This window comes from Ornithodoros turicata, chromosome 1 (assembly GCF_037126465.1).
Source record: "Ornithodoros turicata isolate Travis chromosome 1, ASM3712646v1, whole genome shotgun sequence".
Taxonomy (NCBI): Eukaryota; Metazoa; Arthropoda; class Arachnida; order Ixodida; family Argasidae; genus Ornithodoros; species Ornithodoros turicata.
The window spans coordinates 226783800-226855888 of NC_088201.1; the positions used below are offsets into that span (position 1 = coordinate 226783800).

The 72089-nt window shown below is 46.5% G+C and overlaps 2 protein-coding genes across 2 annotated transcripts; one reads left to right on the forward strand and one right to left on the reverse strand.

Moving 5' to 3' along the window:
- Positions 1–5153: 5153 nt before the first annotated feature.
- On the forward strand, positions 5154–20809 carry LOC135395588 (uncharacterized). Its single transcript, XM_064626704.1, has 9 exons — positions 5154–5288; positions 5371–5600; positions 5801–7294; positions 7362–7790; positions 7898–8102; positions 8274–8583; positions 18931–19096; positions 20581–20683; positions 20744–20809. The coding sequence occupies exons 1-9, from the start codon at positions 5154–5156 to the stop codon at positions 20807–20809; spliced, it is 3138 nt and encodes a 1045-aa protein (XP_064482774.1).
- Positions 20810–30571: 9762 nt separating this feature from the next.
- On the reverse strand, positions 30572–36754 carry LOC135395602 (uncharacterized). Its single transcript, XM_064626708.1, has 3 exons — positions 36633–36754; positions 35151–35341; positions 30572–32673 (listed from the first exon to the last, which is right to left on the reverse strand). The coding sequence occupies exons 1-3, from the start codon at positions 36752–36754 to the stop codon at positions 30572–30574; spliced, it is 2415 nt and encodes an 804-aa protein (XP_064482778.1).
- Between the last annotated feature and the right edge of the window lie 35335 nt (positions 36755–72089).

Below are 72089 nucleotides of genomic sequence, written 5' to 3' on the forward strand. Positions count from 1 at the left end.
CGTTCCAGGATCTTCTGAAATCAGAGCTGGAGGTAATCGTCTTTCCTCCAAAGGCGTCGTCCGTGGTGAAATGATTATCTGGGAGTCCGGGGTTTAGGTCATCGTGTTTGGGAGCCTTAGGTGGCCTCCTCGGGAAGTCGTCGTTTGCGGCGTTCTGTTTCTCGTGGCCCTGTTGCTTCATCAATAGTCCGTGTAGGGCGAAGTCATCTATCGGGTTTTTCCGTAGCATTGTCCGTAGTGCAGGGATGTCCTCCAGCCTTATCTGAAAGAGAAGAAGAGGGCGAGACGGAGGATAGCTAATTGTTTAAGTTCCTAACTGTTGACAGTACACCAGCATCTTCATTGATTACGGATTTAAGCTTATAAATCAAATATGACTCGCGTTGCTCCTTCCATCGCATCTCTCAGAATTGAAATTTTATTCAAGAATAAAAAGGGAGAGATCATTTATTGAGTATCCGGGCTGTTTGCAATGAAGGGAAACAGGAAGCTTCGGCTTCTTGCTAACGTCTGATCTGTGGTTATTAAACCTGATTCTGAAGGATGTTTTACTGTCCCACATACTGACATTCACATGCTTTACACTGAATGACGTAGATGATGATAGAGGAATTACAGTCTCAAATCAAATCTCCGTTGATTTTGATGGAAAAATTTGAATTTGTACTTTTGACAATCTGGGTGCTTTGCATTAGCTTGCACATTTGACATCTGCTGCCGCTACAAGGGCAACAGCCGGTCAGAGAAGCATCCGGTTTGTTAACTTTTGAGATAGCTAGGCAATTATGTTGGTTCCGAGCGTGCCTGTACGTAACGCGTGGCGGTTAGTGAAATATCTGCCCCATCCGTTTCGTGGTTCCCGCCATTTCAAACAGCCCGGACATTCAATGAATGACGTCTGCCCTTTTATTCTTGATTCAAATTTCAATTCTGACAGATGCGGGGGCCAACGCAGGTCATATTTGATTTATAAGTTTAAATCCGCAATCAATGAAGATCCCGGTGTACTGTGAACAGTTAGAAACTTAAACAATTAGCTATCCTCCGTCTCGCACTGTTCTTCTTCTCTTTCAGATAAGGCTGGAGGACATCCCCGCACTACGGACAATGCTACGAAAAAACTCAATAGATGACCTCGAAATACACGGACTATTGATGAAGCAACAGGGCCACGAGAACAACAATGCCCCAAACGACGACTTCCCGAGGAGGCCATCCAAGGCTCCCAAACACGATGACATAAACCACGGACTCCCAGATAATGATTCCAGCACGGACGACGCCTTTGGAAGAAGACGATGACCTCCAGCTCTGACTTGAGAAGATCCCGGAACGTCAAGGCGGTGTCACCCCACCGGACAGCGACAAACGAACCTTCCAGAACGTGACTCATCGACGAACGCCAGGTGGTGCGAATACACAAGATTACGTCAGCAAGCTGAATCCATAAAGGCCATGGACAGTATTGTTCCCTCTTCTGTCCCGAAGAAGGAGGCGCTTCCCTTGGAAATGTTGACTCTTCCCCATTTCCTAAATAAAGTTTTAATTAACTAAAATAAACTTTTCTTCTATTTACACCTCAAATCCGTCGCTGTGTCTCATTCCCTTTCGCTGATATTCAACGAAAAACGGGGGAAAAAACGACAGTGGCACTGTCTTCATCAGGACAACAGATGCGCAGGGGGTTACAGATTGCTTAAATAGGTTTGGTATGTTACGTCATCATTGGTACAAGGCACGCCGCAGGCGGTTGTCGGTGAGTCAGGTACGGGAATATTCCAGAAGGTCATGTCCGGGTGGTGAGGTCATTCTCCTTTGGTCCCTCTCCGCTTTGGGGGAAAAATTCCTGTGCAGGGTGAGTGCTGCTTCGGACTTTGCTGAAAAAAAGAAAAACAAAAAAAAGGAAGCAAGTGTAGCTCAACTAGGCGGCCAGATTTCTCCCCGTTGACAGTGCTCCGAGATCTTCGCTAATGGTTGATTGGAATTTGTGATTGAGATAGGATTCGCGTTGTTCTTTGCACCAATCTGAGCTAAAATTTGACTGGAGAATGAAAAGTGACACATTATTTAGGGAATGGCCTGGTTGTTTGAAATGGCGAGAGGCCGGGAGGTTTGGCTTTTTTGTAACGTCAGACCGGTGGTTGTTGAACCTGATCCGAAATGATCTTTTGGTCTGACCTACGTATTGTGCTTGGCACATGTCGCACTGAATGACATAAATGACGTTAGATGAATTACAGTCAAAGTCACCATTAATTTTGACGTCATTTATGTCATTCAGTGCGACATGTGCCAAGCACAATACGTAAGCCAGACTAAAACAACATTTCGGATCAGGTTCAACAACCACAGGTCTGATGTTTCAAAAAAGCCAAACCTCACGGTCTCTCACCATTTCAAACAACCAGGTCATTCACTAAATAATGCTTCACTTTTCATTCTCCAGTCAAATTTTAGCTCAGATCGGTGCAGGGAACAACACGAATCTCATCTCATTTAAAAATTCCAATCAACCATTAACGAAGATGTCGGAGCACTTTCAACGGTAAGAAATCTGGCCGCCGAGATGAGCTACACTTTCTTCCTTTTCGTTTCTTTTCTGCTTTCTTTTTTGTTTTCTGCAAAGTTCGAAGCAGCGTTCACTCTGCCCAGGGATTTTCCCCAAAGCGGATAGTGACCAAAGGCAAATGACATCACCACCCGGACTTGACCTTCTGGAATATTCCCGAATCTGACTCACTGACAAACGCCTGTGGCTTGCCCGTACCGATTATGACGTCGCGTACCAAACCTATTTAAGTAATGTGGAACCACCTGCGCATCTGTTGTCCTGACAAAGACAGTGCCACTGTCGAAACGCCGACCCCTTGCCCATTTTACTTTTTAACGTCTCCCTACGTAATAAACTAGTGTTTGTAACTTCCCTAAAATTGTTTCCGCGTCTTTTTTTTTGCAATTTCTGTAAAACTTCGTGGCCGTTTGTTAATCCTCTTACCCCAACCTATATATACAGGGTGTCCACGCTAAGTGTGAACAGATTTTTTTAAAATATATCAATCACTTTTTCCGAGATAAAATCAATTGCAATATAGCATACGCTGAAGGGCACTCCCTAGGGGGCATTAACAGACTCCTAAGGCAATGTCTTAATTAACTTTCGATAATTAACGTTTTAATTATAAAAGCTACGAAGTTGCTCCAATGAGAACATCTGATCTCTTCGGTCACCAGATACCAAAACCGTTTTCAGAACAAAAATCCATTCGGTAGATCGTCCGCAAAAAAAATCGTGAAGGAACGCCATTTCTTTCTTTATTTGGTTTATTGCGCATCTTCAAAGAAACGGCTTTCCTTTACCCCCAGTGTGAGAGAGTGAAAGAGCACAGTGCGGCCTCATGCGTCGAAGATTAGCTTTAACTTGCGGAAACAAAACAAAAACACAAATCTATCGGGTGACTCTATCCCCAAGCAGCACAATGTACTGAAAGTCGAGTGCAATAGGGGTGGACGGTATGTTCCTTATCAATGTTCTTTAGTTTCACAAGTCTGTTCAAGGCCTACCACCTACCCGTCCACCCCTATTGCACTCGACTTTCAGTACATTGTGCTGCTTGGGTCGCGACTGCCCTTATCTTGGGCTGCATTTTCTGTTTTCTTTTAATCTTTTTCCAGGACACAAGAGGCGATAGTGTGCTCTTTCATCCTCTCGTATTGGGGGCGAAGGAAAGACACGTCTGTAGAGATGCGCAATGAATAAAATAAAGAAAAAAATGGCGTTCCTTCACGAATTTTTTGCGGACGATCTATCGAACGGATTTTTGTTCTGAAAACGGCTTTGGTATCTGGTGACCGAAGAGATCAGATGTTCTCATTGGAGCAACTTCGTAGCTTTTATAATTAAAAAGTTAATTATTGAAAGTTAATTAAGACATTGCCTTAGGAGTGTGTTAATGCCCCCCTAGGGAGTGCCCTTCAGCATATGCTATATTGCAATTGATTTCATCTCGGAAAAAGTGATTGATATATTTTTAAAAAATCTGTTCTCACTTAGCGTGGACACCCTGTATATATATATATATATATATATATATATATATATATATATATATCGCATTCCATGGAGGCCGTCTCCACGGACTGCGCTGACAGAAGCGGTGTCCGTGACGTAACGCCACAGTAGTTTCAGGTGTGAGAGATCGACCCTTACATCATAGGATAGATTAGTGCCTCTGTCCGTGCATACTAAATGACAAGTTCTACTTTTGTTTTAGTGCTGTCGCTAAGGGCTTCTGGAAGAAGACGGGATTTTCTGGATAGCTGATGTTGCTGTTTTTTTTGTTTTTTTCGATTAGTCTGACTTTGAAGACGTAATTTTCGTGTTTTCGCTTAGCACAGGATCTGGAGTAAGATCGGTGGTCATATGAGCGATTTATACAGAGGTGTGATGCATTGCACTCTTTAGTCTCGTGGCTCGGCCCGCCACACTGTGCCAACAAGCAGACCCAGGCAGCACAAACCCTCGGGAAAAGAATGGGGCTTCGGCTCCTGAACGGGCGATAGTGCCCGACTGGTTCCCAGCGGTGTGGGAACTGTGGAGGTAGAACGTAAGAGAAGATAAGGTAGTCCCCCGACGGTGCCCTGATCATTTCCCGCTCTGCTCTCCTTTTGGTCATGTAAATAATAATATAGGATCGCTCCCCGATGCTGCTCTGATGATTTCCCGTTCTAGACTGATCATGGTCATGTGACCAAAATATAGGATCGCTCCCCGATGCTGATCTGATAACTTCACGATAATCAGTCACATGACCAGGATGCGGCAACGGATTTCTCTACCCAGACTGTCAGGCGCCGAGTGTTGCAATCAGATAACCGACAGTTTCGAATCTGGCCAATGATGTTCCTCGATCATCCAGCCGTGTTTGCACTGTCGGAGTCCCCGTCGCTCTCGCTGCGAGAAACAAATGTGTGGCCGCATTGCCAGCGCCATCACATCAAGGCGCGAATAATAAATATCCTTGCCTCGGTCAGCCCGAGCTCTCGCTCTGACCTGGCAATTTCACCGCCATGTTGTTGCCTGGTCTCGTTAGTGTTCAGTGGCACTACAGTGGTGACCCGAACAATACCTTGGACAATGCCTGACGGACCTGGACATGGTAGTCGTCAATTCCTCCGGCTTCTCGGAACTGCCCGCTCCGCCTTTTCCCCAGGGCAGCTTCGAAAGCTCCGCCGCCTCTGCCGGTAGCACCGTTCCTCACCCGCCCGATTCCCACGCCTTGTCTCAGCAGGTTCGTCACCTTACCCAGCTGGTCGCAAACCTTTTATGCCGACCAAGATCATCAACTTCCTGCCGCGTTGACCATCGCGCAGATTCCCCATCGGTACGCAGAATGCGTTCCTGCACCCGAACCTCCAGCAGACTTTGTCGCTACCACGACCGTTTCGGCGCCGATGCACAACGCTGCCTCCTACCTTGCTCGTGGTCGCGACGGCCGAAAACCCTTTCCACGACAAGCGCGCCCGAGCCCACCAGCAGCCGCCTTTTCCACATCATTGACCGTACCACCGGGATGCGCTTCCTCGTTGATACGGGCGCGGAAGTAAGCGTCATACCCGCCGACAAATTTTCACGCCGACCCCGACAGCAATGCTTCAGCCGAAGAGCCGCCAACGCCTCTATCATACCCGTTTACGGCCAACGGTCTCTAACCGTCAACATCAGGCTCTGAAGAGATTTTAGATGGCTTTTTCTTGTCGCCGACGTCACCCAAGCAATCCTCGGAGCAGACTTTCTCAACAGTTTCAAGCTGGTCGTCGACGTCAACGGCAGGCGCCTCATTGATCGCTCAACGTCCCTGTCAGTCTGCGGCCATAACCTCCCTGCACCACCATCCCGCGTACTATTTTGCACTGCGCCGGACGTCGCCTTCGCCTCTATCCTGAAGGATTTCCCTTCGTTGACTCAACCACCCGACTGGACGAAACCCGTACAACACGACGTTGTTCACCACGTCTCCACCCGTGGCCCACCAGTTCACTTCCGCCCGCGGCGCCTCGCACCCGAGAAGTTCCGCGTGGCAAAGGCAGAATTTGACCACATGCTTGAACTTGGTATCATCAGGCCATCATCCAGAACGTGGGCTTCGCCGCTGCACATGGTGCCAAAGAAGACAGGGGACTGGCGCCCGTGCGGCGACTATCGCGCATTGAACAAAGCAACCATCCCCGACCGCTATCCCATCCCGCACATCTTGGACTTCTCAGCTCCTCTCGAAGGCGCCAACACGTCCTCAGAAATAGATCTCGTCCGCGCTTATCACCAGATTCCTATGGCAGAGGAGGACATACCAAAAACCGCCATCACGACCCCATTTGGCCTGTTTGAGTTCCTTCGAATGCCCTTTGGCTTGCGGAACGCTGCCCAGACTTTTCGGAGGTTCATCGACAATATCATTCGCGGATTACCATTTGTCTACGCGTACATGGATGACGTCCTCGTCGCAAGCCGCTCCCCAACAGAGCACGAACAACATCTTCGGGCGCTCTTTACCCGCTTGCAACAGAGCGGCATCATTATCAACGCCGCTAAGAGCGAATTCGGAGTCGGAGAACTCGACTTCCTTGGCCACCATGTCAACAGCCAGGGCATCATGCCTTTACCATCCCGAGTCGCTGCCATTCAAGACTTCCCGCAGCCCGCTTCCGTGACCAAACTACGACAATTCTTGGGGCTGGTGAATTTTTATAGACGCTTTGTGCCATCATGCGCAGCCAAACTGAGTCCCCTCGAAGCTCTGCACGCCACCAACCGCTCGAAACACTCTGTGCTAGTTTGGACCCCTGAAGTGGCAGCTGCCTTCCAGGCAATCAAACAGGAAATCGCTTCGTCGTCCCTTCTATTACATCCTCAACACGACGCCCCAACGTCCATCATGGTCGATGCATCCAGCACAGCTGTCGGCGCCGTCCTCCAACAACGTATCTCTGGTGCTTGGCGCCCTCTAGCATTGTTTTCACGCAAGATGAAGCCACAGGAGACTCGCTACAGTGCCTTCGGTCGCGAGCTCCTGGCCATATATCTCACCGTCAAGCACTTTCGCCATTTCTTGGAGGGCCGACAATTCACTGTATTCACCGATCATAAGCCCCTCGTCTACGCTTTTTCTTCATGCAGCACAAGCTACACCCCTCGTGAGACCTGCCACCTCGCATTCATCTTGGAGTTCACCACAGACGTTCAGCATATCAGTGGTGGCGGACGCTCTCAGTCGCGTCAACTTCATTGGGACAACCTGTCAGTCTTCACTCCTCGACGCACTGGCCCAGGCCCAATCATCCGATCAAGAACTCGCATCTTTCAGAAGTGACCCGTCGTCTTCCTTAACCATAGAGGATGTCGACCTGCCAGGCGCTACACATCCGGTCGCGTGCGACACGTCACAAGGTCGACCCCGCCCATTTGTTCCGGCGGCACTTCGACGAGAAGTCTTTTCGAGCTATCATTCATTATCCCATCCTGGCATACGCGCAACTCAAGAACTCATTTCTCGGCGCTACGTCTGGCCCTTCATGAACAAGGACATCAAGCGCTGGGCCATCAAGCCTGCATTCCGTGTCAGCGGACCAAGTTTCACAGGCACACCCGCCTTCATCCTTCTCAGTTCCCCGCGCCAGACAGCCGCTTCGCTCATATCCACATCGACTTGGTGGGACCACTCCCAATATCATCCGGCTATCGTTACATCTTCACCACCATTGACCGCTTCACCCGTTGACCTGAGGCTGTACCGGTACCCGTTGCTGCCGCCCTCTTGAACACCTGGGAGTCGCGCTTCGGTGTACCCTCTATCATCACGTCAGACCGAGGTCCCCAGTTCGAGTCCGCCCTCTTCTCTAGACTCGTCAACACACTGGGCTGCAAGCGGATTCGAACGACTGCCTACCACCCGGCGTCAAACGGCCTCGTTGAGCGCTTCCACCGACAGCTGAAGGTTGCCCTCCGGGCTGCTCCTGAAACACCCTGGCTGGAAGTCATACCGCTCGCGCTCCTGGGGATCCGTTCCACCTTCAAAGCTGACATGGGCTGCGCCGTCGCCAAGATGGTATACGGCACGTCCCTACGCCTCCCCGGAGCTCGCATTTGCCCGTAGCCAGGTAGCACTGCCCTCTCACCAGCTGACTACGTTTCGCGGCTCCGCCGTACTATGGCCGCCCTTCGTCCAGCAACATCTCGGCCCTCGCGTGTGCCCTCGCGTGTGCCCTCGGCCTTGCAGCATCCCGACCTTGCCTCCTGCACACACGTCTTTGTGCGCTGTGACGCTGTACGGAAGCCCCTGCAACCGCCCTACACAGGCCCTCACCTCGTGCTGCGCCGTTCACCCAACTTTTACACCATTCAGCTGAACGGCCGCGAGGACACTGTTGCCTTAGAACGGCTTAAGCCGGCATATGTCAACGCTCTACCACCGTTGCCGCTCTCCTTCTCCGTGGAGCTACTCCACGACTCACCCCTCACGGCAAGCTGTCCGCTCACTACTCCGGCTGCTCGAGGAATTCCGACATTTTTATGCGATTCATCGAGTGGTAAGTGCCATTTCTTTTTGTGGTATTCCTCGCATTGATCAACGTTACTCATAGATGCTTTTCAACATGAGTGACACCGTTCTAGAAGGCTTCTCTCGAAACTTAGCATCGCAGCATCGCATAGTTTCGATTTCAGTGATCCATTGTGGTTTATGCGTTGCTTTTAGGATAATGGACTCCGTTTTGGTGAAAATATGGTTCAGTAAAGTGTGGAATCGTATATATTGTGTATTTGACATCAAACGAAATATAACCATTTCTCAGGACGACTGCGTGCTGCAGCTGTGCTTTCCATCTCCCGCGTGCGTACAAAACTGGAATGCTGGAGGACTTCAGCTCAAGGTTCGTTTTTGTAGTCATTCTAATTAAAAGAAAAGAAAAAGAGGAATCTCCGAAGTGAATAAATTATTCCGCTTTAATCCGTTTACGTAGTGTGATCGACGCATGATATGTCAGTTTGTTTGAAATTGTGAGTGAATGAAAGCTATCCTGATCTTTCATTCAGAATGTCATGCTGGACTACTACCAGAGCGTGCTAAAAGAAATCAATGCCTTGATGAAGGTATCACCGAAGTGCCCACCACCAGATCTCTGCCTCAGAGCCAGTGATGATGGTCAAGATCTAGCGGATCTTCTCATGTCATGCTGAAAAGCGTAAGTTTAGCTATTTGGTCTCTATTCAATAACGTGTGCATCTTGTGGTGTGGTGTACTTTTCTCAGTGTAACCCTGACCTCGAGCTATCTTCCACTTTCAAAATCCACCCCGCACTTCGGTTACAACACTATGAACCTATCGCGCTGTGACGCTTGCTTGAAAGGAATACAATCTGGTATGCTGTGTTGTTTTTCTTTTAAAAGAACTTCAGGTATCCATAATAAGAGGCATTCGTAGCAGGAAAGCCAGTGTATAAGAAAAGGCATCTTCTTGATACACTAATATTTCTCACAGTATCCTAAAGACAAGGGTGGGAGTCACACTACATGTGCCATAGTGCACTCTCAGAAAAAAAGGTGGAACAATTAGGCCTTTTAGGAGGTAATAGCTGTAGCATATGTTGTGCCTAAAAGGTTGCAAGCTTCTACCCCCTACCTCACTCTCTGCCACGAATAATAGGGTTACCGCTTCTGATTCGGTGAGCGAGGGGGGCGTACACCTTTTTGTTGTAATTTGGATAGATGATAATTTCTTTCACCACCTTTTTACACCCCTTAACAGACGCTATGTTGACTTAGGAGGTAACTAAGGAAGTTACCACCTTTTCACACCTGTTTTCTTAGATTGTGGTTCCCAAATTGTGTGTATGTTGCCCTCGTATTAACAAAGGTGCGCAAACATTTCTTCTATTTTCTTAAAGAAGGTATAGAACGATCATGACACATGTAGTACGGATTCTCAAGTTGTTCACCTGTTCCATGTTGTTGGGTGTAACTCGTTACCAGTAACTCGATACTGTAACTAGGCTACTCGGCTTAGCTATTCTCAGTAACTTTTTGCATAGATCTTTGCTTTTGAGCTCCAGTAACTTCTTGAGGAGCTCGTTCCTTTCCCTTTTTCGTGTCTTTCGGGGTTTGGGGGTTAGGTTTGTCAAAGTAACTTGACGAAAGTTCAAAGTTCCTTTTGTTCGATTCTGGTCTACAAACAGCGCAGGCTGAGTCCTCCCCCATGACTTGAGATGAAAGATGGCACGTGCACGGCGCGACTAACTCCCGTTGTTACACGGTGAATGTTACAAATTATGTTTTGCCGAGCATTACGAAGCTCAGGTATCGCACATCTTAACGATAAGCAGTGTATTGATAATGATAGAGGGCATTGAATAGCAGGATTTAAACTTGGCACGGTTCTACGATATGTATGTAGGGGACAACTCGTAGAGCATAAACTTGCCTTGTGCTCTTTTTTCATGTGCCTTACTACGAGATCAAAATCATCAAATCCCTCCCTAAAGAAGCCTACAAATGTAGGCTTCTTTTGTCGTAGCAGATATTCATATCATTTTTGTATATCAAGACTATTTTGAAACGTCTTGAATCGCCCATTGTGACAGCAAGGTCTGAATTAACTATATACACAGGCCAAGAGCTGAAAAGTATATATATTTAGTAGAAAATAACTTGAAGGTAACCTGTTATATTTCTAAAGTAGCTTAGGAACTTCGCATCAATTTTCATTACGTTTTATTTCGTGTAACTGCGTTTGAAATTTGGTTACGGGCCGGTTTCACGTCAGTTCAGGCAGGGAGGTCCCATTTATAAGCTCATCGTATATTGTGAAATCAATCATTTTTGCCGAATAGCTTTCGTGCAATAAAATCGAGAAAATCCGCCCCTGAATTCGGATGTTTCAGTTTTGCCGTATTTGCACGCGTATACCTCCCGAGTGTTAAGAGATATTGTTGTGAAATTTTTTGATGCTGCTTCATTATCCCTACAGGCCAGCTGTCAGAGAGCAAATTTTAGCGCGCAGGTGCAACGCTGTCTGCTATAAAAAATGGCGATCATGCCCTCTCGCGCACTTTTGTCCTAATTTCGACGCCTGATATCTCAGGCTATAGATGTCCCTGATCGCAATACTTGGTATCAGCCCGCTCAGGTTTTAATGCTCTTCCATCTGATATATCTATCCTGCATATACTTCCTACCGGCATGTGCTGAAATAGGCAAATGTTTAGGCATATTTCGAAATAAACATGGATTTTGCGCGTGTATTTGTCAAAAAGGTCCCACTTGATTTCGTATATATTTTGATAGGATATGGCCCGATGTTAGGCCTTTCATCTAACGCAAAAACTTCTTCTCCAAAGGCGTATACTGCTGATTAGCACGTTAAAACGCGGCCCCACTGCGCACGAACGTGTCGGAGATATCTACAGCCAGAGCAAGAAGCGTCGAAGCTTGAACAAAACTGCGCGACAGAGCATATTCGTCGCTTTTTATACGATACAGTGCTGCACCTGTGCGCCTAAATTTGCGCTCGGAGTGCTGGCACGTAGGCACACTAAAGCACACAAAAAAATATTGCACTACGATATATTTTAAAACTCAGGATGTATACACGTGCAAACACGACAAAATTGCAACAATCGGATTCAGGGCTGGACTTCTCGATTTTTTGCACGGAAAGTATTCGAATGATTAATTTTACCAACGTTGATCATCGTCTGCGATGAGCGTCTAAATATATATAAAAATCATGAAAATTCAGACAGTCCATGGGACCTCCCTGTCTGAGCTAACGTGGAACCGGCCTACAATTATGCTCTGGCTAACCTTTTCAGTGACTTCCATCTTTCAACAGTCTAAATTAACTGGCAACGAGTTCCAACTTCTATCTCTGCTCCATATAACCTGTGTTAAGTGACTATTTGTGAAGTAAATAGTACGTATGCGGGACTGATGGTTATATACTTTCAATGTAACACTCTTTTTTTTTTTTATTGCTGCTGAAGTGATGCATTAAAGAACCCACGTATATTGTGACTATGATGCAATAAAGAGTTTCCTACAATGACATATTAATTTTGTTTTTAAAAATCGCGCAAATTGACTCTTGTTTAGGGGTAGGAGGTACCCGTAAGCAGTGATGGCCAGTAGTTAACTACATGTAGTTAAACTACCTGATTGTAGTTAAAAAGTAGTTATCAACTACTTGCAGAAGTGTAGTGGCAACTACTAGTTAAACTACTATTTTAAGTAGTTAACTACAGTAGTTAGGTTACTGCAGGCACCAACTACTCCCGATTTTGCCGCAAGCTTTACGGCACGATTGTGCTTCCGACCTTTACCTTGAGCTACTTGTTTGATGAGAACGGAGGTGCAGAGCAATTGTGTCGTGTATGTGTACTAAATCTTCACTTTTAATGCTTGTCTAGTGAAGCCTCATTTGCTGTGAAATAATTCTGCAACTTAGTTTATCGCGTAGGCACAGAAAGAATCCCGCCGCAAGCTTTGTATTTGACGATCGTAGCAATGGCTTCCGCCAAAGTTTATTATTGCTCGTGATTCATATTTAGGTGTCCAAGAACATGACAAGGAATTGGTGTTGGTGGACAACGTTAAGTAGTTATAGATGTAGTTAAACTACATTGCAGTAGTTAAAAAAGTAGTTTTAACTACTCCCCTGAAAAGTAGTTGAACTACTAGTTAAACTACTCAATCACAAAGTAGTTAGTAGTTATAGTTAAGCTACTGTAGAAGTAGTTAGTGGCCATCCCTGCCCGTAAGTGTGCATTGACTGCACCTCGGGAAATCGTTGGGGTGCGATATAGGCTGCCGATAACGGACCATTAACATCCCCGTGTTGCAAACCGTATGCCGGACCATGGTCCAGAGCCGACCCGGTCGGGTCGGTCTCCGCCGGCGCACCGACGCGCGAGAGGTACAAGGGTTGCATATTGCTTAAATAGGTTCCCTGGGTGACGCCACAATCGGTGCAAGTATGCCACGTGGCAGTTGTCTGAGTCATATTCTGGAACATTACGCAGATATTCATTCCAGAATAGAATAGACATTCAGACAGAATTAGACAGAATATGACTCAGACAACTGCCACGTGGCATACTTGCACCGATTGTGACGTCACCCAGGGAACCTATTTAAGCAATATGCAACCCTTGTACAGTGCTGGACAAAAGTTTACGGAACGCGCGAGCGGCGTATTTTCTCTGGGCAGAGACACCCTAGTGGCGAGCGGAAGCGGGCGAGTCCACCCATTCAGAGGGATGGAAGAATGCGCTTGTGGCGACTCACCGTGGTAGTAGTGGTAACTTTGCTTTTGAGTGTAACGAACGCCAAAATGGTTTCGTTTTGGGTCTACTGCAGCGAGCGCGAGTGGCTATCGCGGGAAGGAAGACTGCCCGCTATCGGAGAGATAACAGGGCGCTAAGATGAATTGAGGTGACAACGGGCTCGCAGTGCCTAGCTTTTTTCTTTTTTTATTAGACAAAAACAGAAGAAAAGAGCGTATACCCTTGAACACACACACACAAAAAAGAGGCACGGGGAGACGATACTTTGTCGGCCCCCTTTCGCAGCAATAACTGGGGCCATACGCACAGGAAGGGAAGCGTATAGCCGACGGACAAGGTCCACGTCTTCACGTAGCAAGGAACACTCTGCTTCTATAAATTCCCAGAGTGCGTCCTTGCTCCTTGTAGGCGTCCGTCTCTTGCTCATCCTATACTTCAGGCTGTCCCAGACGTTTTCGATGATGTTTAACTCCGGGCTCTGCGCAGGCCATGTCAGCTGCATTACGCTGAGACGTAAAAAAAGAAAAAAGCTAGGCACTGCAGCCCGTTGTCACCTCAATTCATCTTAGCGCCCTGTTATATCTCCGATAGCGGAGGGACTTCCACTCGCGCTCGGTGCAGCAGACCGAAAACGAAGCCATTTTGGCGTTCGTTACACTCAAAAGCAAAGTTACCACTACTACCACGGTGGGTCGCCACAAGCGCACTCTTTCATCCCTCTGAACGCGTGGACTCGCCCGCTTCCGCTCGCCGCTAGGGTGTCTCTGCCCAGAGAAAATACGCCGCTCGCGTGTTCCGTAAACTTTTGTCCAGCACTGTACCTCTTTTGTTCTGACGAAGACAGTGCCACTGTCGAAACGTCGACCATTCTTTTTTTAATCTAAGTGTTAAATTGCCCATTAAATAAATTAGTTTTTTTTAACGTTCCTGTAGTCTGTAGTCCACGTCTTATTATTTCACATTTATTCAGCTTCGTTGCCGTCTGATATATTAAGCTATTTGTCCTATATATATATATATATATATATAACGCAGAAAAAAAGAGCCATTGAAGAAACAAGTAAATGACACAAGACATGTCTGAAATTCAAAATTACAGATTAAGATTAAGATTAAGGCCGTTCTCCTCCTTCGTCTCTCTCTGTGCATACCGCCATATCTCGGTTGCAACGAAATCGGTTCGAAGCAATATTCCAGCACAATCCTACCTTGAATCTACCATGTGATGTACGTCTTCCTCCAAAACACCACGTCATCATTGTATTGACACTGACGGGCCACCTGTTTTCGCTCGGCCCCGGCGCCTTCCACCTGACCGCCGGGCAGCTGCTCAGAAAGAGTTCGAGCGCCTGCTCGAACTGGGGATCGTACGTCCATCTGCAAGCACGTGGGCATCCCCTCTTCACATGATCCCCAAGAAAACGGGGGGTTGGCGACCATGCGAGGATTATCGTGCTCTGAACCGTATTACACGTCCCGACAGATACCCATTCCCTCATATTCAGGATTTCGCGGCTCGTCTGCACGGAGCCGCGTTGTTTTCAAAACTAGACCTTATAAAGGCATACCATCAGATCCCCATGGCCCCTTCAAGCGTTCAGAAAACTGCCATCACACACTCCGTTCGTGTTGTTTGAGTACCTGCGTATGCCCTTCGGTCTACGAAACGCTGCTCAAACCTTTCAGCGGTTGATGAATTAAGTGCTGCGCGGCTTGCCCTTCGCTTATGCCTACATAGACGACGTTCTCGTTGCTTTGGCGAGCCCAGAAGAACACGAACGTCACCTCCACCAGTTATTCGCCCGGCTTTCCGAATATGGCGTCGTCCTAAATGCCGCCAAATCTCAATTTGGTGTCCATCAGCTGCGGCAACCTGAGCAGGGACGTCATGATCGTCCCCATGCGCGCAATGACCGCAATCTTTTCCTTCGCAAGAAAGTCGAGACAGGGGATCAGCGTTGGCGTGATCCGGGCCTTAGCGATGTTGTGGCGTGAAGCCATATTTTTGAAGGGTCTGGATCCCGCGTGTGACCTGTTCTTCAGGATTACGGAATGTCAGCAGCCACTGCAATGCAGTGTGGTCCGTTCTTAAGGTAAAGTGGCGCCCGTAGAGGTAATGATGAACCGACTTTACGACAGCTAAGAGCTTTTTACGCGTGACGCAGTAGTTTCTTTCTGGCTTGCGGAGTGTTCGGCTAAAGCATGCGATGAGTTTTTCGTCGCTTCCTTGTATTTGCGACAGCACGGCGCCGATTCCTCTCTGGCTGGCATCGGTGTCTAGGATAAAGGGAGCGTCCGGTAGAGGAAAGGCAAGTATTGGCGGCGATGTCAGGCGGGACTTCAACGCAACGAACGCTTCACTGCGCGCTGCCGACCATCCGAAATCATGTCCCTTGGTCAGAAGCTGGTATAGGGGGTCTGCAATTTCAGCGAAGTGGGGGACGAAGCGACGATAATAGGAACAAAATCCTATAGACCTAAGAAATGATCCGGTCTGAAGCAGTGACCTTGGCAATTGCAGAAGCTTTCAGCGGAATTTTATCAATACCTATATTGAAAAGACGGAAGAGACATTCGGCGATCCAGTGCTCCCCACAAGGAAGTCGTCATCCGAAATCGCTTCATCGAAATCAGGGTCTGCATCTGCCGGAAGTCGAGACAGGCCGTCCGCATTTCCGAACTGGGCCGTTGGATTGTACTGAATGTCAAACCTATGACCGGGCAGGTAGTGCTGACTTGTTTCTGAAGATCTTTCTCCATTGCGTCCTTGAACGACATCAATGCTATCGTTTGAAGTTTGACGTTTGAAGTCCTGTTCAACATCGTCGCACGCTCTAAATTTAGACAGTGTGAGTTTTCAGCGAATATGACGCCTCGTCATCAACTGCAGCGTTGCATGTTGCCTCTTCAACCTCTTCAGGCTTTGCAGCGAAACGTGAGCCTTCATGCTGTTGCCGTCAGAGTCACCACGCGTCATAACTATGTTGGAGCCTACGATCTCTGCAGTGTACTTTTCTCAATTCTCTGCCTCTATCTAGCTGTTCATTCGGAATAGTGGTTACTGCAGAAACGCTATTAGGCACCGAAGGAATATTCTTGTCTCCAACATGAAGCTTGCTTCCAGTATCGAAGTCCTTTAGAGCAGTCTAGCTGTAGTCTCGAGAACTATTTCGGAAGAGGAGTCATCTGCAAGACATTCTTTAACCAAACACGATACATCATGTCCCAATCTTCATGATTCACTGAAGGAGAAACGCCGCTGCAGATCGTATCATGATGGCGATGTGGTATTCAAAATATCGATCGCAAGAGTCACATTCGCTCTCCAACAAGTCTTGATTCACAAGAGCGTTGGATAGCTTTATTAAATTCAGTTAATCTTGCAACTTTCAATTCCAAAAACGCGTGTTTCGGTCTTATTGGGTGGTATCTAATGGGGTTGCGGTCATTAAAGTTATTGTATTATTGATGTTGCTTGCTACCCTCGAACGACAAGTAGCACTTACCCTCTTTACTTCTTCTAAATCGTCCACTATCTCGTGCACTCGTCCACGTCTAGTTCAATCGAAACCTCCCAGTCCAGTTCAGTACAATCATCGTCCGTTAATCTTGCGCAACTCCAGTTTCCTGGGTTTCGGCATCAAATGTGCAATAATATATAGAACGTGTCGTATAATGGAAGCTGGACAACGCAATGAACTAACAATGAACGAGACCCGCTCACGAACGGTGATACCGATGATGTTCGCAAGTGGTGTTCGGGAGACATAACGTTCAACACATCCAATAAAGTGGCGGTGGCGTTATAGGTCTTATTTTGAAGCCATTTCAACATTTGTCGTTCCCCCCCTTATTGCTACTTACGCTATTTCAAGAGCGAGGTCACTGGCCCAAAACCAACATTCCAGTTTCACATCTACCCAGTCAACACCGACTGTTGGTGAAACGTAGAATCTACGTTGTATAATGTTGACTAATGTTGAACAATGTTGAATGTAGAATCATAACGCTGAACCAACGCTGTTTCAACTGTACCTGGTCAATGGTGGATTGTGAACGTAAAGAAAAACGTTGATTTTTCACGAAAGAATCAGCTGTAGTTATACGCAGCAAATAGTTGCGTTGGTTCTACATTGTACCTTCAACATATTGTCAACCTTTATCACGAATGGAAATCCGTTGCTTCTTCAGTGCGCATCCAATTGTTTCGCACTGTATTTTATTTTTGCGTTCCATTGTGCCGTTCGCGTGTAGAGTAAGGCCTGACCCTGCAAGTCTGCAAGGGTAAGCCTGACCCTGTAGAGTAAGGCCTGACCCTGAGTAAGGCCTGTATGACGTGGTATTTATATCACTCATGCTGCCATTACTAATATTTATTTATTTTATACCCTCATAGCATTACGCTTTTTACCCATATTTGTAAACGACTCATCACGAATCGCACTTATTCAGTAAACAAAGACAAAAAGAAACGTATTTTACCTTTCCCACACCATTATAATGATCGGCCACGGTGGTTGAGGGATATAACAAGAAATCAATTTCCCAACAAGCGCGAGCCGAGCGCAATTACGTCTGCCTCATCGACATCGACATTCTCCAACTGGCGTTTCAAATAGTCGAAGCAGGCCTCCACAGCTCCCCGCATTTGCGGCAGTAGAAAAATAAAATCACGTCACAGTCACGTGGTATTTCATCGTCAGGCATCATGACGGATGCCCATTGGCCGAAGGAGGATGCGCGCTCCGGGATTGGTTGATAAAGTTTCGAAATATCTGGCAGCTCACTTTTCGCGGGCAGTCTGGGCAGTCGGCCAAGCGGGCAGCTCCAAGTAAGGTCGCTGCGTCTTCGCGGCTCGCCGATGTCGGTTGACCACAACGACCAAAGAGGAAGTGTATGCGCGGGTTTGTTCGTGAGTTATATTGACTCTGGCCATGTACTGATCTCCGATAAAGTGTTAACCTACGGACATTCTTGCCGGGTCGGAACTGGAATGCTTGGTGAGCTGACGCCTGAGGAACACTTTCGAGCGCTGTCGCATTTTCAAATACAGTGACTAAGAAGAGAGTGTTCGTAACGACAAAAGTATTTCCCGTGACTGTGTGACCTACGGTGCATCGCCAGAATGAGATGCTCATCTGTGAAACGCACGCACTCGTGGACTTCGCTCGCCTCCAGAAGTAGACCGTGTGTGTGCTTTGCAAGTTCGAACTTGGTTTGGTTGCTGTCTATTCAAGGAACGAAACGTCCTGTACGCACGGTGACTATATGAGTCAAACATTTGAGTTTACACGTTGCATCAATAAATATGTATTTAGCCTATCAAAAATGTCTTGGTTATTTTGGAATAACGGGCGCCAGGTATGAAAACCAGTAGAAGTCAATGGCAGCCAGGGCCGGCCGAAAGCCGAGCCAAACGGAGAGGTTGCTGATTGGTTGGCTGCTAGGCATCACGACGCATTTTCATTGGTTGTATGTCCAGTGTTGCCTGAATTATCTCAAACTATGGGCTCTATGGGGAGCTGTGGGCGCTTTGTCGAGGCTGGCGAGGCGCGTCGTCGTGGCAGCTCGGTAGGATGGACATTCATTTTGTCACAGGGAAAGGTCTTGGGAACGTCAGCATCATGCGTATTTTGTACTGCAATCTCTGGAGCATCGAGGTAGCACTGGCCAATGCGGTGAACAACTATGCTGAGCGTAGCAGCGAATGCCGTAGTGTGCGAGAGGCAGCGTTTCTGTGTTCTCCGCCCTTCAAGTTTCACAGGTGAGTTTTCTTTCTTCATTTTGCCTCACTTAAGATATGTGCGTTCTTGTTTTCACAACGATCACATGTGGTTGAAGTGTGGTGCATAACAGTTTAGTATCCGAAGTAAATAGCTTTGTCGTTTTCTGTACCTGTAATCTGGTTGCGTATCACTGACAAATTTATGCGAGCTGTGGGACCGTGTGTGATATGTAGTTTGGTGTATCTGAATGTTTATTAAATATGATTTGATGATATCCTACTGGGGTCAGGTTTAATGCTGTCTGGTTTACGGCTGCTGTAAATGCCTTCCCAGTGTCGACATCAGTTTGCAACGGAGCTTTACTCCATTGTTGAAGTCGCACGTTCAAACAGTACGTAGCGCAGGTATTTCAGATGTTACAAGTTGCAAAATGCAGATATCTTTGTTCACATCTCTTCGATTCATGCACTATTTTGTAGGTGCTCGTGATATCTTGAACTGGCAGTGGTGAAAGCAGCGGTTGCCTATTCTATGAGCAGTCTGATAGTACAGATAAGCTTGGCTGCAAAGGAAATGAGTTAACTGTCCACATCTGACTGCGCTGTTCTCCAAGGTTCCTTGTTTTTTGTATAACCGCTAATCTGGTTGTTTAGTGAGCTAGTGTCGCTTTTTGTAGTTTTATATGAACTAATAGCTTCTGTTACAGTTGTCAGAGAGCTTGAACTGCATGTGATTTCTTCACATCGATAGACAGCGTCAAGCATGTGTAAAGGACATGATGTCTCTCTACAACAATGAAGAGCAGGGCATAAACCCGAAGACGAAGACATCGCTTGGCTGCTTCCGCATCACACCATCTATACTCCGAAAGATGCTGCGATAGGTGTCATGCACGTGTTCCCAGTGGTTGTAGAGTGTCTGTTTGTGAAGTCTATTTATGGAAGTGTTTGAGCTGCTATCCCACTAGATGGAATGCCCTATGTTATTGGTTATCTTTCAGAGATGACCGTTGCGAAGAGGCGTAGCGACCATCCATGTGATTATTATTATTGTGACCATTATCACTGATTATCTTTTTTGTACATGTTTCATTACTTGATTTAATATTTTAATAAACACGCACATAAACGTTCATGTCCCTCATTATCTTTTTAATTATTCATTATTATACATTTGTACTATTGTATTTGGATACAGTTAGGTTCGGGGATACCTGCGCTTTTGACCCAGCAGAAGTGGAGTAGCATAGTAGGAAGAGATAGCAATAGACAACGTAGAATAAGCAGTAATTCACAACATTTGGTGAACGTTCTATCAACGTAGAAAAACCACAGTCAACGTAGAAATAGCGTTATAAAATTATAGTAGATTTTATGTGTTTTTGACTGGACATTTTCTACGTAGAATCTACGCTGCACGCTATCGCAATTCTATGATGGTGTTGTAGATTTGCAATGTTATTTCAACGTTGATTCTACATTTCGTGGTTGACTGGGTAAGGTCCTGCGTTGCTTCTACCCAGGCAGCACAAACCCTCGGGAAAAGAATGGGAACGCAATGGGGGCTTCGGCTCCTCAACGGGCGATAGTGCTAGACTGGATCCCAGCGGCGAGGGAATGGAGGAGGTATATGTCAATTTGTTTCAAATTGTGAGTGAATGAAAGCTATCCTGATCTTTTATTCAGAATGTCGTGCTGGACCACTACCAGAGCGTGCCTACAGAAATCAATGTTTTGATGGGGGTATATTGAAGTGTCTACACCAGATCTCTGCCTCAGAGCCAGTAATGATGGTTCAGCATAGTTTCGAAATAGCATGGCCGGCATGTCGTCCTCCTGTGTTCGGTGGTGTCAATCGACAGAACAGTTTGCAGAAATATGTTCGCGGGTTTATTCGTGCGTCGTTGTGAGTCTACGCGTGTTGTGCTGTTTCTGGACATAACTATTACCCCGGTGCGGGCCAAGTTCAATGTCAATGATTTTTGGCGGTAGAATGAGATAGTTGAATCGTTGGCGGCCTTCAGCTTGAATCAGGGTTGATGGGAGTGGCGGTAGAGCGCACTGGTGTGTATGACCCTAATGTCTGCACCGGTGTGAACTAAAAATCGCTGCCCGGTGACGCGTTCCACCACGTGAAAGAGGTAGCTGCTTGTAGGGCCGCGTCCACTCGCCGCCACTAGTGACTGGCCGGTGGGCTTCCCGTCCAAGTGCAAGGCAGTAAACAGTGGTGTGCGTCTGCGACGCACGGCGATGGTACCAGCGAAACGGCGATGGTACCAGCACAGGCCGTCTGACTGCTCACTTCTACAGCTTTTTCCGCCGTTATTAATCCTCTTGTCGTACATTTTAATCCTTATGCCATGACATTGCCATCGGAATTAATCCTCCTTTCATTATTTTAAATCCTCATTTCACATAATTTAATTCGTTTCTCATGCAATTTAATCGAAGTGACTATGTGTGGGCTACATTACTTTTTGTGTGTATTTTGGGACAGTTCCCATGTGTAAGCATATTGCACATACTATTCACTAATATTGTGGGTTTCTGCGTAACGGGATACTGTGGGGCTGTCAATCTGGATTACGGTGTTGTGGGACTGTTCCCATGTCTACGAGTATTACCCATCATTTTCATTAAAAACGTGGGTTTCTGCATTGTAATGGGATACTGTGGAACTGTGTATGGATTACGATATTGCCAGACTATTCCCATGTTTACGGATATTACCCATGCTTCTCATTAGATATGCGGGTTTCTGCACTGCAATGGGATAATGTGAGACTGTCGATCTTCATTACGATATCCTGGGACTATACGGATGTCTACGGTTATTCCCAGTGCTTTCCATTAACAACGCGTTTTTTGCACTGTAATGGGATACTGCGGGACCGTCAATCTTAATTACGATATTGTGGGACCATTTCCATGTCTATGGGTATTACCCATGCTTTTCATTCAAATGCAGGTTCCTAAAGTATAACGGGAGAGTGTGGGATTGTCTCTGGTATAGGATATTGTGGAACTATTCCCATGTGTGCGGGTATTACCCACGCTTTTCGTTAAATATGTGGGTTTCTGCACTGTAATGTGATACTGTGGAACTATTCCCATGTGTGTGGGTATTACCCACGCTTTTTGTTAAATATGTGGGATTCTGCACTGTAATGGGACACTGTGGGACTGGCAATCTTGATTACGATATTCTGGGACTATGAGCGTGTCTATGGGTATTCCCCTGGTTTTCATTAAAAACGCGGGTTTTTGCACTAATGGGATACTGCGAGACTGTCAATCTTGATTACGGTATTTTGAGACAATTCCCATCTCTACGAGTATTGCACATGCTTTTCATTAATAATGCGGGTTTCTGCACCATAATGGGATACTGTGGGACGGTCAATCTAGATTGCGGTATCGTGGGACTATTCCCATGTGTGCGGGTATTACTCATGATTTTCATTAGATATGCGGGTTTCTGCACCTTAATGGGATACTGTAGTACTGTCGATCTTGATTACGATATCGTGGTACTATATGCATGTCTATGGGTATTCCCCTTGCTTTCAATTAAAAACGCGGTTATTTGCACTGTAATGGGATACTGCGGGTCTGTCAATCTGGATTACGATATCGTTGGACTATTTCAGTGTCTATGGGTATTACCGATGCTTTTCATTCAAAATGCGGGTTTCTGCAGTATAAAGGGATACTGTGGGACTGTCTATGTGGTTTAGGATATTGTGAGGCTCCTCCCATGTGCGCAGGCATTACCCATGCTTTTCATTAACTATGCGAATTTCGGCACTGTAATGGGATACTGTGATCCAGATAGATAGTCCCATAGTATCCCATTACAGTGCAGAAACCCTCATTTTGAGTTAAAAGCATGGGTAATACCCGTAGACATGGAAATATGCCTACACTATTGTGATCCAAACTGACAGACCCACAGAGTCCTATCACAGCGCAAAAACCCGCGTCTTTAATTAAAAGCACGGGGAATACCCGTAGACGTGGGAATAACCCCACAATATCGTAATCAGGATTGACAGTCCCATAGTATCCCATTACAGTGCAGAAACCCACATTTTTAATCCGTAGACATGGGAATAGTCCCACAATATCGCTATCCAGATTGACAGACCCACAGTATCCCATTACTGCAAAAACCTCTGTTATTAATGAAAAGCACGGGTAATACCCATAGACATGCTTATAGTCCCAGGATATCGTAATCAAGATTGCCAGTCCCACAGTATACCATGACAGTGCAGAAGCCCACATATTTATCGAAAAGCGTGGGTAATACCCGCACACATGGGAATAGTCCCACAGTATCCCATCACAGTGCAGAATCCCACATATTTAACGAAAAGCATGGGTAATACCCGCACACATGGGAATAGTCCCACAGTATCCCATCAGAGTGCAGAATCCCACATATTTAACAAAAAGCATGGGTAATACCCGCACACATGGGAATAGTCCCACAGTATCCCATGACAGTGCAGAAGCCCACATATTTACGAAAAGCGTGGGTAATACCCGCACACATGGGAATAGTCCCACAGTATCCCATGACAGTGCAGAAGCCCACATATTTAACGAAAAGCGTGGGTTACGATACCAATATGGAGGCAGCTTTACCGCAACGGCACTAAGAACAGGAGCGACGGGTTGAGCTTCGGCAGATGAGCTGTCACCGTGGGGCGTGAGCCCCGTGGAATGAACGTCCGGGTCGCCACTGTCACGAAGAGACAGACAGGGTACGCAACTGCTCAACAGGAGAACCAGAGCTCAATATGGATATTTTATGCCTCACGCGCCTCGGCGCTATAGTGGCGCTGACGATATTGCCGCCACAGGTTCTATTACAGAATTTTCCGTATTGAACTGCTCGACGGGCAACGCTTCTGAATCTCTGCAGATATCTTGAAAAAGTTCTTCGACATTAGTAAAAGCTTTGTAAGTTTTTTTCTAGGAATCGACGACGAACACGGGAATGATAGTGTTGGGCTATGCACAACCGAATGTGAAGGGAACGTGATATATGAAGACCAAGAAGACGAAGAAGCCGTAGCACAGACACTCTGCCAGGTGACGTATCGGGCAAGTGCAAGGAAGAAGTAGAAATAGCAGTGGGTCGGTCACACGTAAAGAGTGCACGTCATGAACTCCTAAGAAAGAGGAACAGGAGCACGGCCGGTGCCGAATGGGCAAAACGAGAAAGTTACACTATACCAGCAGCATCGAATCAGCCTGAAACAGTTGCCCCCACTTTCTCGCTTTTACACTTAGCCTTTTACGCTTTCTTTTTTTACACTTTTACACTGTGACCCCCACTTTACACTGTTCAAAACAGTCTTTGAATGATGAGTTTAGCTGTCTTCTGGTGGAAGAGACGGAGAAATGGGCTGGTCAAAAATGAGCTTAGAGCTTCCATGCGGTGCATCCGCTTACCTTTGCTTGCGCTTGCACAGCAGAGAGTTCAACACGGCTCGGATACAACCAAGAATAGTTTGTGTTGGCCCGTGGATGGCAGCGACCCGACACCACTACTGCACGCCATTGCGCAAGTCAATCAGTTCAAGTGGCACTATCGTCTGGCATCGTCCTAGCGTGACGCTACGCCCATCTGCCCCTGAGACAGCCCATTAGTCAGTCAGGACTCATCACCATCTCTTAAGCAAGTTGAGAGCTCAGGTTCATGACCATAGTGGACTTTTCGACAGGTTTGTCAATAACTACAGTCCTGTCGTTGTAGGAAAAGTAAAGTAAGAAATGGTAAAGGCAACCACACAGAAACATTCTACAAATGCTACGCAACGCAGCCTGGATACCTCACCTAGATCTAGGATGTCGGCCTAAATACGACCAGCTAAGCGGCATGACACTTGTTGTGGAGGGACTATTCGCAGCTTGTGATGGTCCTTTCAGAAGAACATGTCCACTTGGGGAACTCTGTTCTTTGCCAAGAGCAGGACAGGGGCATTATAAGTCTCCGAAGGAAAATATCGCGGCTGCAAACAGTGCTAGAAGAATGGAGGACCGATACACAAAGTCTGTAAAGTGCATCTGTACGGTCACTGCAAAAAGGGTTTCCAGAAATGTGACTTGCTGTTAGAATGCTTTGACGTTGGGGGAGCCCATTGTTCCCATTTGGGATCATTCCGTATCCGGGCAATGACGGTATATTTTGCCTCGAAAATTTACATCTGCGTATATCTCCACATAACAAACGTTTCTTCAAAGGCCCGTTGTTGTAGACTTATCGAAAAGCAGGGCGGGTACTAAAGGGTTAAATTAGTTCGGAAAGTAGCCGCAAGGGGGAAAGATGTGTGACTTTATTCAGGAGGAAGAAACATCATTATTCAGTTCTCTGCCCAACTCTCGAATGGAACGGAGGCATCGCTGTGCGCTCCTCGTTACCGATGCTCCTTGTTGATGGACAGGCTTTTGTTTGCGATAACAACAGTACATGTGGTCGAGGGCGGTCCTGAAACCCGTGCCGTAATGCCTCGGTAGTGGAGTACACTGTTGTTTTTATATGCTGTAGGATATCATGATGCGTGCTCATGCAAAATGACATCCGACTGTCATTTTATAGGGTTAATGAAACTGATCAATGTTGGACGACTAACAAGGCAGCAATAACAAACGCAATCCGATATGCAAGAACAGCAGTGGATTTCCGGGACATTTCATCGAACGTCGTTTGGCCGAAAGCAGTTTGATCGAACGCGGGACATTTGGTCGAAAGCCATTTGATCGAACGCCGTTTGATCGAAACGGCAGCGGTCGTTTGATCGATTTTTTTATTGGTTCGGTTGTAGCGTTGATGTAACAAAAAACAAGAAGAAAAACAAAAGAAATCGTCAGTTCTAGATGCTGTTCTCCTAAGGAATATTTAACTCTGTGTAATACGCTTACCCATAAACACATTCCTCATCCTAACCCACTTCTTCGCATCCAGAAAGCGGTCCAAGGGCCTGGGTTGTTCACCCTCTCCCGTTCGACAACTTAATAGATTTTTCCTCTCTGACAGATAGCGACTAAACATGGCATACATGCCTTTCACCCCTTGTCCCCCAACACTTTGTCAAATAATAATTGATGTAAATTCAATTGTCAAATAATAAACAACTTTGACACATAAATAAATAAATGACATTCTTGAATGGTTTACTCGCGTCGAACGTGGACAAATTCTAACAATGTATTATTAATGTTTGTAGTCAATAACTGACATTGTATAGGAGAAAGAACAGTTTTAGTTTATTTACTTTGCGCCTATGTGCAAGTGAATCTAAATTTCGTTCTTTGTATCTGATCTTTGTACCTTGTTCTGTACCTTGTACCTTGTTGTATCTGTTCTGATCTTTGTACTTTGTCTGCTTTTTCCTTCTTCTACTTTTACTTTCTTTATTTTTTTATTGCGTGCATGTGTAGGGATCAGAGACTGCAGATGCATACTCTAACCAAGGTTGAACTAATGTTTTATATGGCTGTTAATTTAATATCATTATTTTGTACCATGACGAAACTTCTTTCTTAGCGTCCAGAGACTTCGGATGGCTTTCGCGCACATATGGCTATCCCATTTCAGATGGTTCCCTTTAAATTTGTCGCCAGCAATGAAAAGGGTGCCCAGAAGAGGCACAGACTATCGGCTGCTCGCAACCTGATGACATTTGCTTCAATATGTGTCCTACGGTCCTACGGAACGGCCCGATATGGATCACGCGTCGCATGCCGATATCCCGTAAGCCGAACCCCCCAACCGTCTTATATCCACCGGCTTAGCGCCGATATCACAATGTTGGAAATCAGTGCTTTGTCGGCAGATAAGTGAGTGACAGAGGACGAGCATCATAGATAAAACGTGAAATTTCATTCAGTTAACTTTCCCGCTTTCCCCTGAGCCTCTTTAGCATGTAGAGTTTTTTGCTACTTGACGCACTACTCCTTGACAAGGACGTCGCGCCTTCCCAGTCTTTACCCTGTTACCAAGTCGTTGCGGGTTACGATTACCTCGTACTTCCTACGGTGCTTTCGACGTCTTGGGTGTCCGCCTCAGCGGCCTTCGGCTTGCGGACAGCACCTGCGAGCGCCACTGGTAACTGCCACCAGTGAGCGCCAGTGGAGCGCCAGTTGTTGGCGGCAACCTGAAGGCTGGAGCGTGAATGCTCGTCGTCGGTTCGCCTTCAGCGCTGCGACTGCGCCCCTCTTCGCGCTGCACCCGGTGCGGCCCGCACCCCCGCACCCCTGTTGTGACGCCACTGATCCCACTATCAAATATCTGAAAACGTAATCACACGCAGTGCAAAACCTGCTGGTACGGTGTGTTGGTGGTACGAAACGCGTGTTGTTTTCCACCTGTATTGTGGGAATGAAACTGAAATAGACTCTTTCGTGAGGGTAATTCATAATTCTGCATTTTGCCCGTCTGCTCACAAGTTCCTTAACTGAACGGTCGCAAGCCGGAAATACCACAAAATATTGTCTTCAAGATGTACAACTTTCTTCAAAAGTCAGTTCGGCCTCCAGCATGATAGCATTCCACTTTCTGGAGAACTCCGAAGAGTCCCTCGACATACAAACAGCTTCTCCATAGAGGGAATACCTTTGTAATGTCACTTCATAATGCTAATTATGCTAAGTTACGAAGAAGTTATGCTAATCCCTGAAGACGCCCTTGGTCCTCAGTCGTCTGAAGCATTTATCAATATTTCTTGCAACATCTTGCCTACTGAATGCTAACGTGCCACATCAGCTTATAGCTAACACAACTTACAGCACAACTTAATCTGGTACGAATAAGACGAATAATAGCTCAGCAATATCTGGCATCCCAGACAGAGCACCGTCTCCCACCGGCGTCGGAAACAGATCCCAATGTCTATATCAGGAAATGGACGTCCGCAGGAGTTTTTTGTGATATGGATGGAGTGATATACGTAGTCCGACATCTGCTAAATTACCTTGTAGAGGAGGTGGTGTTCCTCTACATGAGTCCTGACCGGCGATCATGGAATGTCCCAGCGGGCACGTGGTCGTGGCCTCACGCTAGGACGGTGCCGGTAGAACTGAGAAGCGGGTGCTCCATGCGCGTGGCGATCCTTGTCGTTGTCCAGCATCCGCTACAGGGGTCCCCCTGCCGTCAGATGCGTTGCGGACGCATCGCAAGAGCTGGAGTCCAGGTAACGCGCCTGCGAAAAGCTGCAGTTGAGGGCGACCGTGGTATACGTGCATAGTCGAACAGGTGCACGGCACGGCACGGCACACGTTGGCGGCGGTGCGTGAAAAGTGCCGAGATGCGGCAGGAGTGAAGGCGGCTCAATCTGTGAAGCGCGTGTGTGCCGGAGGTAGTGCTGCTCGATGGTGTCGTCACAAATTTGCGGCCGCGCCGGTGGAACTGAGAAGCGGGTGCTCCATGCGCGTGGCCATCCTTGTCGTTGTCAAGCGTCCGCTACAACCTCTCGCGGCTCTTTCACGGATTGTCCCTGGTTGTGACCCCCCGCAATGTGACTTAATACGCCAAGCAATTCCTCCAGTTTGTGTATGTAATCGAATAAAAGTTAGGCATCCCACCCTTCTTTTTGACTGCGTGCACTCGTGCGTTTGAAACGTGCACTCGGATGTGTGGAAGGATCGCAAGAAAACCAATGTATAGTATATGTTTTTTGAGTGCAAGTGAATGCGACTTCCCTTGTACAACTTTTTGGCTGAGTGGCCTGAGGGACCGAGGCGTTAATTTTCCATCGTGGGAAATGCAAGAAAGAAGGAGTATCAGAAAAGGAAGAAGAAAGAAAACGGCTGGAGACGGTGGCAGTTTAAATAATGGCAGAAAGAAAGACACTGATAATAATTCTGCAAAGAGATTATACTGACCTCTAAAAACTAAAAAAAAAATAATAATGGTACAGCATTCGCTGTAGGTACGTGCAGCCAGGTTGTCCGAGCGAACCGAAAACCAGAACTGAAAACCGACAAAAAAAAACGCTATTTTGGTGCGAACAGGAACGGAATCAAAACTGTATACGTTTTTTTTTTTTTTTTTTTGCTCAGGAGGACCACCGAAAAATTAATTTAACGGTTTTCGGTCCAAGAACAAACTGCGCCAGTTTGGACTGCGAATAGGCGAATGAAACTGACGTCGTGTGTTCTGAAGTCATGTCATGAATACTTCACGAGGGTTACGGTTATGGTGGAATGTATGTCGGTATACTATAACCCTTAGGCTCCCTTTGTAACGTTTTATCGTTCGCGCACATAGAGGTACATGTGCCGCTACCAATATGCCGTAGTGTTCGTTTTAATTTCATTCGCCCAAAGTCTCCTCAACTAAACAACGACCCAAGGGGGCTGCGTCACGGCTTTTCTATCGGCAATGTCGCGCAACGCGTCCCTTGTCTGAGAGCAGCAAAGTTGAGTACATTTAGGTATCCGCGAGGGCAAGCGCGTGCTAAGTGGTGCCTCTTTTGTGGACAGTATACGAAGAAAAGAAAACGGAGACGTCGAGCGCGTTCGTAAGTGAAGGTGTTCCTCGATTTGCGTCGTACTCGTGCAGTGGTGCTTGCTGGCTAGTGAGCAGCAACAGACATTCGGATGGGACGCCATCGCACCAATCCAGCAAGAAAGTATTTGACGTATGCAGCACTCTGGGAAGCTCCTGTCAACGTCAGCACCTCCTCGATACGTCCATAAAATGCATGTTCGTAGGAAGTGGTTTACGGGGCCACTTGTATGTCCGACTGATACCCACTGGACAAATCTCCTTATCCTAAGGAATATCCGTGTTTCCGGGAAAGTAGTTGCCGCGTACATCCATGGGACATAATTTTCTGACCGGGATCATTTTGTCCCATTATTCGTGAAGCGCACAACCAGAATGTTTAGCTTCTATGTCTTCACACGGAATTGCGGTATTTGAGTAGCGTTAATGCTGATTTCATTTCCAACGCCAGTTCTCGTTGATGACGTACTTTGGCAGGAATGATTGACATGTTTTGCACTATTAGTCTTCGTACTGACGAAGGAGACAGCTTTAGAGTCTCGTGAGTAAATACCGGACACATGTACAATGTCGTTCGTCTGCGATATTGGAGTTCTGAATATGTGGTGTACCTTTGTGCACTGTATTGCACTTTCCAGGTGGATGCGAACCTGAGCTATGTGATATGTACTCTCCGTTGCTGTTTTGGCGCCTATATAGCGTTTGCTTTCATTCCGTTTTGTTCGGACCCGGAGGAAATGCACACGCGAAATAGTGTCGCAGGCGTCCCCTTCCTTCTTAATGAACAGAAAACAACGAAATTGCACACCGGCTTGACGCAACAAATAACAATTGTAATGCAGACGTTTCGTCTCCCATGCGGGGGACATCATCAGTGAAAGCAAAATGAGAGGCGACCGCAACCAGCGGATTACTTAACCAGGTCGGCGAACACTTCGGGGAGGGGGCCGCGATAGGTATTACACACTGAAGGTTCTCCTCGCAGGTGCCATGACTCAAGTTGACTCAAGACATGAGTTGCGAACATCTCGTTCGTGCTCTTTTAGTCTTGTACTGCGCTTGCGGCCCGTCTCTCCAATGTAGGACACCTCGCAACCGAGACACTGTACTTTATACACAACACCCGTCTGGGACTCAGGGGGAATATGGTCTTTTGGCTTAGAAATCAGTGAACGAAGTTTCAGGCAGGGCTTGAATACAGTCTTGATTTTTAACGGGAGGAGGGCTCGCCGAATGGATTCTGATACACCTTTGACGTATGGGATGGTGACGATGCCGTGTCGGAAATCGTCTTTCCTTCGGGTCCTGGGTTCGTGCATGCGTTTTCGTGTATTCTCAAAGAAACGTAGCGGGTATCCTCGTTTCATGAGTGACTCCTTGATTATCATCTCCTCGGACGTACGTTGTTCCGGGCACGAGGCGAAATCTTCACAGCGTTGAAGCAGGGTTCTCACTACACTGCGTTTGTGTTCAATCGGATGGTAGGATTCGAAATTTAGGAAATTACCAGTATCACAGGGCTTGCGGTAGACGGAAGTTTGAATCAGGCCGGTGGTGAGTCTGCGTACGGACACGTCCAGGAAGGGGAGCCGGTTCTCCTGTTCAAGTTCGCAAGTGAACTGAATGGACGGTTCAATGCTGTTCAGGGTCGAATGGAATTCGTCCAGGAGGTTGCGATTTAGGATCACGAAAGTGTCGTCGACATACCGTCGGTAGAACTTGATGTTGTGGGTAAATCGTTGGAAGGCAGATTCTTCAACATATTCCATGACGAGATTAGCCATTGTCACGGACACCGGGCTGCCCATAGGACAACCTTCAATCTGATGGTAGACCTGCCCCCGGAACGAAAAATGGGATTGGTTCAGACAGAAGCGTAGCAGGATGATAATGTCCTCCACTCTGAGAGACGTACGTGTGGGAAGGGTACTGTCGTCACGTAGTCGTGCTTCAGCCACTTTTACTGCTAACGCTGTGGGGACGTTAGTGAAAAGGGAGACAACATCAAAAGAGACCATGATGTCGTTGTCATCGAAGACTTGATCTTGAATCAAACGAACGAACTCTTTGGAGTTAGACAGTGTCAGACCATTACGTCCGGTGACTGGGGTGATTAAACCCACAAGGTGTTTTGACAGGTTATATGTTGGGGATCCAATAAAAGAAACGATGGGTCGTAAGGGGCAATCAGGCTTGTGAATTTTGGGGAGGCCGTAGAGTCTGGGTGTTAAGCCATCCGACGAGAACAGGCTTCGATACGTCACTTCATCGAGGCGTTCCTTTTTCTTGAGGTCACGGAGGTGATCGACAAGACGGCGTTCAGATTTCTGGGTAGGATCATTCGGCAGCGTGATGAAATGGGAATCATCATCGAGAATCCTCTGCATTTTAGCGTAGTAATGGTCTTTGTCCAGTACAACGGTGCCTTTCCCCTTATCCGCCGGAAGGATTATGATAGAGTCGTCTGACCGGAGATCGCGTAGTGCTGCATGTTCCTTCCGCGTGAGGTTCGTTGGAATCGTCGTAGAGTTGGTCAACGTAGTAGCGATGCGACTACGAGCCAGGTTGACCACGGTCGTGTCCTTTAGGTGCCGTAGTTTATCCTCAATTTCTACGACGATGTCTCGCTTGGGTACTGCGCGGGGGGCCAGGGCAAAGTCAAGGCCTCTCGAAAGAAGGCCGAGGTGACCATCGGAGAGTTGCTTCGACGACAGATTGAAAACGTTGTCGGAGGTGTACACGGTCGGTTTTTTGGGCAGGATCCGAGAAAGTTTCTGGTCATGGGCGTCCGCACACTTGGTTTTCTCCTTGGTCTCCGCTTGCTTGCGTGCTTGGAAGACTTGCCGCATGTCACAAGGCTGCAGGATTCGTTGAAGCGTGCGTTCGGCTTCAGATAACCGACGTCGTGCATCACGCAGTTTGTCTTTGTTCTCCTGGATACGGGCCTTCAGGCAGCTACGGCTGAAATCCACGGCTAGCTTTCGGCCATAGGGTGTGTTGACAAGAGGTCGAGATTGGAGGGCTTTAGGGATGACGTGGTGGTTGAGGCACTCACGGTTGAAATCCTGGTGGCACCCCAGGCGGAGATCCTTGTTGACTGGTCGAGGTAGGCTCTAATGCTGCTAAGTGCAACCGAACCGTACGTAAAGCGTATCGATGCAAAAATATTCCAGTGTGTAATATTCAGTGTGTAATACCAATCGTGGCCCCCTCCCCGAAGTGTTCGCCGACCTGGTTAAGTAATCCGCTGGTTGCGGTCGCCTCTCATTTTGCTTTCACTGATGATGTCCCCCGCATGGGAGACGAAACGTCTGCATTAAAATTGTTATTTGTTGCGTCAAGCCGGTGTGCAATTTCGTTGTTTTCTGATAATGACTTCTCCTGGCTTCTGGAATATTTTTGCTTCTTAATGAACCCAAAAATGCAGTGTCCTCTTCGGTGTCTACCATGACCTTCGGTTGATATTATCGCTTCCGCCGAAATGGAGTCAAACGAAAACGAAGTGCCTCTCGATAGGTTGGTTACGGCCGTTCGTGCCGTGCCGTAGCGCCCGTAGAAATTTCAGGCCGAGTGCGTCGCCCCAGTACTCAGTCCTCCTAAAACACCGTTTCTTCTACGTTGGCCAAACTATGGAGTGTGCTAGTAAAAAATGGGCAGGCACAAAAGCAACTTAGAATAATGGAGCGCATCTGCAGTTATCTAAGAAGTAACTGTGGACCACATGGAAGGAAACCTTGGTTTTGTTCCGTCAATCGGCAACATGAAAAGATTACCGGGGGAAGAAGTCGCCTATCTTCCGTGTGGGCATTGTGGAAGCCAGTCTTCTTTTTAGTTCACCCGTTCTTGAAGCGTCTGTAAGACTCTAGCTGACTACTTCCGCACCGCACTGGTGGTAGCGTTACCTTTCCTACTCTTCTTAATGCGTCTTCTGGAAGTGTAAGTGGGTATTCCATATATTAATTTGCGCGGTTGCGCTAAATAAATTCATTCCTGGTTTGAGCTGCCGTCTGTATCGTCTTTGTGCTGCCGGAGTTCAGGCAGCGTACTACATGGATTGCATCATCAACTAGGCTGCGTGTATGTATTCCTCTTATTTGTATGCACATATTTATTCAGCATATGCACAAAACGTACTTACACCACATCAGTGGATCTTGGCGCATATTTTGTAGCCACTCTTATATCAACGCTTCAAGGTCTTGTATAGACCGTACACGATGTTCGATGATCATTCGCAATCTCCTAGGAACCACGAGGTATATACTCTTCAAATATAAACTGTACTTACGTCGTGTGACGATGTGCTACTCTGCGTTGTAACATCTTCCAGCAATCCAGCGCCATGAGCCAGCGCAGTTACATAGAAATGCAGCAGAGCATAATGGTGAATGGTGACGAATCCATTTGTTCTTCCCATTTTGTGTCATCGATCAAGGTCACTTTTGTATATCTCTACTTATCATGCATAGCTCTTGCTTTAACTCTGCCCAGTAGTACCTACAGTTCAGTACAAACGGTAACTAGGGGGACGTAGTGTCACTGGATGACGTGCTTAGGCCACATCTCCTCCGGTTTACTTTAGCGGCAAAATATGTAAAAGTTCTGCCTGAAAAGACCTACACACGTTTTTTTTTTATATATCGGCTACTGTAAGGTCAACTTTACTGGGTCGAGCGATTACTTGTTACAGATGTCTTACAAAAACGCAATGAGTGTATTGCTGACGTAATTTTCGCTAGCAGGCTATTCGCCTAGGAGGACATTCTGTCACACAGCGTAGTAATTGCTGCACGGCTAATTATGCAACAATTATTCTCACGTTTTTAAAGAGATGCGTGTCTGCATGCCCGGGTCCATCTAGAAGCTAGAGCGCTGTTTCATCCCTCATTCATTACCGACAAGAACGCCGCAAATTCTTCAGACCAACGGAGTTGTTTCAGCAAAACGGGTTGCTTCAGTGCATTTTGATGCAATGCATGCCAAGAGCAGGCGCCGGACGTTAAGAATACCTTCTGTTAAAATCCCCGAGGGCGTCATATGAAAAAGTCTAATCAGGAAACACCCTTTGTGGACCATTATTATACCATATGATAAAGTATTCTTCTACGGAGTTAGAGGTATCACTCATAAGCTATCCCTCATAGCTACTTGAGTAGAATTATGTAATATGTTGTATTTGTTTGTTTGTTCGTTTCTTACTGCACATGTAGCCAGGAACTTGTTTTGTTCTGAAGTGATGTCAATTTCCCGTGGTGTCTCTCAGGGACACCACACACAGGTTTTGTGTCCCACACTTTTTGGTAACTGTTTCTGGTTTTTTTAATGACATTATAGGCACTGCCAGTGGCACTTACTGCATACGCGGATGACACATATTTTGCAGCGGTAGCTGTAATGGGAAGTTCTGGAGAGATTGCTGTGTTTGTATCATAATATCCTCCGTTTCCTCTCTTTTATTCCCTTTTTTATTATTCGGAAAGTGTCCCGATTTTTTTAGCATTTCCTGTACCACTTTTGTCCTGATTTTTGTAATATTTTTGAATTTTTGTACTTTTGTAATATTCTAGAGATCACAAGCCACGACCCACAGGCCAATGCTCAAAACATTGTCGCCAGCGAAGTGGCATATATAATCATGGTCAATGGGCTGTAGATAAGGGCTGGAGCTGATTGTAGACTCGCGGGATTCATCAGACAAGCTCATGTCCTTGTGCCGCTCGCCTGCTGCACGGTTATCGCATGCCAGTTTGCCTAAGGTGAGTGATCTGGAAGGAAAAATTTGAGCTTTGCGAACGAGCGGCATGGCGAAGTGGGTAAAATCGTACGCTCGTTGGTGGGAGCCAGCACAGTGCTGAAGACTTGGAGGTGGTGGGTTTGAATCCTACCACGGATGTGCTGTGTGAGCTTTTCACGGGTTTTCTGGTAGACTTTCTATACTAATGTCGGCCCAGGACGTTTACTAACCTCCTGTCCCAAATCCTTTCTCTTTTGCCTTGTAGATCGCAAGCGTCGTCCCACGTCTGAAAGTGTAGTGTTGCTACAAACAGTGGACGGCGGTGTTATACTCTACAGTCACACGGCAGCACTCGGCAGCATCAGGCTCTCCGGGATATTCCCGGAGGGCTGGGAATCCCTCCCGTTTGTCTTCTGACTTGATTGTTGGGCATGCCGGCATCACGTTAGAAGTATGTTACTTCGTATCCAAATAGCTTTCCCGCGCATACGGTTCTACTGAACATCGGAAGACCTTAGGGAATCCAGCGTGAGATGTGGCACACACATAAGTTGAAGTTAAATTAATGCTTCCATACTGTGGTCAGTACGAGTTTCAGTTGCACACTTCTAGGTGGCGCGTTTCTTGACTGTTGCTGAACACATGCTGGTCATGAGGCATTCTATCCGTCGCAAAGAAAACGGCCCATGAATCCGAATATTTAGGTCGGATGGTGGCCGGTGAGAAGGTAATCCCTTTTCCCCGGGGCAACGACGTCGATAGGAATATGGTGTTCGCAGTACTTTCCCCCAGAACGTTTTGACTAAGGTTTCTCCAAGGCCGCATCCCGGACCTGTGTTAACAGTAGAGCGTAAGCAACGTGCAATGGAGCCGTGCACGTTAATTGGGTAGCGCCTTCATGTTGGGTTGGTAACACCCCCGCAAGCATAGCCGCACGCGCCGTTTGGTTTGCTTAGGGAATTCAGGCAGTTCATTTTGTACAACGTAGTGTAGTATGTGTTTCTGGGGTTCAGTCTCGAAAGACACGAAGAGCCACTGAAGGACTAATGAAACGCGACACAAGTTGGACAGAAGTGGCCGTGTGACATGCACACTGGTGCTAGTGCAACTTTTTCCGTACAAAAATGAGCAGCTGAATTCGCTCTAACCTCATGGCCTATCACAATAGCATAGGCATCCCGAATGAGGTCATAATCACGTCCATCCTGCACGTTGCACTAATACGTGGTGTTATGAGCAGGGATTTCCCTACACCCCCCCCCCCAGGGTGGGGTGTACCCCCTCCCTGCATTTTTGCAACCCCCCCCCCTTAAATTTCTCACGTGACCCCACCCAGCTCGGCCACCAACACGTTCTGGTAGTGAGTCCGGCGCAGCGAGTTACATCCTGTACTGTCAATCTTGGCCTGTAGAACCACAGTCATGCAGATGATCGCATCATCCATTGGTCCAAAATCATTTGAAAGTGACTGTACAATGCATATTTTGCGCTCATATACGAGCACAAAAATGCGTGCGGACACGCAAACTCAATGTAGATGATCAAGAAGCATTTGCGCCCAACTCAATCAAGCGAGGTATTCTACTTTTTTCGTCTAATGTTTTCACCGTTGGTTGCTAGGTATTCATTGAGCTTCGTGAGATAAGGTGCTAGTCTTTTTTCTTTGTCGGTCGTGTGAGTATGCATCTTAATGTTGAAATGCCGTTCATAAGGAATCTGCATTCTAATGTACTGAGTTTTAACGTAATAACATGTGCAAATAAAACAGAAAAGCTGTGCGTGTCTAAGAAAAATTCCGTAAGTGGAACCTTCACAAAGCATACCCCCCCTGAAAGCTCGGCACCTCCTCAGCAGTGAATTTCTGGGGAAATCACTGGCTATGAGTTGCACCGGCTACCCTTGCCAGTGCCACCACCGCTTTCGACTGTACCTCTGAGCATATCTCTTTTACTGTTCTGGCTCGTTAGCACAGGAAGGCCGTATTACTCACGGTGACTTACAAGTAAATTTCGAGTATACTGCTGACGGCTGCCGGCTGCCGGCTGACGAGGCTGCCGGCCCTCAGCTTGCCTGAACGAGCAAAACCGTGCTTCCAATTTGTTGTCGTTCTCCCGATCATTTGATCCCGTCGTGTTCACTGAGAGGTCGATAGCAGTGGCTAGGGACTAGCCATTTGTCTGGCAAGTACATTCTGCTAATTATATGCAAGTGAATGGTTGTGTCTGTGGCGGAGTATTTCGTTTTATATTCAAATTGCGAATCCAATCTGTGTTCCATCTTAACGGAATACATAAACGTAGTTCCAGAGAGGCACACGTAAGGCCAAAAGCATGACAAATAAAGGCGTAAAACAAAGCGAGTCTTCTGTCTGGAGTCTATTTGACCAAATGTGTTCCAAAATTTAACTAAAGAAAAATTACTTGTCTGAGACTTATCGGGTTCACACCATTTGTCCCCGGAAACATATTGTTTTGCTACCCAAGTCTATTCTCAGTTGCGAGCAAACGTTTCTTATTGCAAAGCCAAAGCAAATGTAACGCTTTTAGTCATGTTGGATCGGTCCCATTGCATCAAGAAACACTTGCTTCAGTGCAATGGTAATTTCTGAAAAATATAAAGAGTGATATTAAACGGTAGGAGCAACTTATTTATTTACACATGGTAACGAGACTTTCGTGCACGAGACTGCACGTCTTCAGGTTACAAAAATATAAAAACGGTACAGAGACATATGTACAGTTGACGGGGGATTTTTAGCATGACAGGGTAACAAGGTGATGGAAAGGATGTAAATACACGTAAAAATGAGAAGAACACAAATACAAACGCAGGGGTGTCAGAAGCGTTTGTATTTATGTTCTTCTAATTTTTACCTGTATTTGCATCCTTTCCATCACCCTGTTACCCTCTCATGCCAAAACTCCCCCGCAACTGTATATATGTCCCTGTACCATTTTTATATTTTTCGTAACCTGAAGGAGTGCAGTCTCGTGCACGAAAGTCTGGTTACCATGTGTAAATAAATAAGTTGCTCCTACCGTTTAATATCACTTTTTGATTCACCCACCACCGGCAACCTGACAAAGCCGATTCTTCTGCCTTCGTATCTTCCTGAAAAATATACCGAAATTCATTGCTTTGAAGAAGCGCAAACCACCGGACGAGCTCAATTTTGTGTGAAATTAATGCAAGAAGAACAAGAAACGGCTAAATCCTCTTCACTGATGTTTCACATTGCTCTGAAGTTTCTCGTTGCTTGACGTTGCGGTCGTCTTTAGCAAAAGAAGGGGTAAGGAAACTGAAAGGACGAGTCATAGTTTTCTTGCGTTGCTTGTTGCATTACTTGACGGAGTACTTAGCACACTCAACAATGTAATTTAGCATTCCGTGTCTCGACATGAGAGGTCCCGAAATATTTTCAGCCATGACAATATGTGGAATAATTAATAATGCGTGACTGTAATTCGTGAGACAACGATGATCATGAACGACGCCACAGTGATCGGGCTATGACTTAATTTTGCCCGCCTACAGGTTCTTCAACGTGTCCTGTGATCGCATGGCAAGCCACATATAAGGTCCCTCGCGGTTGACAACGTGAAACAGTAATTTACACTCTGCCACCAAGCTGCTGGAATCCTCGGCCGGGTGTGACCCTGCAACCTTGGATTCCTTAAGCAAACACGCTATGAACTGAGCCGCAGAGGCCGGAATGGCGTGCTATAGAATGCATTTGGGATTGAGATGAACTAAAGACGACACACCCTTCCTGTTCCTGGGGAAAAGCATACAGAATCAGCATTACCGAAAGACTTCTATGGTAATAAACTACGGCTGGCAAAATCACAAACAAACAAACCTTTCGATACGCTCCCAGAAATGTGCTCCAAAAGTGCATGATCCGTTCAAATAATGTCACATTCTTCTCTGCAGTGCTTTCTGACACCTCCACCTCTGAGTCCTCCGACTGAAATGAGGTACAATCAATAGAAATATAATACCATGTCGACAATGACTAATTGCCTGAGAGAATGGCAGTCAGTCAAATAAAGAATGAATGTCACTCCCCAAATATTGCACGACAAGCTGCACCCTAAATAGAGAACTTCACAACATAACATGCAGTTGTTGAATAATAATATGTCAACCACGTCAACCGTTTCAAAGTCAACCGCCACACAGAGCAATCGGGTTATGATTCCTGAATTCAGTAGGTAACAGGGCTTGTGCATCTCTCTGACCATTACCAAAATGCGATGTGTTTGGGAAAATTATACTCTCGTTTTCAATAACCAAAGTAGTTGAGAAATTTATACCATCTGCAGAAAGATTTTCCTATGTTGCTTTTCGAGGTTACAGTAAACGAATTGTAGGTGATCGGTAACATGACTGTTTACATCTTCTCACCTGGCGATGGGCTCGCAAATCCCTTGCAAATCCCGATCCCAAATCCAATAGTGCTACTTCGCACATTCCTGCTGCCTTATATCGAACGCTTTATCACCTTCAGTTGAACTTGTGCTGTGACTGGTAAGGTTGGTATGATTTCCTCTCGCAAACGACGGCCATAGGACACACGACACAAAACACCACTGAACAAATCGACACTTTCACTCACTTAGTAGGCGAACAAGGGTGATGTGACAACCGCAAAATTGTGCCATTAAGAAACCATACTGGCGTGAATCCCGACATTTCCCCAAGTACCCGTTATCAAAAGCACGTGGTTGTTCTGATTACAGGTCTTCCGGTTACTTGGTCAAAGCTGCCATCAATCACTCGCAGACTTGTACACGTTACCAAAAAACTAAACTAAACTAAAAAAAACTAAACTAAACTAAAAAAAAACTAAATATCGTTACTCATTACATCGAAAAATAAAAGAAATAATTAGTCGTTACTACAACTACTAAAATATTTTTAGTAGTTGGTGGACACGGCACAGTGCTTGGTACAACACTTAACCCACTGCTGTTTGTTACCCGCAGCTGTGCCTGTCTCCGATCCTATCATGTGCCTCCGATCCCGATGTGTCTATCAGCGATCGTCTCCACGTTTGCAGTGCTGCCTTTGATGCTTGGTACAACGCTTAACCCACTGCTGTTTGTTATCCCACAGGTGAGGTCTAGCTCAGTTCATACAAGCCGCAGCAACAGTTTGTTTTTGTAATTGTGCCGTGTCCACACATGCCTGTCTCCATTTTGTACGATTGTTCCCTTATGTGCCGTATGTTGCTCATGCGATGTGATGACGTCGAAATGAACCCTGGCCCTTCTGACACATTTGAAAAGAAGCTAAATGAAATTCTGAAAGGACAGTCAGACCTTCGCAACGACGATACAATTGTTATTTTGCCCGCCTATAAAGACAAAGCGACTGTGATACTGAATCGTGACGATTACGACAGCAAGATGGAGTCCATCCTTCAAGACCGCTCCCATTTCACCGAACTATCGTGTGACCCAACAGCTGCATCTGATAGAAAGATTGTTGCCGCGCTCAGGAAACTCAGAACTAAGAAACTAATTACGGACAGTCTGTACTGGAAACTTTTCACCTCCGACGGAGCGACACCGAAGATATATGGCCTACCGAAAGTTCACAAGAACAGTTGTCCTCTGCGCCCCATTGTGTCCTTCATAGGTGCACCGTCCTATAACGTGTCTAAATTCCTGGCTGAACTGTTGGCACCTTTAATGTACAAGAACGACCGGTCGGTGAAGAACTCTGCGGAATTTTGTGAGCTCATCCGTGACATCCGATTAGACGATGGTAACGTCATGATGTCTTTTGATGTCATCTCCCTGTTTACAAACGTGCCCATTGGCGTAGCTCTGTCCGTAGTTCGAACGAAGCTGAGAGCTGACGTTGACTTAGAAGACCGCACTGATCTTTCAGTTGAAGACATTTTAGAACTTTTAAAGTTATGCCTCGGACAAACCTTCTTCCAATTCAAGAACAGGTTCTTTAAACAAACCGACGGATGCCCCATGGGCAGCCCAATTTCAACGACCATTGCCAACTTAGTCATGGAGTTTGTTGAAGACAAGGCCTTAGAGGACGCAGAACAATTCATCACCTTTTACAGACGGTATGTTGACGACACATTTGTGATTATTAAGAAGAATTTCACCAACACATTCTTTGACAAGCTGAACAGCATTCATCCTAACATCTAGTTCACGTGCGAGGAGGAGAAAGAGAAAAAGATTGCCTTCTTGGATGTCCTCGTGCAAAGAGACCCGTGCGGAAACTTGAAGACCTCGGTTTACAGAAAACCGTGCGACACAGGTCAGGTCCTGCATTATGGTTCGGGGCACCCGCTTGAACACAAGCGATCGGTTGTTCGTTCCCTGCTTTCACGTGCCACGAAGATCCCTTCAGATCATCAGACAAGACATGAAGAAATAACAAAGGCCAAAGCGGATTTACGAAGAAGGGCATACCCCGAGCAAAATATCTGTGATACATACCGCCGAATGATGAATACACGCATGGAACAGGCGGAAAGTAGTCAAGAAAGACCCATGTACGTTACCATCCCCTACCTGAAGGGTGTGTCAGAACCAATTAGACGGGTGCTCTCCCAGGTGAACATTAAAACTGCATTTAAGCCCACGACAACACTGAGGAACGTACTAAGCCACCCCAAGGACAGAACACCACCGGAAGAAGAACGAGGCGTTGTATACAAGGTATCTTGTAAAAGAGCAAATGGGGAGTGAGGAGACAGCTGGAGTCATGGCACATAAAGAAAACAAAAGAAGCTATCAATCGACAACCACCCCCCCCCCCCCACCCCCAGAATGCTACGCTCCTCTTCTACGTAAATACCCGGTGACGACCAGGACAGCGTCATTCTGATGATGGGACTCGAATGGGACCCGAAACGTTAGCTGTATTTTGTTATGTTTGTTGAAAGCCGGTGCGGTTCAAACTAGTAAAGATGTCTACTCCCGGCAATTGGACTATATTCACAGGACAGTCCGACACTGCTAAAACGTTGAACGACATCCGGCGTGATCAGCGTTCTCTCCAGAAAGCTGTTGAAGAGAATAGCGAGGAGGTTAAACAGCTATCGGCAAGAATATGTAATATGGAAACGCTATTATCCGGTTTCACTGAGTTTAAGAGTACTGTCACATCCCTTCAGAACTCAATTTCACAACTACTGTCAAGGGTCGACGACCTCGAGAACCGTTCTAGGCGGAACAATTTTATTAATCACGGTCTTCAGGAAGAACCTGATGAAACAAATGAAAAGCTGCTTGAACTGGTGAACACTTCTGTCTTCCAGAAAATCGGCGTAGAAGTGCGTACGGTAGAACGTATCTATCGTCTGGGGCGTAAGCAGCCCAGTTGTAGGTCTGTTATTTTTAGGGTGTATGATTTTAAAGAAAAGTCTCAGATACTGCGTAACTGTAGCAAATTGAAGGGAACAAGCATTTCTGTGAGTGAAGATTTTTCAAAGAAAATTCAGGAAGCGCGGAGACTGTTGTGGAATAGCTGCTCAGATGATAGGAGTTCTGGTGTTAAAGCTCCCCTTGCCTGCGACAAACTGTATCTGCGTGACAAGGTCTACTGCTGGGATTTTGTAGCTAACTCTCGTAAGGAGCTTGTCACGGCAACTGCGACCACGGTTCTGAGTAGCGATATTCTTAGTAGCAGACATACTGAAGATCTAAATAAAAATTCCTGATGTACTGGGTCTGCTCCTGACGCTCTTTTATACAAATACTCGCAACATCTGCTCCAATGATAAGCGTGACTGCCTTCTGTCCCACATTGATGATTGTGACGCTGACATTGTGGCCCTCACAGTGACTTGGTTGACACCCCATATAAATAATGACGAAATATTCGCCAACTCATCACTGGTGTACGAGATCTTTCCATGTGATAGGGCACAACGTATAGGTGGTGGTGTACTCTTGGCAGCCAGGCCATGTTTGAAAACTGTTGTCATTAACCTCTCAGTTGTTGATCTTGAAATGCTGTGGATTTCCTTCCTTTCGTTGTACGAATAATAATTTTGTAGTAGATGTGTGTTACCGCCCGCCTGATTCATCGCCATCTTTCGTTTCATCGTTTCATGATGCACTCAACGAAATAGCTGCCAGGTTCCCTTCATCAATAGTATACATCGTCGGCGACTTCAATTTCCCTGATATTGTTTGGGATCAGCTACCCGTCTCACGTGCCCACAATAAGACTTGTGACGACTTTATCCGAGTTGCATCTATTTTTAACTTGTCCCAATTAATTTTCCAGACCACTAGAATTGGCTCTACTCGTTCGAGTATCTTGGACCTTTTGTTCACAACTCACCCGAATACTGTCCATTCTATACAGTTGTTAGCTGGCATTAGTGATCACGCTATCGTAGTTTCCTCTATTGACATACCTTTCATTCGTGAACGTGTTACTACCAAGACCATCACTTGTTACTCGAAAGCGAATTTCGATGCCATCAACCATGCCCTTTCTGCTTTTTCCGAAGACTTCCTTTCCTGTTTTTCATCGCGGTCATTAAACGAGAATTGGTTGCTTCTCAAGCGTGAAATCAAGCTTATCAAGCTCAAGCTTATCAAGCGTGAAATTGTTGACCTTCATATACCTCGGGTTACTGTTCCAGCTTGTAGCCGGTCCCCGTGGTTTAACAATGAACTCAAGATGCTTAGAAATAAGAAAAAGCGGCTGTTCCGCAGGGCACGTAGCAGTAACGATTCCGACTTGTGGGCTAGATATCACCACAGCGCGAATGAGTTTAAACAGTATGTACGGTCTACAGAAACTAAGTTCTTCTAAACAACATTGCCATCACTTCTTCGTACTACCCCTAAGCTATTTTGTAATTCCGTTCTGCCTCATCGTAGTCATACAGTAACCCTCACGGTCAATGATAGTGCTATATCCCCTGATTTGTGCATGTGTGTTCTTAACAATGAGTTCTCCAAGTCGTACACTGTAAGAGATCCTCAGGATCTATTACCATCCATAAATGATGCATTCACTACAGCTTTTCCTATGGACCCTGTTATCATTGACCCTGTTTGTGTATTTTCACTCATTGACAATCTAAGGCTATCTTCCAGCTCTGGAACCGACAACATCACGTCAAAGTTTCTCAAGAGTACCAAAGAGACCATTGGCATTTTATTGTATCAAATGTTTTCGCAATCTATTGAGTCATGTAGGATTCCGGACGACTGGAGGACGGCGAAAGTGGTTCCTGTCTACAAATCTGGTAGCAAGCAAGATCCGGGTAATTACAGAACGATTTCGTTAACTTCCATCCCCTGCAAACTTCTCGAGCATATCATTTATTCCAATCTTATCCGTTTCCTCGAAGCTAACTCCTTCTTCTCTAACTTACAACGTGGTTTCCGGCAAGGGCTGTCATGTGAAACTCAGTTGGCATGCTTTACGAGCGATCTATTCTCCTCCATGCATTCTAAGTCACTTACTGATGCCATATTCATAGATTTTCGCAAAGCTTTTGACACTGTTCCTCATCATCTCCTTCTTTTGAAGTTGTCAGCCCTGAAAATCGATCCTAAAATTGTAGCTTGGATCGGTGACTTCCTTCATAACAGAACTGAGTTTGTGTATGCTAACAATCCATTTTCACCTTCTACGCTTGTTACTTCAGGGGTTCCCCAGGCTTCCGTCCTTGGGCCTCTCCTATTCCTAATATACATTAACGATTTACCTTCCTCTATATCATCGCATATAAGACTATTTGCTGACGATTGCGTAATATACCGTTTTATTAACTCCTCCACTGAGTGTCTGCATTACAAAATGATCTTGACAGCTTATCTTCTTGGTGTGAAACTTTGTTCATGTCGTTTACGACCTGAACGTTAACAAATGCAAGCACATGGCAATCAGTCACACTCGACACTTTGTTAATTCCTACCTCCTTGGCAACGTTAATCTGGATAGCGTATTTAGTTACAAATATTTCGGTGTGCACATTTCGAGTGATCTTAGATGGGACATCCACATTAATTCTGTGCTCTCCAAAGCCAGCCAAGGGCTTGAATTCACCATACGCAATTATTCAAAGGCACCCTGCGACTTAAAACGGCAGCTTTATGTTACATTAGTCCGCCCAAAATTAGAATACGCATCATCTATTTGGGACCCGCACCGGGATCCTCTCATTAACAAATTAGAAAGCTTACAAAATCGAGCAGTTCGCTTTATATTTTCCGACTACTCCCGACACTCAAGCGTAACGCTACTCAAGAAACAAGCCTCCCTTCCCCTTCTTTCTGTTCGTCGCAAAATAGCTCGCCTCACATTGCTTCACAAGTTTTACTACCACAACATTCTGCCCAGGTATCTTCTGTTCTCACCACCCCATCATATTTCCAACTACCTCGACCACTCAGAGAAACTACTTGTTCCATTTAGTCGCACAAGTCACTTCGCCAATTCATTTGTTCCCAGAACAGCGAACGACTGAAACCGTCTTCCCACCTCCACCGGCATCGTTCTGGACCCTAATAGCTTCCGCAAGCTGCTGGACCAATTACTTTGCATGTAATTCGTTGTATCTTCCTTTATTTTGCCACTCCCCTCTGTAATTCCCTGACCTGAGGGTAAATAAAGAAAGAAAGGAAGAAGCATCGATCTTTTACGTGTTCATCCATACCTTTAATGTAAAGTTCACTTTGATGCCAATGCATCTCTAAGGAAATGCCACTGCTATATATGTGTTTATAACTGCACGTTCCACATGCTTTTTACTCCACGTCTGGTTCCCCCTCTGCCAAACAGCAATTTCCTGAAATATATTACAGGCTATATGCTGGAGTCACGGCGTTGAGCACATATCGGTAGTGCTTCCTTAAAGCGGCATGGAAAGGGTATCCAAGCCGTCTAAAAACCGCTTGTATTTCGTGAAATGGCCCATGAAAAGTATACACGGAAAATATTTCGGCTCAAAAAAGTTTCACTGTGACGCCATTGAATTCTAAAGAACCGCTGCCGCGGCGGGAGGTTTCTGGACTTCATCTCCAGGCCACTCCTCCAGTCCTGTGACGTAGCACCGGCAACCAGGTCACCGGAGTTCATCCAAAACTGCCGTCAAACCATGGAGGTAAGAAACTAAGGAGAGGGCTAAAAGATCGGAAGGCCGTGGGACCCCTCTAGCGGTCGCTCCTGGCAATACCACGCCCATCTAGTTGCCCGGTCACGTGATCCCCGCATGTTTCGGCGTTATGGCGGTCTGCGCGGAGGCTTTGAAGTTTGGCAAACTTCATCTTCAGCAAACGCCTTAGCTTCAAGGAGTCCATTCGCACAATACTTTGAAGGTTATGGGTTGTTTCAACATTTGCCGCGTGATAAATCGCAGCAAAATAGCAAAACAGATGAGAAGCCAGGCAATGTCACGATGACGTACGTATATCTTCTAGCGATTTAGTGATCCATTGCTTCCACACTGAGATGATCTATCTTGTGTTTCAACGGGTGTGATAACTTCGATATATGTTATGTTCCAAATATGTTATGAAAGCGGAAACAAGTTATTCGGCCGCAGCTCGTCTCTGTATTCAGGTAAGATACGCCGCGGACATGGAGGACGCCATGTTTTATGACGTCTTGCCGTGACGTGTATGGGTCACGTGTGTGGGCAACTAACCACAATGCCATGCGCGGGTCACAGCACGCTCGCTTGCATTGGGAGAGGCGCTTAGGGCATCTCCTTAGTTTCTTACCTCCATGCGTCAAACTAAGGAAGCCGCCATTAGACGTCCCCGTGTTGCCAGGTCACAACTGGCGGAGCCCGCTAGTTTTGGCGGAGGAAATCTGAACAATGGTTTTGGTTCATGTTTGTCGTTTTGTCACTGTGTGTGCCAAACAAAGACGTGTGAAACGTGATGAAAAGCGATTAAATCTAGAGTGGGGTCATATCTTGTGTGTTTTATTGTTTCGATGTATTCTTTTAGACTACCCTCCACCTCTGAGCTTTCTAACTCGAGCCTACTTAGATTTCGGTTTCTATTCCGTGGTTGTCAAACCTGTCAAGCCATAAAACGCGTGAACGTATCTTTAATTAGTGAGTTTATTGGCGATTTCAAAGATATCGTGGTTACCGATGTCTTTAAATGGAGCCGAAATCCGAGAGCTTCGACACTCTGTTTCGGAAGTCAGCAACATAAACATGAAACTCCCCATTGGCCTCTGGCGATGGAACTCCCCATTCATAATCCTACAATAAAGTTGTTATTGTTGTTGCCCAATAAATGCATAAAAGAGAACTGCAAGCAGTGCAGAGAGGGTGGATCAGGATTATCTTTCCTAAAGTAAGTAGCCTGCTTTTCCTATTTTCATGTGTGTGAAATTCTTCTACTATGTTTTTGAGCAAATTAAGTTTGTCTTTCCCTGGCCTAACACTTTTTACTAACACAGCATTGACTAGAGGGCACATGCCGCAAGGTAGCATGCCACTTAGCACCCACCTTATCCCAGGTACTTATATTTGTTTGATCCCATCTTGCATGTTTTTGTTCAACCATCCGAGAAAAGGTACCGAAAGAAATTGCACAAGTGTACGAAGTTGGGGCTGTTGGTATCTTGACATATTGTTGAATGCAGCAAGACACAACACAGCCGTGGTGTCAACTTCGTTCTTCCATGCGTTGTTTCTCGCTGCATTCAACAATATGTACCGAAAGAAGCAGTGCAAGTTACTAAGAAAATAATTGCATTTCAAATACAAGTACACACACATATAGGAGCACCTTGTATTTTCCTCAAGATAATACAAACACTTAGATATTTTCACTCTGGGAATAGGTCAAGCAGATGCTGCACCATCCCATTAACATCTCCACTGGGGAAGGCTCTGTTGCGATGGGGATGCATGCACCTGCAGCTGGAGATCCTATAGCTTTTTCCGACACATTTGAAGGTGTATTACGCATGTGCTACATAAAGGTAAAGAGGGCACTACTTATGTTGTTTCTGTAACATTGTTAATGAATATTTGTCGCCCTCACCGGCTCCCACAACAACATACGGAACAATATTCGAAATGGGTCAGCGACTTGAGGAAGTGAATGTGAAATCCTACACTGACTGCAAACACGACCTCATGTGCTGCACTCATTTTCAGCAATGCTTCTTTTATGGTGGACACAGTCGAGCTGTACTGAAGCCTGATGCATGCCCTAGCGTTCCGGCACCAGGTCAACAAAGTATATATGTTCAGGTGATGGAGCTTTCAGTGTTTCATTCCTTTTAGTGTCAGTGTGCCTCTGCACTTCTCTGTGAATTTTCTAAATTTTATCCTGCTTGTGCTTGTGTGCAGGTCATGCAAGAGTATACCAACAGCAAAGTGCGTCTCAGATGCAAAGTCCTTCAAGCATTTGCCATGGAGCTATGACACAGGAACGGCTTCACCTGGGCCATTCAGTTGAAAGTCTGCTTGCGGCGTGCTTTTTGCTTGAGCAAGCGTTTTTCAAATCCTTTAAAAAGTAAAGTACTAATTAAAAGTACATGATTGCTGCATAAACGTAATTTTTAAAAGCCAGAAAATCCAAAAGGGGTAGCCAGATAGTTTGTGTGAGGCATATTCATCTAGAACGTATTACATGACTAAAATTCATGTACTAACCACAAAACTATGGCTTAAATTTTTGTGCAATTATACGAAAACCATGGAAGAATCTCCAGCAAAGTGCGCGGGCACTACAACTGTCTACATCAAGCAGCTATGTGCTACAACATGTTCTACATCGTGGCTGCTGAGTCGATCAATCAGTCGATTTTATTAACATTGCCCTCTCAAACAAAACCCATTTCCGTATTTATTGCAAAATTACAAGCCTCGCTTTATGAATCTCAATTAATTATAATATTTTGCAGGAATATTGACCATTCATAAATTGTGTTTTAAGTGTATTCGATACAATAAAGTTGACCACTCATGATCACCATCCATTATTTTAATATAGAGGTGCACCTGTGTCGAACAGCCTGTGTACCTACAACATCTCCTACTGATTATTACCCCAAATCAGTTGAGCCCCAATTTTGGTTGAACATGATATCTGTCTGAACTCCAATCATGTATCATAATATGATACATGATTGGAGTTCAGACAGATATCAGTTGCAGGTATCAGTATATATGATAATCATATCTACTAATCAGTGGCAATATGAATGCATATGTATGATGTAAAATTATTTTAGTGCAAAAATAAACTATCCAAGGCACTTTTGATGCACAGCATTCAGTATTTGCGTCCATTAATTGTGACAACTGTATATTAGACTTCCTTTACCTGAAGTCCAGTTGCACAGAGAAAAGAGAAAAAATACGAAGCTTATAACACACAAATGCATCCGCAGTACCTGACGTCATCCTGATTTACAGATGGGAAACTGAAAGACTGTACCTCCACATTTTTCTTCCCTTTTCTGGGGAGCATACTTAAAAAAAAGACAGACGCAAGTATAGTTTGTTCAGACGTAGCGTTGTAGCACAGCATCCCATCCACAACTACGTTTTTACATGCTCCTTGGCAGCAGCAGGTACAGCTTGGGACAAAAGTTTACGGAAGATCGGGTTGTCGCATTTCTCCATTGGAGCGACACCCTAGCAGCAAGCCGGAGTGGACACACATACTGAGAGATGGATATAATAGCCGGTCACCCGTTTCTTATTCGATCTCTTCCTGATAGCTAGCAGAGGGCCGTTCCGATAATGAAATACGCAAGTGCCGTGTTCCGTAAACTTTTGTCCCAAGCTGTACATGTCTGTTGACTACCCCGTGAAGCAGCTTAATTTTACTGTACTGTGCTCTAATGAAATCGTGACTCGCATTAATAAACAGATTTTCTTTGTTGCAACAATGTTGTGTGTTGCCCTCTCATTCACCTACACGTTTCCCCTACTTCGTGCATTCGAATAGCTATTCTGCCTGAATCACGGCAGATTGTGATATCGCACATCGACCAACAGAGCTCTGTGCCAAGTACCGTCAACATGCGCAGTTCATTCGATGCAAACAACTTGATGCATCTGTTAATAGTTCAATTGCATGATGCAGCTAGCACGATTATCCATATGCTGCGTACTTCATTTCGCTAAACTTGAAACGAATTCAGAAAAACGAACGCAGGTCATTGTTCATGATAGAAGTGGTAAATGGCACGCAAATGTAAAGGCCACAGCACCGACAACACTACTCCAACAAATGCGACGACGTAAACAAGGCTTGAAGCCCGGACGCCACAAATCACCAATTTCACAAAACCGTGCAGCATATTGTAGATCAAGAACTTCAAAAAATACGTTTCCTCAATTCACAAACCAACGATTTCGCATTATCACCTCCTTCGCAGTGCTTCTTGTTGACATTAGGAACAGTTTAGCTTGGCTTGGACAAGTTTCCAGTTGGATGTCTTGGATTGAATCTGTAATCCACTTGGATCCAAACAATCATCCAACTTTAGGTACAGTGTGCCCAGACGCTTTACACTTTGCGCCAAGTATAGGGAGAGAAATTTCTGTGCTTATAACTGTGGGACGTCTGATGGCTGCCGCCGCGGTTTGACGCGCTGAACAGGGAGAAATGCATGGCAAGATGGCGACTTAGTCCGAACTGCCGGCAACGCACCTTATTCGTTGCGAAAAATTCGTCTCTTCTCGACAGAGCGACGTGCTATACTTGTTGACTGCTATGCATTCAAGGATATCAAATAGAAAAATAAACGATGAAAGATGAAAGTCACTGAAAATGTTAGCCAGCTGTAGGACTCAAACCCACACCTTCTCGATTACCGGTCCAGGGCTCTACCAATTGAGCTAAGCTAACACGCCTCCTCAGCGACTTTCGGGGTGCGTCATCTGAAGAGACAGACCAGCCACACACTCACACTCATCCTCCTTTCACTCTTACACTTGTGCTCACTCATACACACATTCATACGACGGGATCGAGGCGAGCGGCAACTGTTGAACATGAAAGAACTGATGTTCTGAGGCTGGAACAACATAGAAGGGACAAATACACACAAAGCTTTGTGTGTATTTTTCCTTTCTATGTTGTTCCAGCCTCAGAACATCAGTTCTCTCAAGAAAAATAAACGTTTTGAAAATTGTATCTGTTTACGGATGCCACAATAGGGTGGTTGCTTTATGGTTATTTTATCACAACGGCGTGAGTCTACGAGTAGGGAGTACGTACACAAAGGATACGTCGTCATCGGCGTCTGATATATGGCGGTATATTCAGTGCGGGTCTTTGTGGCTTGATGTGTCTCTCGTTTGCTTTCCAATTAATCCAGCTAGAGACTCTATAATTGCCCGTACACAAGTGTGTGCTTCATTGAGGAGGCCTACAGTGATGCAGTGTGGAGTTCGAGGCTGCCAGACGAGAAAAAACCGAACAAACAAAACGACACGCGGTTTTCGCACGCATTGGGTTCCAGAAAATGAGTCAGGAAGAAGTACGTGGCTTGCCTTTATTCAAAGTGAGGATGTTCAATCCGGCATTGAACACCGAATGTGCAGTCTACATTTCACTGAAACTGATTATGAGTCACCACCAAGCCTCGTGAAACCCGTCGGCTAGACTTCCGTATGTGTCTGAAGGGATGTGTTGCTCCGTCGCTAAATTTGCCTGATGCGAGCGAGCAATGCAAACGGCAAAGAATGAGCACCCCACAAAAGCCCGAGCTGCTGCACAAGACAGATCGACCGGTTCGGATCCCATGTAACCTTATCGGGAGAAGCGTCTGCCAGAAGTAACTGTGAGAAACTACGCAGCAGACGACGCTCCGACTTCCACCGTGTCGATGACCGAACCAACACCGCATAATACATAAAACCTGCGCGCTCGTCGACTGGACCTAACAAGTAAGAGTCAACCAATCAGGATCGTGTTTTCAACGCGCCGTAGCCAATCGCGAACAGGCTTTCAGCGGCCGTGGCCGTGGAGAAGAACCACCGTCGTCTGAGAGTTGTGATTGAACTCCCCGTGTACCAAATGCCAAAAACTTGGAAATACAGCGCAACTTGCTCTCAATCTTTCTCAAAAATAATTTTCTGCAAAGCGTCTTGCACTTTGTGTCTAAATTTTTAGGTCTACAAGTTCCAGGTTAGATGCAATCATTTGCGGCAGTTCGCAAAACGGTGAATCGCAGTAGCAGACGAATTCTGACTACATATGTCCACTTAACGAAGGAGGGAGAGGAGGCAATGCGAACGCTGTTGACCGAACCAGGCTGACATCACACCGCGATCTCTCGTCTGAGTGGATGCAGGCGCTTCGTCACATCGTGACGCGCCTTCTCTTCGCTTGTCACGTGGCCTCCACAGAAAAGCGGGGACCTTCGCGCGAGCCGGAGAATCAAACGTCTGCTGAAGGCGCAATATGTTCGCTAAGACAGTATTTTTTTGTATATAAACATAATAAAGGGTGACATATTTGAACGGGTTCAAAGAGAGAACTTTCTTCCTTCCCACTTTCCATGCTGTTTTAAAGGACAGTTCCGAGAGTGCCCTGACTTTTGGAACTGTAGTCATATTTTGGAAGCCCATATGCCCAACCCATGTGCCTGAAATCACCCTTCATTTCGAGAAAATTGCCCCATATTTTAGAGAGTCGTAAATTAACCGTCTCGCCACAGACATGGGGCCGCTATTCTTATGATGGGTGTGGTTTAGGAGGTCCATATCGCTGACGTAAGTGGTATCACTGTTCTTTCAAGATACCCCTCCTTCTCAACGGAACACACGGGAATGTAGACAGGCGATAGTGGCAGGGAGCGTCTGCTCGATCAATGTAGTCTTCTTGATTGCAGTGTTTTATTGGTGGGGTTGTTTCCATGCATTTCCACACATTCCGCAGACACTCTAGTTTGACACGTAACTTTGAACAGATTATAACTTTATTGTATACACAGAGATCACAGAGCTGCGTCACAGACCTGCATAATGCTCACCACGGGTGAACAAGTACATTGCAAGATGGACAAATCCCCGGTGCAGTTGAGGTTGTCTGTGGTCAGTCGTATGGCCAAAATGGGGTCTTTCCCACTAATCGGTGAGAGGGGTCGCAACACCATCATCCCACATAAACGTAAAGATGCTTCTTTGTGCTAATGTGCGTTATACAGCAGAGACGGCAATGAAAGAGTATATAATGGGAACCGTAATACCGAAGCTCCTACAGCTCTGATGTCACAGCTATGACGTCTACCGATGGGATTGAATGCAGCTCTGAGGTCTGTGACATGTGCGCTGTAGTCGGGTATCTGTTTGAGGGCTTTTATCTCGCGAAGTACGACATCTACAAAAAATATTTTGTTTATCACTATTATGGTGTGGAATACTTGCGCCCATGATGTAAGGAATCACATCTATGGAAGCGTCCCCACCCCTGTAATTCTTCCCTGGCACTTCATATAGTTCAAATAGAAACAGAACCTGGAGTACCGTTTACCGTGTGCACAGAAAGGTCGTGCCTGATTCCAAATCCCTATGCTTCTACAGACGCCACCAATCGATTAATGGCGAACGAGGTAGCGAATACGAAAAATCCTAAGTATGAGAACTGCTTGTGCGCATTCACTGAGGCCCTTCTGTTGTACACTTGCAGTTAATGTTTAGCAGAGTAGTCAGTGTTTTAGTGACTCATTCACTGTATCTCTTGGGGTGAGCTAGTGTATCATCTTCCTTCTGCTCAAGGTCTAATGAACAGCCACCGCACACAGAGATTGACCACAGCGCCAATCATAGCTCATGGACATAGCATGAGATGAAATTTAGCATTATTAGAGTGTCTAAAACGGAATGTGCAGTAAAGGAGCAACGCAGTTTTACATTTCAATAGTTTTCCCGCATGCTTTCCTTATGTGTAGCACAACATGTGGCACACAGAGAAGGCAGAAGTGGTGCTCTGATAACTGAAACGTGACCAAGAAACAGCACTGAGGCAATAAAGTTGTATTGCACACAGTGACTTTCAGAAGAGGAGGTAAATCCACTGTCCCCCGCAATGTTTCAAATGATTCAGTCCCTGTAAGTGATTAATGCAGGGCAATTGATTAGTAATACCTCCTGTTAGCTTGAAATGCATATTGTAAATCACCTTGATGCAGCCAAAGCCTCTCTCAAATGTGTTGATGTGCACATCTTGCATGACGGCCTTGATTCTCATGAATATGTGAAGCAGCACCATAATCCGAATATCCATGATAGTATTATGAGCCACTTTATCAGGACGGCTTCCCCTTATCGTTGCTTGTCCATGCGCACCAGTAGAGGTGGTTCACAATGGTGTGGCACTGTTTTTGTAGAAGCGGATTTTGCTTCACCAGTGCTGCTGCATGTATCTTTTTCCTGGGCGTGAGCAAGGAGAAGCGGAGATTATAATTATACCTGTTAAGGCTAATATTGCTTAAAAATGTGCAAAAAGCACATAAACATTTAAGCTACAAATGTGATCAACAATGTTAACAAAGCTTGCCCTTCTGATATGAATATGATGTCAACCAGCATACACAATCTGGACTGGGCGTGTGTGTTATGAAGGTGTGCACTACAATGGAAATGTGCGTCATTATCTCTTGCAACGTGCCACAATCGAAGCGATGATTCACAGATGGATGAGTCTTCTTCATGAAGGACTTCACCTAATTATGCCTTTCGGTGATGAGCATACAGACTGTCATCCCTTGCTGGCCAAGGTACTCGAGCGCCCTTCTAAGGCACGCCGGTTGCTGAGGTCAACTTCAGTCGACTAGAACACAATGGAATGCGTGGCCCATGATAAGCTTACACTACAACTTGAACACGCAGTACTCATAGAGACCGCCCGTTTAAAGAGGAACAATAATGCTGCCATGTAAGTGGGATATGCAGCAGTTCCATAGCTGGGAAAAGGCTGAGCGTGACTATACAGAAGTGAAGACAGACACAGTATGCCTCAAAACAGGAACCCTCATGTTGTTGCTGAGTTCAGATGTTTTGACTGTTTCCTCTTCTCTGTGGCCAGGCTCAGGCTTCTTCAAACTCGTGTAACCAACTTCTCTGAGAAACTGCGTAGGTTTACATACAACCGCGGAGCAAGTTAGTATGGACGCTTACCTGCAACTGCGGTCCTTTGGTGCCATTCTCTTTGTCGTCGTCGAACAAGGGAGGTGCCGCATCCCTTTTCAGCGATTTCTCCAGTACAAATCGGGCGTCAGGTGATCGGCCGTCGGTTGCGAGGTGAACGACCTCGCAACACTCTGATGCGAAATGCTTCGAGTACACACGACTGTTGCCTTGATAAATTTGAGACGTCAACCACTGGTTTCGTACTACGCAATCGCGAACGAAAATGAACTGGTAACTTGGTACCAAACACCACTGTTGTTCGCGTACCTGCTCGTATGGCTATGAGCACTGCATTCTCACAATTCTCTCACACCGCATCTGTCACAATGTGACACCTTAGGCGAAGTTGTGTGTACTGAACAGCCGAAGAAAAATGATGACGGTGAAAATTAGACGAACAGAACGGTGCTAGAGGTTCTCGTATGTACTGGCGACTCTTGATTTCGCGTTCAGCTATTGCGAAACCACGAGCACGTAAACAAGCCAATCAGGGACGATCAGACGGCTAATCAAAAAATTGGTTTCTGCGTAACCACTGGGTATTTGTCCAAGCTATTTGTGAGGTACACTCAGTAAACACGAACCTTTGTGCCTGCTCGCTTGTGTTGTGATCTGTGACAATAATTTTCCGCTGGAGCTGACCATTAAGCTGAAAGCGCTGCAATTCGTCTAGCAGCTTCATTCTGTAAATTCCTCAGAGAAATCACTTGTTTCGTGCTGAAATGTGTCACGTCCTAGTTTCACATATTTTGTAGTTGTTTACGCATAAGAATAGCGCAAAACCAGGTACGCTCACCGATTCGCACTGCCGGTGAGCGCGCAGAGTGAAGTGCCGGCGAGGAGAACTGAGAGAATGAGGTCATTCGGTTGATACGATGACTTGCTGAGTCTGAGCGAATCATCCACTGGTGACACATCACGAATGCAGAAGATTGTGTTATCATGGTATATTGGCCCGAACGACTGAGCATGAGCGACGAGGCTTGTAACAAAGACATACTTAAAAAATACTCATTAGGTTTTGTACCATGCTGGCAGAGGTGTCAAGCTGGTGTTTGAGCTTCAGAAAAGCTATATGCTGCAGTTTTCGGACCTAAATTCACTGGAACAACCAAAGCATGTTTCCTGGCCTGTTCAAGTAGAATCTGCTCCAAGGGCTCGATTTTCAGCTTTCCGTTATGCGCCATAAATGCATGACTTCCCTGTGATTCGTCAGGAGTTCCCGGGCGATGGCGAATTGTCAAGTTTATTTGAAATCTCAGCCTACCAAAACAATCCTCATGTTCCGCCACGTGATCTGCCATGTTCAGCTCGGCTTGGGCCAGTATCAGTCGTACCACCTCACAATACAAAAACGTGGGCTGCTAAAGCATGCATCTATTTTGATCTCGCTAAGTCGTATATACAACTGTTGGAACATTTGAATCGTTTTTTTTTCAGCTACTAAAATAAGACGGCAGGACGTGGCAAGTATAGTGGTTTACATACAAGAGCATGTGATATTTCAATCCGAGCGTGTCCGCTCATTCTTCTTCATGTGCAGGCTCCCACGTCAGTAACTATTGTATATCTGGCATACTCTATGATTCTCCTGATTTTTTAGGAAGCAATATTATCGAAAGTACATGGCGCGTGAACGTTGTGCCTGTTTACCATCGCCATCACTTCAATCTCTTCACGCGTAGTTAACACATAGACTCCATGCAGCACACCAATATTGGACCAACATGAACAGTGCAACCAAGCTCCCAATTGGAGCAATATGGGCTGCCCATATTGTGACAGTTCTTCCGTGGCAATGTCAATGATGTGTATAATATTAATGGAGAACGGAAGCGAAAATTTTCAATTTCAAGAAAGGATCCGAACAAGGTGTAAATCTTACGTAGAATTGTAGAATCATGGTGCCACTATCACAGTAAATCATTTTCCACCTTTTTTTGAGTGAATTGCTTGTCCTATAACTGACTCCTTTTTTCACACCGCAGTGGCTGCTGTATATTAGTACACCTTTACTAAACTATATTTTATAGAAAGCACTCCTACAGTTGGTGCTTTAAAGAACAACAATTTTATTACGGGCGTAATCCATTCAAAAACACCACTTGGGAAAAGGGTGTTCTATAGAGAATATCCCCAATCTTATCGCGTATAGTACTAGCTCCTGCAGCAGCTACAGGCTCGCATTGTCACTTTTGTGGCTAGCACCGCACAAAAAAAGAAATGCCATAATTCATGCACTGTGTTGCCTGCCTGTGTATCATGTATAATACTCTGCAACTGTGAACGGCGATTTACCTGCATCGTAACACCGTGCGTGCTCATGCAATGAGCGCCGTTCCTATGCTGCGATTCCCAGTCGATGCCATCAATGCCCCCGGGCATCCTTGTGTATTGTCATCAACAGCCTATACTGGCGTACCGGTAGATCATATACTGAAATACACTTTGTTGGTGCATGTTCGTTAAAGCTCAGCTCCGCCGATTTTCGGCTGCCACAGAATAGAACCATGATTCCCTGTGCCTTCATTTACGCACAGCGAGGATACATGTGAAATATTTTCACCCAGCTGTTTGTAGTTTTTAAGTAAACGATTTTTTAAATTTCACTGGCACGGCGGCCCAGTGGTCGGCAAACTCTGGTCAAGTCCCGGCTTCCTCTTGGCTTAGCCGCGCTCGTGGCTTGGCTAGCGCCCGATCGCCGATGCGATGGAGATCTATGGGCGAACGTGAATATTTTGTGTGTGTTCCGTGATAATTCGTGGCCGATAAAGGATGGCCTCGTTGTGGGTGCAACGACGACGTCGTGAGCCGACATTCTGTGCTCGCACTGTGCTTCGTGCTACCAACAAGACCTACCAAAGGGAGAGGGTATCTGTATTTAGTAGGTCTTGGCCACGAATCGTGTGACATCGAGCATGATGCGACTGCATAAAACTTTGAGTACGTAGTCCTAGTCATTCGCAATAGCTTTGGCAGCGCACTATGCGCGCGCTTGCTGCGCGTGCAGAAAGCACCACCAAAGCTATTGAGAACGAGAACGAGTACGTGCTCGAAGTTTTATGCAAACGGGCCCTGAATTGCCGCTGGAGAACGTCAAACTTAGAGTGCTGTCCCTATGGCTGTTAAAATCGTCAGGGTGGAAGAGAAGCATGACCACAGGCGAAGGCAGGTTGACCTGTCGGTTTTGGAAATGAAGGCGGAATCAACCCAATGTATTCTCTATGGGCATTGCTTTGTCAAGTTCATCTCGAAAACTACTGCAGTAATGGAGCAGTACGCCGAGCTGGGAATACATGGGCAAATTCTGCACGTCCTGACATATTTTTGATCTCAATACAGCAAATAGGCGAATTTAGACGATTCTTTGTTTCTGTGAATGCGAATACATTGAGTCCTATGGGAGCAGCAGAAATCACTTCCTCACATCTTTCAGCCACGAAATAAACGCCTGAAAAATATGTCAGGACGTGCATCTGTGTCCCCTGATAACAGTACAAGCTAAGTTGCAACGTTAACCTTCGTTATTACTTAAGATGAACTTGACAAATGTGTGGACATTTGTCGTCTGCTAGCATGGGCTGCATTGTGCTGCCCCCAGTGGGCTTCCGCTCCGGGAGAGGGGATACATCGAGATGGGAGGTGCGAGAGCGAGAGGGAAGGCAAACGGCTACGTGCTGTGCGTGAGGTTGTTGTTTCAACCTGCCTTGGCGACGGGCCAGAACAGCGCGTGTCTTATCATGGTGAATGACTGCCTGCTCTATCCGGCGTCAGCGTCGTGCATCGATATTCCTCACGCATGGCCTGTTACTGTGACCTCGGCTGCAATCAGTAGGACATAAATTGGCGTAATCGTGGCGTAATGCACGATACAAATAGGTGTTGAAGAGAAGGTACGTCTTGTACTTTTTGTGTGTCACTTGCGTGATGTTTTCGGGTGCGCTTGTTTTGTTACAGTGGGTCACGACCCAGTGTATGCTTCAGCCCAAATATGGAGCGATATATTTTTCAGTATTCATACCTGAATCTGGCATGGTCAAGATGTGCTGACATGTCATGCAACCAAAACAAGTCGATGTGTGGGTGATGAGGTGTCCAGGATGTTACTAAGCGGCCGCTACGGGAAGCATCGCCGTGAAATGTGGCTTGAGAACGAGAAGACCGTGCCTTGATTTTGAACAAGTGTGTAGGAAAGACGCATGAATTGTGCACTATTATTATTGTGTAGCATTCCACTCATGATGACCTTTCGAACGCCGTGTGCGGCTGTGTTATATACAACAGCAGGTTCTGCTCGTCATAAATCAGACCATCTGTTTATGGAATTTTATCGTGCATGTGCTTCTCTTCGTTCCTTAGTGCCATTTCTATGTACTCTGGGTCATTCCTAAGTGTCGGTGCGATCTGTACTAGTTGTCAAGAGGACAAAATTAAAGCCAATCAAATGGACTGTTCATCTGCATAGACAAGTGTTATTCATTTCTGCTTAGTTGCACCACGTACACACAGGTGAGCGCAAATAACATGCATGCGGGTGACCGTAAGTACAAGAGGTACAAAAAAATCCAGCTAAAGTTATTGACACTGGGCATATAAGACGACGGTTGATCTTCCTTGCGCCTTGCTCGTTATGGATGTCCGTTGAGTTTTTCCGGATCTAGCTACAGGGTTTGTGTGAGACCAACCACACGGCTTCATCCACAGTTATTCGCGTGCTTGCACCGATGGTGCAGCACATCATATTTTCGGCCGTGAACTTATGTTGAATTGTGCGATTATGATACGTGAAATAACAGACGCAGGCAACTCATGGGGATATTCCTGCCGTCACCCTATCTCCATGGTGTGATTTGCACAACATTTCGATGGGGGGATGGGGGAGGGCGGATATATTTATTGCAAAAAGAATGAAAGGAAAGCGCCAACCATGCACAGTCCGATTGCTCCCGCAATGCGCTTACCAACAGGAGCAAGTTGTGCATAGCCCGGGATTGCATTGCGTGCAGACTGAGTCAGACGTGTACAAGGTACTCGAAAATGTATTTAAGAAAATACAATAAATACTAACATTAGATTGTAATTAAGATAGAGTACAAGTACATGCAAATCGAAGTAATTAAGATAGAGTAAAATACTTCAAATGGTATTTGAAATACAATTAAGATACTATTTATCCTTGAACGCAAAAAGTCACTGGTCAATGCGGCAAGTCGCTGCTATGTGACATGGATCACCTAAACCCCGGGCACTACGCTAGCCGCCGCTGTGTGATAGAACTCGTTTAAACACAAGTCCCAAAAAGATGACAAAGAGGTACCACATAACTCCACTAAGTATATGTGACCAAAACAAAGCCAACTTCTAGCAGGTCCCTGCTCGGCGAGGTCAGAATTCGGCGTCACCGCGTCAGGGCACACATAATTGAACCCTCACCCGCCAAGGATTAGTACACACAGGGCAAGATCTCTAAATGGAGGCTTCGAAGAAGGGCCAATGTCCGGGTCAAGCCCTAGGAACTCAGGAAATTTCCACTGAACAAGCAAGATGATGAAAGACGAGACACAGAAAGTTTGAGAGGGAGATCCAGAATATGTAATTAGGTTATTGAGTAAAAATACCATGAAATCCATTTTAAATAGCGTACAAATACACAAAACAAAACGTATCAAGTAGAGTGCCAAAATACCGCTAATTGTATTTAAAACACGGTATTTTAAATACAGTACTCCAAATACGTACAGGTCTAGACTGACTGTATACACGGTGGTGATGGTGATGGTGATGGTGAAAGGGCTGACTGTATACACACACGATATCTACACTCGCTGCACGCGAATAACATTCTTATGCATCTTGCCAGGATGATGAAGTTGCCACAGAATTAAAAAAGTTCGTCCAGTTCGCTTATGTCCACTGCTTTACCCCGTAGCTCCATGTGTCTCGTGACTCGTGGATCAACTAGCTCAGGAATCATATATCGTAAGTAGTAATGTATCAGCTCAAGAAGCCGGCAAGACACATCTTCGTCTGGACGCCATTAATTAGCAATTAGAGCTAATTGGGACCCCCCACATTAATCAGGACCCTCCAGAGAGTCATTACACTAATTGGGGATCATCTAAGACACGTCCAGACGAATATGTGAGTTGCCGGCTACTTGAGCTGATAAAAAATAAAAAATAGGTAGAAAATAAAATGAAAAGATAGAAATAGAGTGGAGAGAAACAATTTATTTGAAAATCAACGATGCCGCGGCGAAGAAACGGCTCCGGGGTGACCAGTGCTTGTTGACGTCGGGTAGTTGCAGAGATCGACGACAGGTGGCCACTTAGTTGCAAGGCATCACACCAGATGGCGCCACCATCATAGCTCTAGAGGAGAGAGACAGGGAACAAGATACTAGCGGCAGGTAAAAATGACAGCACTGCTAAACAAGTCTAGGCATGCGAGAGAAAAGGTCTAACCGCTACTACTAAACAGAAAACAGTACACATCGGGGGGAAAAAGGCTTACGGGGGGACGATCGCTTAGGCCTAACCACAACACTACGCAGCTAACACAAGGCGGGAACCACACATCGCTAAACATGCGAGAAAAGGCTTAACACGAGCGCGGTCACCGCTAAACACGGCAAACATACGAGAAAAGGAGCGCGCTCGGGCATAACCTCAACACTACGCAGCTAACACAAGGCGGGAACCACACATCGCTAAACATGCGTCAACAGGCTTGGACACCGCAAAACAAGTCTAAACATGCGAGAAAAGGCTTAGCACGAGCGCGGTCACCGCTAAACACGGCAAACATACGAGAAAAGGAGCGCGTCAAATCACTCACCTTTTCCCCCCGCGGCAACTTCCAGGCAGAAACTGAGCGAGCGCGGAGAACACACACGTCTGCTCTCTAGGAGAGGCAGCCAGAAAACTGAGCGAGCGCGCGGAGCGCACGTCCGTCTTCCGCGACGGTCCGAGAGAAACTGAGAGAGGCGACGCGCAGCGGCTGCTATGGATGCGCGCGCGCCCTCTGCTCCACTCGTCCGCGCATGCGCGCGCGCGCTGCTAGCTCCCTCTGCGCCGGCCGCGGGTGATTTCGGTTTCGGCTCTCTGCTGCGCGCGCGCTCCTAGCGGCGACGGGTGGCTTTTCAGTTTCGCTTTCATTCTCCGTTCTTTGCGCGCGCGCGTTTATCTCTATAAAGGCAGCGCGCACCGCGCTCGCGTCATCACTACGTGAAGATGTTCAGCTACCACTCTTTACAAATTGTTCCCGCACCCACGCTTCTTGGGAAGAAGTGGAGAAGGAATGTTTCAACGGCGAAAGTCCCCGCAACGAGCTCGTCATCACTGCTTTTCGCTACGTGATAGACATGGTAGGCTTTGGCAATATAGGAGAGATCTCGCCGGGGCCGCTGCAGGAGATGGTGCGTCGGATCTACGCCCGTTACAAGAACGTCTGCATAACGGTTCCAGACGGACCCCTGGGACTAATGAGCGAATTTGTGAGCTTGTCCAACGCAGAATTCAACTACATCGCTGCAGACATCGTGGACCTTCTCGCTCGTGCCATCGCTCATATTAAGCACGCCCTGCGGAAGCAGCGACATTTGCAAGCAGTCTACATCGCCAACCTTGTCATTGATTTATTGAAATACCGCTTGGTTATTGACATGCAACGCATTAAACAGTCCGAATAACTTTGACGAGACTCTGTGTGTTCTTTCACTGAAACATCTTTATTGAATACAAACAAAAGATTTGGTCAATAGATGCCAGCACCCTCCCTAACTTGCCTCAAGAGAAAGGATATGGGGTATCTTCATCGCAGCGTCGTCATTGCGCGGGTTACTGCGCCAGCACGATGACGGAATGGTCATTCTTTTCGTACACCCATTCCGCTACCACACTGCCACGTTGACCCGTGCTTCTCCTGTCTGAGGGAGAGAGAGAGAGAGAAGCATGTCTCGACTAGAACTTTTATTCTCGATTACATGCGCGTGCAGCTCTTTGTTCCGCGGTTACTCGATGCCTGACGACGTCGACGCTCTCGGGCTCTCTTCCGGGTTTTCCGTTGCTGCACAAAGAGAGAGAGAGCACTATCGTAATCCTATACGCGTCAAAACACTAGAAAGCTTACCGTATTCGCAGCTTCCATAAGGGAAGGAGTGTACGGCATCCACGAGATAGCGCTTGTCGTCGTAGGGGACCAAGCTCTTCTTGAGTCTCGAAATGGTGTACATCGTTTGCTTTATACTCTGGATGGTGCACTGCTTCTGAGAGACCGCCTTTTCATTGAACAGAGAATCTCGGTACACTTCGTGCAATAAATGTTTCCTCACCACGTCTTCTTAACTCCTTTCGCTCTCGCGATCTGTTTGTGTGTCCCAGCCAAGAGGATGCTGTACATTTTCGCTCGGATGGCTACGACTTCCTGAATAACTCCACCTCCCGTCTCGTCTTTGAAGTACCCCATCTGATTCGCGTGCTCGTCGTTGAAAAGTGGGTGGTCCGGCGGATAGGAAGATAGATCTAACTCACTCTCAATCTTCATCAGCTGCTCTTCCAGGCTTTCACACGTGAGAGAAAAAATTATGCTGTCCGTGTCGCTATAGATCAATTGCACTGGACATGTCAAGCGAGAAAAGAGCGACTCGTAGATGAAGCTGTACATTCGGACTTTGGATATTTCAAGAATGGCAAAGCCCACGTAAAGGGGGTGCGTGCATTTGATGCGGCGTTGCTTCATCTCGTATAAGATGCACTTATCACTCAGAATGTGAAAATGCTGACTGTCGACGGAGCTAGCTTTTCGGAGCGCGCTTTCTTTGTCGTAGGCTATAGCGTACCTTTTCATGCGTCTCACATTTTGTATCGACTTACCGAACGTGCTGTTCGACATGGTTTTGTACAGAAGTCGCTCGAATTTCGTGGTCGCGGCATTCCTCAACGCGACGTTTCTCTGCACAAAGGTTCGCAAAAAGTTGTCTTGGTGGAACGAGAGGATGTTGTGAACACGTTTTATTTTCATGCCCAACCTCACGTACAGAGCGAGCAATGCATAATGAACGACATAGCGTTCTTTGTCGTGGCACGTCAGCAAGAGTTTCTTGGTGGGAGGGGCGTTCAGCGACAACGCATCTTTCAGGTGGCGTTGGTAGGGGGACAGTTCGTTCTCGTCCACGCACCTGTGTTCGGGTGCCAGGGGAAAATCCCTGGTGAGCGCGTGCAGTTCTTCTGGATATGACAAGTCTACCACGTACACGTAACCCACTTCCGAATCGTGAGGAATGTTGAGAAAATCGATCTCGCTCCACCTCGAAGGATCCACCCACTCAAAACCTCCTGTTGGGAGATGAAAAGTCATCGCGTACGGGTACAAACTGTTCACGTCGAGGTACTGGATAAAAGTCTTTTCTTGGTGGGGATCGTAATCGTCACACCCTCGTGATTAGCCCTACAGTATCTGTGGAAGCTGTTACAAATGCCTCCCCTGATCCCCTTCTCGATCGTTTCGTACATCTCGCGATCGCTCATGAGCTCGAGTTTGACATTGGTGAGCTTCAGAGCGCTGCTCCACGCGTAACTGGCGAGGGACATGGCACGTAAGATATCCATCCCATCCGTCTCTAGCGCAATCTTCCTGAAATACAGTACGACGTCGCAGAGCTGACAAGCGTCCAGCGTGACGTAGAGACGCGTGTAATCTCCTAGGTCCTTGCATTTGAACAATTCGAAAATCTCGAGGGCGTACTGATAGTCCTCGTCCGTGATCTCTTGGTCGTTCAGGTCGCTTTTGAAAGCTTGCTTTGGCGGTAGTGCGGGCATATTGTACGCTTCGAAACTGTCGACGAAGGTGTACGGGTAAATTCCCTTCTTGAGAAGCCGTCGGAAACGGTCACCAAACATTTGACGGGTACAATGAAACGCGCTCTCGCCACCGCTGGCGAGAAGGGTTTCCACCAGGTTCGACAAGGACAGGTTGAAAAACTGCGTGGTATCGCGGAAATAGAGATCTCCAATATTGAACCCTCTTATCTTTTCCGAGCTCGAAGCTAAGATCCACGGTTCGCCCAGATTTAGAACGTGCATGTGGCGGAGAAGGGAGCTCAAATCGTACTGCAGGTTGTGCACGCACACGACGAGTTCTTTGGTGTTACGACACGTAAGGTTACACGTATCACACAGCGTCGCGACAAAATTCGAGGAACCGGATCTACGAAACGGGTGTGGTCGTGATGCGACACCTCCGCGTATGTCGGTTAAATTCGATTCCACAAAATTCGCAGTGCGTAGCGCTCGCGTGCCGAAAGTGGTCTTCCATACTCATGACCAACGGTGAGGGAAGACGGTTCAGCCTATCGATTTGTTCGCTAAATCGCTTTAGTGCGAGCAAGCATTTTTCTGCCGCGTTGGGTCCCAAATAGCCATCTACGTCCATTATTTTCCCATCACAACTTCTCACTAGCACAATGCTATACGAGCTCATCCTGTGCACACTCGAGGCGTCCTTCACGAGCGCGTCCTTTTCCAAAACGCTCTCCGTGTCCAACACCGCGAAATAGGATAGGGATGCATGTACTGTATCTTGTTGAAGGAGACGCTCTCTCCCCCGCTTTTGGCATTTCGAGAATTACTTCGTTTACGTCTCGACACAAACGTTCGTGTTGCTGCAATGCCCCTCTCGTTCCGTAACCGGACGTGCATTTCTCGCAATAAAAGTAGTCACTTCGTCCCATGAAAGTGCTAAATTTTCGGATCCCATAGAATGCTCCCTAACCTCGAGCAGGTGGACTTTATCCTTATAGAGCGTAGAGGGAACCCGTCCGGTAGATATCGAACTCGTCTGCTCGTCGAACACGTAGATGTACACGGAGATTTTGTTTTTTCTCTCCCACAGGGCAATGTCTTCGTAAGTGACTGGGAAGCAGGGTGGCCAGTACGTTACGCGCGTCTCCGGATTCGAAGGATTCATGTATTTGCGGTATCTGGCATAATCGTTTGGTTTGTTCCTCAAAGGATGTAAGAGCGCAAGCACGCTATACTTGAAACACTCGTTTTCGTGATTCGGTGGAAGTTTGACGTTTGTGAGAGTCTTTGTTTTTTTCTTCTACATTTCGGGAAGGTCGATCGTGCATCCAATCCGCTTCGGTTTTAAGCGCGTTAGTTTTAAGTCGACACATTGGACGTCATTCGAGGTGAAACCAGACCCTTCTCTCGCATAGTTTTCAACGCGTTGCGAGGATTCTGCGATAGCAGCATTTATCGCGTCTTCGATTTCTTGGCGGTTATGAACGACTCTCATGTGAAGGTTCACGTGAAGGAGATGCGAAGTCAACCCGTCGGCTCCGTCCTTAACCATGAGCGCCTTCGAGCACAGACAAAATTTGAAAGGCATGGGATAAGCTTCGAGAACGCGCGTGATTACTGGAGCTATGCTCGGTAGATAGAGTCGCAAATCGTCGACGTTGTCGTCGTGCGGGAACAGAGAAGCGTGTACCTAGTAGCCGTTCCATCAAATGCCTCATCTGTGACAAAAAAAGGAAGGAATCGTCTCTCCGTGACGGAGGGATGATTCTCTACGACGTGTTCTCTCAATCAACGATTCTACGACCCTGGACAGGCTCAGCTTCGTTTCGAAATTCTGGGCTTGCATCTGGTGATTCATCTCGAACCCTACCAGACAGAGGAATGAAATCTGCATACGACTGATCCCCTCCCACATGAGCAATTCGTCGTCGTCGTCGTCCGTTTCAGGTATTACGAAAGGCGGACTACTGACTCTGTCGTCGTCATCTGAAAGGACGACTGGGCTATTACCGAGATTCTCTATTCTAGCTTCGTGCTCTCTTTCTACGGCCACGAGCATGGCATCGATGGGGTCGTACTGACATACGAGACAGCGCGGCACTGCGATCAAACAAAATCAGTACGAGATTCCCCCTCACGAAACAATGCTCACTTTTCCCTTCAGTTGAGGAACGCTTGAGATTGATGATAAGAGAGGATGGGATGAGACCCTGTGTTCAGTGTCATGCGGTGACAGCGGCTATCAGTTCCTGAAAAACAATGTCATGCATAGAATACACTCTCACAGCAGAGACGGTCAACTTACATTTTGGTCCACGAAACGGACTCACGTCGTGGATGGATGGATGGATGGATGGATGCCCCTCGTGGGCTGTCGATCAATCGTCGTAGAACCAGCGCACCTTTATAGTCGCTACACCGCTCTCCTCCTCCTCGCATTGCGACGGTGTCGTCTGTACTTTGACCACCCCGCCTTCCGTCTTTCGCGCCTTTTTGCGAGGTCGCATATGACAATGATACCATCGACGTTGAATAAAACATTACACTAATTTCTAGCTAACACTCTTGGACGACTCGTACATGACGACAAGAAGACCCAGAGTGGGATTCGAACCCAGGATCCTTCTACACTGGGCGCGCCACACTAACCACCAATCTAATTTGTACTGCGTGACGTTTTTCGTATTGCGGGGTTCGTGTCTACACACGTCACAACATGTTCAAACACGTCCAAACATGTTCAGACACGTTCAATGACGTCATAAGAGGAAGAGAGAGGAACGAGTGTGTCCAGGGGCGACTTCGACGGTTCGCCGCCCGTGTCCGAACATGTTCAAACATGTTCAAACACGTCTTAACATGCCCAAACACGTTCAATGACGTCATAGAGAGTGAGAGGCAAAGCTTTACTATAAATGTCGAAGCGAATGGCCGATCGTCATTCCATCATGATCAGCTTGGTAGATCCTCGTAAGTAATACCCATGACGTCATCATCATCGCCGAAATGTTTGAAGAGTTTCGTTTCCAGTGTACAACACTTTTGCTGCGCGTGAAGTCGGTTTTTTCCCGCCTCACATATTTCGGGAGATTGGCAGGGCCCGCTTCTTCTGCACCAATTGCGGTGGATTGTGGTCCAAAGGTATGCTTCCTCGTTATTTTTTTTTTTTTAATACGTTCTATAATCGTTCACATTTTCTTTTTTTTTTTTTTCCAGAGCAAAAGCATTGGACGGACCGATTGATTCGCCCGTTTCTCGGCTGTCGGACGGTACCGTTCGACGTACGTTGCGAAGGGACTTCGACTATTGAAGGAAGATGGAGAAGATGGACCATCAGTGTCACTCTGTGACTGAAGAAGATTGTACGTGTTGTGTGTGTTTGAGTTAAAAAAAAAAAAACACGCGTTTCTCACACTCCTTTCGTTGCAGATTACGAATGGCTACTGACGGGAGATCTACCCCTGGTCCTAACCTTCAAGCCTCCTCCAAAGACCTTCTTTTTGCGAATCGGCGATCAACTGACTACCTGTCGCTGCGGTGGACTCTGGTCGAGAAACCCCAGCCATTGGTTAGACTCGAGCCTTCGTCCGTATTTGGGCTGCCTTCCCGGCTACGAAACCAAAGCTGGAGCCTAATTTCGTGTGTAACGAGAAATAAAAAAAAAAAAAAAAAAAAAGGTTGTCTACTCTCATTCCGTCTCAGTCATGATGACGCCCGAGCAGAGGTTTGCCACCTTTGTGCAAACGCGAATGTATCGGGACCTGCTGCGCTTACGCGATTATATTCACGGCGATAGCTGCGAGGGAGACTTTCGCTCGATTCTCAAGGCGATACCCTTACGTCTGTTCACCGTCAGTGGGAAGATTGCAAAGAAAATGAAGCGTTTCGTAGATTACAAGCTCGAGCTGTTGGAAAAGTATAGACGAGGAGAGACAGTCGACCCGTGTCTCATCAACGCGGGTTTCAACCGGCCTATCGTCCGTCGCTACTGGCTTCTCACACATCCCTCGACGTCACGCTGCAGACCGGCGACGACGAGCGTCGGGTCAGCACGTTGGAAGATCGTCTCGCAAGGGTCTTGTGTATGTCGTGAAAAAATAAATAGCTATTTTTTACGAAACGAGTTCGCTCACGAGGAGACGTTTTATTGTTTCGTCATTCTCTTCGAGGTTACAGGAAAACATGGATACACAACTTTCAAGCTGTAGCGTTTCGACATGCGCGTGGCTACGTAGATACAAAAAAGCCCGCAGTAAGGCGAAAAAGGTGATTGATACACTTGTCGTTATACTCGTCCACTACAGGTAAAGTCTTTCGAAGGTTTGCTTCGATGGGGGGAAGTCCGTAGCTGTCGAAAAAAACGGCAGACCCGTCGTAGTTTTTCAGGTAGAGCACCCAGTGCTGCCCGCGTCTTCTTCGCTCTTCCGTATTGATGATTAAATAACCGGGCTTGCGTAAAACGAAGGCTTCGTTGAAGCGCAAATGCTCTCAGCATGGAGGAAGCGAGGGGGTTCAGGGACACGAGTTCCAAGATGTCGCTCTCGTACATCTTTTCTTATGGGAAGGTGACCGTACGGTCCTTGTCGACGTACATGAGCTTGGGACACTCGGAAATCAAGAGGACGGTGACCGCGTGTGGAAGGGCTTTAGCGAAGCGTAATTGCAGGCGAACGTTTCCTTTTCGCCACTCGTTCAAATGCGAAGGAGAAGAACACTTGTCCACGTCCAAGTTAAAGTAGAGAAGGAACCCGTTCGTTTTAAATCGCTCGTAGCTATACTTGAAATGTTTCTCTCCCAGTTCTTGCAAGAAGTTAAAGTAGGGAATTTTGACGAGGTCGTTCTGAAAGTCGTACTCGGCTCGCACTTGCTGACCGTCCACGGAGAGCATCGAATGAGACAGGTCGTAATGACGGAATTTGTAGGGGTTCGATTGGATGTCGCCGAGAAAGTCGGACGTGGCGAGCAGGGCGACGCATAATTTGGAAGGCACCCTTTCGGGGTAAACGTTTTCAAAGTGAGCGTCCAAGCTCCCGGCACTCAAGCTCCGCACCTTGGTTTCCAATCCGCGTAACACGTAGATGGCCGGCGTGGTCTGAAGCCGCCGCTCGTATTCCAAAAATAGGGAAGGTGCCAGCGTCACCTTTTTCAAGTGTAACGTCATTTCTTTAATGTCCACCTCGTAATTGTACGTTTTCTTGTCTTTGGGGACCGATACGAGTTTAAATTCGTCGTTGTTTAACAGGAAAACGACGCGAATTTCGACGGCAGGTACCATCAGGCGCGGCTGTTGAAACAGGTCGGTATTGATCTGACCGACCAGGTTAAAGTATTTTCCACCCTTCGTCGCTTCGTAACGTTGTTTCGGACCGCGAGACGAGACGTCGTAATCGTCCTTTAAATGTTCGTCGTCCTCGACATAAAGTCCAGCCGCGTGCACTGTTTCTTGAGCCGCTGGGCGTGGAATGAAGCACGACGTCCAAAATACTCCTGTAGGCGTACAACTCGTTGGAACTGACGAGCTTGTTGTTCGCATAAACGGTGACCGTCTTAAACATGCCGCTCAACAGGTGGTTTATTGGGAAAACGACATCTTTCTCGTCCATTTCTTCCCGTCGTCGCGAACAATGCGCACGGTCAAAGACACGAAACTGCCGTAGAGATCCAAGTGTGCCCTTTGCAAATTTTGAATACAAAACTCGATCACGGAATTATTTACTCCGTTGACCGGATAAAAAAGTTGGTACGAAGTATCTTCCACGCCGTATTGAATGGAAGGGGGTTCGAATATCATCACATCACTCGTTAGACAGATCGGCGTCTGTATTTTTCCTTCGTTGACGTCATGACGGAGCGCGCGCAGCGGATGTGTGACCTTCACGGCGTACCAAAGATATCTGCAGGTGCGTCGTGTGTCGGCGCCTTTTGTTGTCGTTTGCGGCGTTTCTTCCCATTGTTGTTTCCAGAGCCCTCCATGGAATCCAGCACGTCTCTCCCTGTTGCTATGGCCGTCTTTTTTACTGCGCGCGATATTCCTTCGCCATCGGCCAAATTCCGCGCCAAGCGCTTCAACGTTCTCTTGGCGATCGGTTTTATTTGCTGCCAGATGGGAACGATAAACTTGGATATGTTGCTCAACACACCGCCCCCTCGTTGGAAAAGGGGTCCCGTGTACACGGGAATTATTTTGGGGGAATTACGGTACATATTTGAAATGCAACGTTAGATTGGTTCTGCCTTTGGACCGCAACGGCAAACGTCTTCCCGTTTCGTCCGCGAGAACGATCGTCACTGAAGGAATTTCGAATTGAGACAGGTTAAAATACTGGATGTTATCTAACGTGTAGGTGACGACGTGCTTGTCTTTCTCGTAATAAAAGGGTAGTATTTTTAATATCGGTTTTTTCCCGCTCCCCACGTACGTGGGTTCCACGATATCCGTGTACACGATTATGTTGTGAAACGGGGGTTCCAGGAGTACCTCGACGGAGCTCGTAGGCATCCTCATCCCCCGTGAACACGGTACGCGATTCGAAGCCCAAAAGCACGGCCAGGTACTCGGAAAGTCTTAGGGTGGAGGTGCCCTCGGAAAGCCGAATTTTACATTTCTGTTCGGTTCCGTCGAAGCTGAAGCGCGCGCGTTCGCCTACGCGCTGGATTAATCGCATTTAGAAGTGCTTGCGGCGTCGCATAATAGCCGGGAGGCACATGTACTTGCAAAGATCGAGGAATTTTCGTCTTGATCGTGAAAGAAAATTGACGCGCTACGGGGAGAGAGACGCGTAGCGTTTCTTCGTGTCCCTCGACGGGTGTGAGATGTAGCAGCTTGACAAAGGGTTCCGGTACGTGCAACC

Coding starts and splice junctions, on each gene's coding strand:
- LOC135395588 (XM_064626704.1), top strand. CDS start 5,154: ATGGTAGTCGTCAATTCCTCCGGCTTCTCGGAACTGCCCGCTCCGCCT. Junction 7,295..7,361: donor CAACTTCATTGGGACAACCT/GTCAGTCTTCAC, acceptor CGCATCTTTCAG/AAGTGACCCGTCGTCTTCCT. Junction 20,684..20,743: donor GCGGCGAGGGAATGGAGGAG/GTATATGTCAAT, acceptor TCTTTTATTCAG/AATGTCGTGCTGGACCACTA.
- LOC135395602 (XM_064626708.1), bottom strand. CDS start 36,754: ATGGATGATGCGATCATCTGCATGACTGTGGTTCTACAGGCCAAGATT. Junction 35,342..36,632: donor GCCGAGCTGGGTGGGGTCAC/GTGAGAAATTTA, acceptor TTTTCCTTCCAG/ATCACTCACCTTAGGCAAAC. Junction 32,674..35,150: donor TGGCCTGTGGGTCGTGGCTT/GTGATCTCTAGA, acceptor TACCTCGACCAG/TCAACAAGGATCTCCGCCTG.